At 36.5% G+C, this 72,089-nt stretch overlaps 2 protein-coding genes across 2 annotated transcripts; one reads left to right on the plus strand and one right to left on the minus strand.

Annotated features, from left to right (window-relative positions):
• Nucleotides 1-30,877: 30,877 nt before the first annotated feature.
• On the minus strand, nucleotides 30,878-31,351 carry LOC139902279 (uncharacterized). The gene has a single exon (XM_071884918.1). The coding sequence runs from the start codon at nucleotides 31,349-31,351 to the stop codon at nucleotides 30,878-30,880; it is 474 nt and encodes a 157-aa protein (XP_071741019.1).
• A 30,929-nt stretch (nucleotides 31,352-62,280) lies between these two features.
• Nucleotides 62,281-64,142, plus strand: LOC139898943 (RHOMBOID-like protein 1). The gene is made up of 5 exons (XM_071881746.1): nucleotides 62,281-62,573; nucleotides 62,714-62,877; nucleotides 62,955-63,118; nucleotides 63,705-63,952; nucleotides 64,028-64,142. The coding sequence occupies exons 1-5, from the start codon at nucleotides 62,281-62,283 to the stop codon at nucleotides 64,140-64,142; spliced, it is 984 nt and encodes a 327-aa protein (XP_071737847.1).
• The last annotated feature ends 7,947 nt before the right edge of the window (nucleotides 64,143-72,089 follow it).

Below are 72,089 nucleotides of genomic sequence, written 5' to 3' on the forward strand. Positions count from 1 at the left end.
TGCATTTCGGATGGAGCAAGTCTATACGGTGCACGTGCTACGGGTGCGGCTCCCGGGATAAGATCGATTTGGAATTCTACCGGTCGATGAGGTGGAAGACACGACAATTCGTCGGGAAAAACATCGAAAAAGTCACTAATAATTGGCACATCATCGATATGCTTCTCGTCGGTCTCGACTTTCTTAACATGGGCTAGAATCGCGAAACAACCTTTACGAAGGTATTTTTCAACTTTAAGGCACGAGACGAGGTTGAGTCCGGTGCAACTCTTATCGCCATAGACAATCAAGGGTTCACCATTCTCGAAAGGAATTTGAATTGCTTTAAGATCACAAAGGATGTGAGATTTCATTTTGGCTAACCAATCCATACCAATGATTACATCGAAGCTCCCTAGTTCTATAGGTATCAAGTCAATTTCAAACTCTTTACCCATTAAGTTTAACGTACACCCCTGATAAAATTTGTCGACACTCAATAGTTTCCCGTTGGCCACTTCAATTGTATAAGTAATATCTAGTGGGAGTGGTGGAGTGCGAAAAGAATGAGTCAAAGTCTTGGATACAAAGCTCTTATCGGAACCCGAATCGAATAAACAAGAGACATAAGAATTATTGAGAAGGAACGTACCCGTGACTAGTTCATTGTCATCTCGGGCATCCTCGGTGTTGATGTTGAAAGCTCGGCCGCGTGTATTGGGGTTAGCTTTCTTCTTTGGGCACGTATTTCTAAAATGACCCGGTTGGCCACATTCGAAACAAACACCCGTTTTCGGTGCATTGGGCCCCTTTTGAGCGACGGGGGTGGCACTTCTACAATCGTTGGCCATATGACCACTTCTTCGACATTTGTGGCAAAATGGCTTGCCACATTCACCCAAATGATGTTTGTAGCACTTGTTACAATAAGGTAGATATCCAGCATAACCCTTCTTGCCATCGGAGGTGAAAGGCTTTTTGGTGAAGTTGTTGTTGTTGTTGTTGTAGTTGCTTGATTGAGTGGCTTCCCATTTTCTTTTGTTGCCACCCGATTTATCCTCGGCCTTAGGTGCCGGTACTACGATTTCATCCACCGTTTCTATCAATTGGCGGGCCATCTTTAAAGTGTCTTGTAGGTTAGCGGATTTGGATGACATTACCCCGTGTTTGATGCTCTTAGGAAGGCCATCCATGTAAAGTTCAACTCGTAGAGGCTCGAAATTTACAAGGTTTGGACACATTAGAGCTAGCTCGGCAAACTGTTGATTATAAGCGTTAAGGTCGTTTCCAACCGCTTTCAAACCTCTTATTTCGCTTTCGAGCCTTCAAGTCTCTTTGTGGGGAAAGTATTCGGTGATCATTTTTTATTTTAAATCGGGCCAAGAGAGAGCATGGGCTTCATCGGTACCCACCGATTGTACATACGTGTTCCACCACGTGAGAGCAATACCGACAAAAGTGTGGGTGGAGTATTTGATCTTGTCTTGGTCCCGGCAACCGCTTATGCTAAAAACGGCTTTCGTTTGCTCAAACCATCGAGTAAGAGCAACCGGTCCTCCGGTCCCATCGAAAGTGTGAGGTTTGCACCCCATGAAAGCTTTGTAGGAGCATCCCTCGTTTGAATTACCCGCTCCATTGTTGTTGTTGTTGTTGTTGTTGTTGTTGTGGTTGTTGTTGGAAGAGTGACCGGCCATGGTCGCATCTACGGCGGTGGCTATCATTCGTTGAAGAGCTTGTTCGGGAGTTTCATTGCGTGGAACTCGGCGAGGAGGCATTGTTCCTTCAAGATACAAGAATATCATTGATTAGTATTCTAAATAATACTAATCGTGACATGGAATAAAGATAGAGAGAAATCTTCCTTGACCCGCCTTAAATTCTTTATGTCATAATGTCGGAACGTCCATATGAGTCACCGTAATATAATCCCGGCAATTATATTACCCTAATTCATATGTGCATTCGACATTATTTCATATAGTCAAGGTGGCGTATCAATCAAATTAAACAACGTGAGATTAAGATGGAATAAGAGTTAGATATGAATTGAAGAGTTCGAGTATAAATGCACAAGTAGTCAAGTAATTCCTACTTCAAGTCTATATGCCGGTTGTAGTCTAGACTCACTAATGTACCCTATGACTCGGGGTTGACACCAATGAACTCTAAATCCCTACAACCAACGCTCTGATACCATCTGTAGTGACCGGACAAAATCGTCATTGACGGCGCCATCTACTTAGGTCCCGTCACATGGTCATAAGTCTTTAAAGCAACGTTTGACTAAAAAAATATCGCATTCATTTCAAATGTATGGATGTTCAAGTTTACAAAAGTAGTTCAACGACTAGTTATATTACAACGTTTAAAGTACGAATGAAACCTATGTGACACAATTTAAAATAAGTCAAAAGACGCTCCATGTATGCATGTATACTCGACATCCAATCAAGTATCAAAAAGTAGAGTGCGGAAGCATGTATCACTTAGCATTCAAGGACCTGAGAAAAACATATAGAAAACTGTCAACGAAAAATGTTGGTGAAATCATAGGTGTATTAGTAAACGTATGTATTTGAATCACAAGATTTAGTATAAGTTGATTATCCAAATCGTTTGCATTCAAAAGATGTTGTTTGTATCACGAGCACCCAATTATCAAGTCTTAATTGAATGTTACCTCTGAATCCATAGTGTTAGAACATACACTATACCGATAAAATTATATTTCATTTGCTAACGGTAGCGAACCGTCCGAATGAGGGTTCGTCAAACCCGTATGGCCACACAACATAATTACTCGCTTACACCCTACAAGTGTAACTAATGATAATTGAATTGGGGATTTTTGTTCTAACTCGTACGTGGAATGTTTGTTTTTGTACTTGTGTTCAATGTATAAAAGAATAAATCGTTTATGTTTTCTCATCCCAAGTATAAGTATAAAAGAGTAAAAGTGGGACTATGATCTTACCTTGAGTGCACGAATATAAATGTACTTCACAAGTAACCGTGTGCAAGAAACGAATGCTAGTCTCGACCTAAACAATTAGGTTGTATCAATATCGGTAAACACGGTCGGTCAAAGTGTTCAATTAGTCCTATGGCTCGTTACGACTCGATTAATATAGCATGTGAGTCAAGTTGTCAAGTTTCATGCAAGAATCAAGTATACAAGAAGACTAGAATGGTTTAAACAAAGCATCGGTTACATTTGAATAAAAGTCAACTTTGGTCAAGTCAGAGTCAACGAAAAAGTCAACACCTTCGGGTCGGGTCTCGAACTATTTTTCTGAGCTAATTATTCATATATATGCATGTTAGAACAAGTTACATGTTAATCAGAGGTGCGTAGCATAGTTAGAATTTTTCGTAAAATGGTAAAGTTGATCAGTCCCTGAATGCGGACATTGCCGCGCCGCGACACAGGAGGGCCGCGCCGCGACACTATGCGTGAGCTGGTACCTGGGCTGTTTAATTTGTTCAAGTCTCATCCAAACTTCAATTTATCATAACTAATGAACCGTAAACATCTAAAACGCATACCATACATCGTTGGAAAGGTAATTTAACGAGGAATACAACTAAACACATTTCATCCATCAAATTCATCATTTATAAAAATCGAAATCCAATCGAATGCTCATTTAATGCTCATCATAAATGCTTCAAGTTCATAAATACATATTGATGATTCGGGAATTTAATGCACACATATAATACGCCGTTTTGTAGGTAATCACGCATACAATTCAACTAACACTTACCAACAATATTTCATAGCATTCAATGCATCAAAAGTTCATAATTAAGCCTATCAAACCCTAACCAAAATCACAAAATCATTAATCATGTTAGTGAAGTTTTCTTAATCAACCTACACATCAAATTGAAGCTAGTGATGCTAGTAACACATTTAATACATGCACTTTTAACATCTAACAACATTTAAGCAATCAAATCCCAAGATCAAACACACCAAATTTCAAGTTCATGCTAGTTACTTAAAATAACAAGATCGAGCATATAAATCACATTTTCATGTTAGACTTGAGCCATAGACACTAATTAACACTTTTATAAGTTAAAAACATCAAGAACAAAGAATCTAGTGTTTTTAGAAAGTTACCCAAACGAGATGAAGTTGGTATGGAATCGAAGAGGAAGTTGCAAGGATTCCAAATATGTAATTTGTTTTGAAGAACGCTTGCTATATCGGATTTAGATGATGAATTTATGTTGAGTGGGTTGAGAGAAAATGGAAGTATACAAGATGAAAGAGGGAGGTGAATGAGTGAGTGGAGGAGAAAGGTTTGACTAGTTGACCTAGTCAAATATTTGGTCTCTTGACAAGTTTAGTCCCTCAAGTTTAAAAGCGGGTGCGTGAGTTACTTAAACGAAATATTTTAAAACGCGTATTAACGAAAGATGTTATAACTATATAACGGACTTTAAAATAAATAAACGGAAAGTAAACGAAAAAAGGTGGGATGTTACAGTGCGATGACCAACGTGGACCTTAGAAGGCTCATGTTTGCTAAAGATTTTATTAAGAAACATTCGGGTCGTCCCTCTGAGTCAAGCCACAATCATAAGGTAATGTAGTTTCTTTGAGAATAACTGGCTAGCTATTGTCTCATAAAGTAGTGTTGTAAAGGTAACTAAGTTTGGTATTTATTATATATGAATTAATCACGATTAGGAACGGATTAGGTTTAGTATATGTAATTTATTTGGAAAGTACCAACTCTTCGTGTTGATTTTGTTAACATTACCGTTATCGAGTAACTGTTTAGTAAATTCTGGTGGACAAATATCGGTGTTGAGAAAATCTGTGGCGGTTGAAAGTGATGAGGTATTAGATGTCATTGACAATGTGCAAATCAATCTGGGTATATATCATATGGTCAGAAGAGGTCATCGTCCGTGAACGCTACATTAATTGTTGAGGAGTATCTTTGTATGACAGGTGTTGTTTCGTTATTATAAGGTTCTTATTGCTTATAACATTAGTTTGATTTTATTTATGTTGATGTCTGAAATTTTTTTCATGCAACTGCTGTCGAAAATGTTTCTGTTAATTTTATGTTTGGTGTTATTAATAACATTGTTATTATACATTAATTCTTCAATAACTAAAATTCCTTTATGATTTCAGGGTTTTTTTTTTTTTTTGCATGCTGGTAGATTTTTCTGTTATTTTCTTCTTGGTTTCAAGTTGTACGATGGTAATCAGTAGCTGCTTTCAGGTTTGTTGCTGGTTATGATGTTTATATTGTTTTCACGTCTTTTGAGTTTGGATATTTGTAATATGTTTTGTTGATTCTTGGGTGACGATGTTGTTGTAGGATGTTTTGCTATTTGTGTATCGTTTCTCTAGGTGCATTTGGTTTATGGCTTTTTTAAAGGTGCTAAATCAGTTTATGTTGTTAATTTTTTAAATATATTTTAAGTTCTTGGATTTGAAGTTGTAGTTTTTGAGAAAGATTTAAGTGCAATTAGAGGTGAAGAACAATATAGAGTTCCACTTCAGATATAAAGTAATGCTTTGGTTTCTTTAGAAGCAACTGATTTAGATGTTGCAGATGAAGTTATTACTGGTCAGATATTAATGGATTAGTTGATGGTATTTCTGGTAATTGGTGAATCTATATCTTTTACTCTGCATGTAGTGCATATACCAATCTATTATCATCCCTTTGATTTTCATTATGATAGTTTTATGAATGATTAACTAATTAGTATATTTATTTACTGATTAATTTATTGTAATTAGTTTTTTTGTACTGGACTTGACAGCTGACCACATCCTACTTGGTGCTAAGAAGTCGATTCGTAAAGAGAGATAGTTTAGATCAATATATACAGCGACAACTGAGGTAGATGCAAGAAGCACAAATAGAGGGAAGAATTGCTTGGAAGAGCTGTACATATATATTAAATTAAGAATTTTTTGGGTAATATGTTGGTTTTCTTTATTGTGGGTGTTTATGATGAGAACTGTTTTTATTTTACTTTTAGTTCAGAATGGTGAATCATGTCATGTTTTGCGAATTTTTTTTATTTATGATAAAGCACAATCAGTGGAGAGTGGAGACTGCACGTAACTCTTCCCGTATGTTGGAAGAGGCTTCTGGAAGTAGATCAACCATTCTTGCTAAATATTCGTAAGGCATTGGACGTCCTCAACACACGGGCTATCTAATTCTGCATTAAGGATCATCGAAAGGTGGAATCGAGTTGATCAATGGATTAAATATGCAGGTATGACTTACATTGATTGTAGTAATTGCTTTCTTGAGATTGACTAGGTTATCTCATTCTTATTCATTGAAAACAGTTTTTGTTGTATCTCCCCCTCAACTATTACCTTTATATTGACTTCCTAAAAAGATTATTAGGTTGTTTAAAGAGCCATTATCTAGGACTTGAAATATAGCTTTATTGCACTGTTTATTCTTGTTGGAACTTTTTAGTTTATGCTCTCATGAGAAGGGGCTTCATTATCTATCATGTTCTTGTCGAATTGTTAAGCTCTCATCCGAACCTAATCTCAAGCCAAACGATCAACTTTGATTGATATCATACAAGGCTCAGAGTTTGACGCCACTAGGATTTCTAATGGAGACTTGCACAGCCGTACATTTATGATTTGCTGAGTTGTGTTACTCACCACTTTTGGTTGTATACGAATAGTCATATATGCGGAAAAATCGGGGGGTTGTGGCAGTTGGGTAAAAAGAGAAATTCCGAATCGGTCAAAACGGGACAGTTTGGTTGATCTTTTTACATAACCTTTTATAACAGTCGATTAGCATATGTTTGTGTTTGACAAAGGTACATGATAATTGGGTGTTTAACATACTGTAGATGATAGTCAAACATTGTATGGTTGTGTAACAATATTTTATTGTGGATAAGTTAAAAATCCTCTAAAATATAAGCTCAATTTCTACTAATTATTCATTATAGTTGTGTCAATTTGATACTATGTAACATGTAAGCTTTTTAATTTAGTGTGGTTTATCAATATCGTGACTTTCTATAATAAGGAGCATGCAAAACAAAAGAACCTTACTAAGCTCTTTTGTATATATGCCCATTTTGTCACCTAAGTTGTCCATATACCTTTTCAATAATCGATTATAAGAATATCATAAAAGTGCAGACATTTACTATTATTGATTATTCAAATAACATTTTTATTCTTTTGCAAAGGTGGGTGGTGGCATAAAAAAGTAGTCCGGTTGCGGCTCAGATTCTAGCTCAAATGGTAATGGTCTGCCTCTCTTAGCGAGAGGTCAGGAGTTCGACTCCGTTGGGTTATAACATTGCACTCAATGTTATCACTGACTTGAAATATCCGCTTAGGTCGTATTTCGCTCAGTTATCATTTCATTATTATACATCATTGGATTTAATTTTTACATGAAATGATACATAATTTATTTTATTTTAAAATTTTATTGTCGAAACCCGCGAACTCGCGGGTATTAAGCTAGTTTCTATTCAAAGACAATCAAATATTGCCGCCTATTCTCTGATCAGGGGGAAAAGAATTTGGTTTTGCAACAGTTTGGGCGAAAAATAAGGGTGGGATGTCACTTGAATTTGGTTTACTAAAATTGCAATATTTTGTGTAGATATAGATAATTACAGTAAGGTTAGTTGTATGTAGTTATTGCATTTGACATATGATATTCTCAATCTCTGGATTGAGATAGTAATGAGAAGCCGAGTTTTCAAAAACCTGCATTCGTCATGTATTGTTAGAAATCCATGTTAGTATGTATTTATTATGAATAGTACTTAGTATCACATTGATTATCTGCAAATTTCAAGTCGCATAAAAAAATGGCTTGATTTGGTTTGTAATTAACTTTATGATAGAAACTTGCATAAATAAGGCATTCCGAGAGCAAGTCAAATGAGTAGATTGAGTCAAACATTCCAATAGAAGTGCTTTTATGTAAAACCTCCAAAATAATGTTATGGACAACTTGATAATCAATGTTTGTCAAAACTTTAACTGAAACATAAACTATTCATAAAAAAAATTTATTGTAGCGACCCGACAAAATCGTCATTGACGGCGCCGCTAACTTAGGTCCCGTTACGTGGTCATAGTCCCTATATGAGACTCGTTTGACCAAAATTATGTCGCATTCATTTGAAAAGTACAAGACTTGCAAAGTTTAGTTTACCAAACTAATGATACCGCAGCCCGCATGCGCATGTAACATACACACGGGCATGCGCTATGGTGCGTATGCGGGGTGCTCTCATGCGTCATGCGGCATGCGGATCCGTATCTGGTCCCTTTACGGCGGTTGAGCAAATATCTTTTCCATAATTATATCCGTGATTCGGGGGAGATGGTTATGGAAACGATTATCACTATCCTATGACGGTTCTAGAATTAGGGTTTGCCTATAAATACAAACCCTAATCGTCGTTAGCAACATACCACGTTACGTAGCCATCTTCTACCACACATCCTACGTAACTTACATCCTCTATCATCTTCTAAAGGTTAACAGGTGAGTTCTTTATTAACTGGTACCTACAACCTTGCTTGGGGCCTTCTGATCGACGGACGTCATCGAAGGTGGACTTAATCACGTGGCCACCCCGCCGGCATCATCATGTCGGCCAGGGTTATTCACGGTAGCCGGACCGGAGAGCCACGTTCTAAGATCCTTAAACCCCTCCTTTACGTTGAGCAAGCATGTTAAGACCCCTCGGTTAAAATATGCATGATCAAGTGGTGCTTTCATTGAGAGTCGAATTAATTCAAGACTGTTTAATTGCTTTTTCTTTTAAGGTTTTGAATTGTATGACTCGTTATTTACAAAATTTTTGAATTTTTTCTTTAACAGTATCATGACTTCCGAGGAATCATCGGAACATACCCAAACAGATGTTCAGAACGCACCGTCTGGTAGTCAACATGCACCGGTTATGACTACGGAGGCCGCTACTCAGGCGGGATACACGATATACCCTCCACCTATATCCGGCGAACCCTTTCAGAGGTACAAGCCGATATATTCAGACGGGGTCACACCGCCAAGAGCAAACTCACCAGTCACAACCACGCGGCTGGACTTTTTGACAGTGGATCCAAGGGTCGTCTTTGCAGGCGTTGGCGGTGGAACAACGGGGCCGCATGTGGTTTGCTGCGGCCAGGTACCTATTTACAGTACCACTGTTTCAATACCTCTACATACGCAGAGCATTCAGCAGAATTCGTCATTTACACCGTTGCAACCTTGGCAACCACCGCGCCCAGTTTCACAATTTTTAACTCCTGCGGATGCGCAGGCGTTACTTAATAGTTGGGGATTTGGGGTCATCCCAGATGCGAACTCTCATTGGGCGCCGATAACAGCGCAGCAGCAAAGCACAGCGCATACAGTTGGGCTTTTAAGTGTGTATCCTCAAGTTTCGCAGATATCTGCGCCACAGGTTTCGCTTCCTTTACAGCCACCTGTGTACTCTGCGTCTTCAAGTTATCCCTCTTTTCCAACGCAGCAGCCTTGGTCATATCCGCAGACGCAGGGTCAACCTTGGCAAAATGTTCAAGGGCAGGCAAATCTTGCAAGTCAATTCATGCAGGCCGCACCTCCCGATATGGTTCACTTATTTTCACAACCTGACTTTGTTCAGGACATGATGAAGCGTTTCTTTGCAAATTTGAAAGGGGATCCTGTTAAACCACCCTTCGAGCTACCGACTACCTTTGACAAGTTTCCTCCGCATATATCCGCCTACCCGTTTCCATCAGCACCAAAGATACCTAGCACGTTGGGTACTTACAATGGCCTGACCGATCCAGATGATTTTTTACAGCGCTTCGAAGGCGCAATGCGCACTCAAGGCTGGGTGGATCCGGTTGCGTGTCAGATATTTCCTATGACACTACAGGGTATTGCTCGTGAGTGGTTTAATAAGTTGCCGGCGGGTAGTATTGCCGGGTTTATGGATCTGCGGACAAAGTTTTTACTGCAATATCAGAATCAGAGACCACGCAAGCGCACTCACATTGAATGCCATGACATCGTGCAGAAGTCCAAGGAATCTTTGGGCGAATTTCTCACAAGGTATACTAATGAGTGCCTGCGTATACCAGATCTCAAACCAGAGCAACAGATTTCCGGACTCATACATGGTATAAACTCAGAACGTCATCCAACACTGGTAAGGCGTCTGCGCCATACAGTCCCAACAACTTATGCTGAGGCGCTTAATGAATGCCACGACTATATGCGGAGTGGCGAAGATAATGACATTCCAACAGCTAGCACACGCAACGAGAGGAAGGACGATGATGATCGTTCGCGCGATCAAAATCGTGGTAACAACTCTCGCGGAAGGTATCCTAGCGGTGGTCCTATCAGGAATGATAAAGGGAAATCAAGTGGCAATTATCGAAACAATAATCAGCGCGGCATCAACAATCAGAACTATGCGCTTCTTAAAAGCTTATCCAAAACGCCCAAAGAAATTTTGGCGACGGAGCCAGTATGCGCGACCTTCGCGGTCCCAACTCCGCTTACAGAATTTGGTAAGCGGGATAAGACAAAGTATTGTGAATTTCACGATGATTACGGGCACGATACGAATAGGTGTAAAAACTTGATGGAACGGGTACTGGAGGCGCTCCGTGCGGGTAAGTTGGATCACCTCAAACCGCCAAAGAAAGATAAAGGGAAAGCCGCAGAAGAGGGGTCAAAAACTAAAACCTTCGCGTGGCAGAAAGTGGATAAGACCAAAAATGCTGATTTAACCATTAACATGGTTGACGCAGAGAAATTAGGTCAGCGAAGAAAGTATAACGATCATCAGGATTGGGAACTTCTTCCAATCACTTTCCCTCCTGTGATGTCAATTTACAGGGTGAATGAACCTATCATTATCAAGTGCCGCATTCCTTCTTGCGGGGTGCAGGTCAAGCGCATGCATGTCGACACTGGGAGCGGCGTTGACATTATGTACGAGCATTGCTATCAATTTCTTCCCGCACACGTGAAGGCGCAGCTACGTCCGTCTGATATCACGCTGTCTGGTTTTTCCGGAGAAAGCTCATGGCCCGTGGGACGGATAGAGTTATTAATAGAGCTCGAAGATGACAAGAATCCGCAGTTAATAAGGAACGAATTAGTTGACTTTTATGTGGTTCGCTCGACTTCGCGATATAATGCGCTACTGGGAAGAAATTTCATACGGCGTTTTAACATCATACCTTCGGTAGTGCACAGTTTGATTAAGTTTCCTACTAAGGGAGGAGTTGCCACAATGGCGTCACATCAAAAGATTGAGATATGTGCGTCAGTTGTGCAAATTAACATCCCTAGCGTCGGGGAGCAGATTGCAAGCAGTGCGGTCATTGCTAATCGCTTGCATCCAGATAAGGGTATAAAAATCGGCGCAGGTTTATCAGCTGAAACCAAGGCTAAGTTACATGGTATATTGTCTGCAAACGCAGATGTTTTCGCATGGCGCGAATCAGATGTGACAGGTGTCCCGCGGGACATTGCGGAACATAAATTGAATGTTAATCCATCGCTCACACCTGTTAGACAAAAGAAGCGACATATGGCTTTAGACCGCAGTGATTGGCTATGCGCAGAAGTAGACAACCTTGTCAAAGCAAACATTCTACGCGAAGTGCGTTATCAAACATGGGTTGCCAATCCGGTGTTGGTGAAAAAGGCTGATGGTAACTGGCGAATGTGCGTTGATTTTAAAGACATTAACAAAGCATGTCCTAAAGACAATTACCCTCTCCCGGAGATAGACTGGAAGGTTGAATCTTTGTCTGGATTCAGATATAAGTGCTTTCTGGACGCATACAAAGGTTATCACCAAATTCTAATGGCTGCGGAAGACGAAGACAAGACTGCTTTTCATACGCCGCAGGGTATTTATTGTTACACAAAGATGCCTTTCGGCTTGAAGAACGCGGGCGCGACCTATCAGCGTGTAATTGACGCAGCATTCAAGCCTCAAATTGGCAGAAATCTTGAAGCGTATGTCGATGACTTGGTAATCAAAAGCAACACCGAAGAAGACATGCTCGCAGACATCCTAGAAACGCTTGCGTCTCTGCGAAGGATCAACATGAAGCTTAATCCGCTTAAATGTAGCTTTGGAGAGGAGGAAGGCAAGTTTCTAGGTCATGTGGTGACAGCGCGGGGTATCAAGGCTAATCCCAAAAAGATTGAAGCTATTGATAATTTACCATCTCCGAAAACAAAGAAAGATGTGCAGAGTCTCACTGGGAAGCTCGCAGCAATCACGCGGTTTTTGTCAAAAGCCGCAGAGCGTCAGCTACCATTCTTTAACACTTTGAAAAACTGTTTGAAGAAAAAGGATTTTGTCTGGACTCAGGAAGCAGAATCAGCCTTTCAGGAGATGAAAAAGGTGCTTGCAGAGTTACCAACACTTACTGCGCCAGTCCCTTGGGAGACGTTAACGCTGTACCTTGCGGCATCAAAGGAAGCAATCAGCTCAGTTCTCATCGCAGATCGCGAAAAGGTAACTTATCAATTTACTTGCATTATTTATTTCGCAGAACTTTAACGCTGAGGTTTTCTCAGACACAAATGCCGGTCTACTTCGTAAGCAAGACGCTGACATCAAGCGAAGTAAACTACTCGCCAATAGAGAAGTTAGTATATGCGCTTGTCCATACAGCGCGGCGTTTACGCCGATACTTTCAAGCACATCCGATTGTGGTTCTAACTGATCAGCCAATCAAACAGGTTGGTACATGATTACTGGCAATGACCGGGGTTACCGCATTGACTAACGCAATCATTTTATTTCATTCAGGTACTGTACAAGCCCGAGATTTCTGGCCGAATGGCCAAGTGGGCAGTCGAATTGGGAGAACATGAAATAAACTTTTCTTCACGCAGTGCGGTTAAGGGTCAAATACTTGCTGACTACCTAGCAGAAATACCTGCGGATGTCGAAGCGTCAGCAGAACATCAAGATCCGCCCGCACCTGTTCTATCACCATGGGAATTATACACCGATGGTGCGTGTAGCGCATCTGGCGCAGGCGCAGGTGTAATTTTGACAGGTCCAGGTGGTGAGGAACATACGTACGCACTGCGGTTTAATTTTGCTGTCACAAACAATGAAGCAGAGTATGAGGCTCTGCTAGCAGGTATGCGCATCGCGCATAAGCTAAATGTTAAAATCTTGCACGTTTACGTGGATTCAAAGCTAGTATGCAATCAAGTCTGCGGAGACTTCGAAGCGCACGACATTGCTATGCAGCAATATTTATCGCTTGTTCATAATCTCGCTGACCAGTTCGAGGCTTTTCAAATCTCGCACGTAATGCGGGGGCAAAATAAGAAGGCGGATGCGCTAAGCAAACTAGCTGCCTTGGCTTTTGATCATATGGGTAAGAAAATTCTAATAGAGGAACTCAACGCAAAATCTATTGTCATGATGCCTCTAGTGGCACCGGTTGAGGAATCAAGCCCAACGTGGATGACGCCCATCATCGCTTTTTTACGGGACGGCACTTCACCCGCGGACTCCTCTGATGCGAAGAAAGTCCGCACAAAGGCACCGCTTTATGCCCTCGAGGGTGACGTCTTGTATCGAAGAAACTATTTGGGACCGCATTTAAGGTGCGTAGGTCCGAAAGAGGCAGAGGAAGTTATACGCGAGGTGCATGAGGGTGCATGCGCCCTTCATTCGGGACACAGGTCCATTGTGTCAAAAATCATGCGGTTAGGTTATTATTGGCCTACTATGTACGCAGACACGGCGCGTATTGTCAAGCAATGCGAATCATGCCAAATACATGCACCTATCAGCAGGGCACCCGCGCATCCAATGATACCGGTCTCCTCACCATGGCCATTCTGCAAATGGGCGATCGACATAGTCGGACCATTCCCCAAAGGCGAAGGTAATATTGCCATTCATTTGCTAAATATGCTACTTACGTCATTATCTTACGCATACTCTGAACACGCAGGAAATGTCAAATTCTTAATTGTTGCAATCGATTACTTCACGAAGTGGGTCGAAGCGAAACCGCTGGCAACAATTTCAGGGAAAAGAGTGCGGAATTTTGTATGGGAAGACATTGTCTGTCGATTCGGCATACCCAATGAAATTGTTAGTGATAACGGTACACAATTTGCCGGCGATCCTTTTCGCAGTTGGTGTGCGGAGCTTAATATTAAGCAAACTTTTACTTCAGTGGCGCATCCGCAGGCGAATGGCCAGTGCGAAGTTACCAACCGAGATATAGTTGCTGGAATCAAGGCAAGGTTGGGTCATGACCGCGTTGGTTGGGTGGATGAGCTTCCAAAGGTTTTATGGGCGCATAGAACCACACCCAAAGCAAGCACTGGTGAGACTCCGTTTAGTTTGGTTTATGGGTCAGAAGCTGTTGTACCCGCAGAGATTGGGGTACCAACGTTCCGCATACAAAACTTTGATGAGCAAAATAACTCTGAAGCTCTGCGGGAAAATCTTAATCTGCTTGAAGAACGCAGACTCTCTGCGGCTGTTAACGAAGCAAATAACAAGCAGAAAATCGCAAAGTATTACAATCAGCGTGTGCGTTCACGCACTTATAAGTGCGGTGATTTGGTTTGGCGCCAGAACGATGCAAGTCATGCGGAAGATACTGGGAAACTGGGACCTCGTTGGGAGGGCCTATACAGGGTAGCAAAAGCAAGCAACACCGGGGCATACCATCTAGAGACATTAGATGGCAAACCTGTGAAACGCACTTGGCATGCGACGTTATTGAAAAAATGTTACATGTAGCTAGATGAACTTGATCACTCCAATTTGTTTAGCACATTATTTTATTTTTCATCCTTTCGGATATGTCGCAGTTGTAATCATAATTAATGCCAAATAAAAATAATTACATGCGCATACTTTTGTTGTCCATTTATATTTTTTGTATGCGATTCCTGCCTACTTAAGGGGTGTCCTCTAGCCCCCGTGCGGCAGAAGCCTGTTTGGTTACAAGGCTAGACAATAACGGCAGGCGAAGGGAATTGGTTTTCCCCTAGCCAAGCGCCACGCAGACTAGATGGCTGCAAAGTCGACTTTAAAAAAAAAAAATACAAGCATTGGTTTGCTTGTGCGTAATCGCTCTCGCATTGGTTTGCTTTAGGAACTCCTAAGCATAAAAACATTGGTTTGTTTTTAGTTGCGTTTGCTTACCATACAACTAATAGTGCACCTCTAGTACATGACAAAGCAATAGCGCAGTAGCTTTTGAGTCTAAATTGTTAAAGGTAAGCTAAAATATTGGTTTATTTTACGCAGTACCATCCGCATACGCATAAGTTGTGGTTAACTATGCGCATGCGCATGCGGTTCATAATTTGTTTTGATTCGCGATATATAAACAAGGATATCACGCATGCATAACAGACAAACATATACACACATCCAAATAAATTATTACATAAGTAATTGTTTCACATGCCTGCCCAACATGGGACTTAGGGCTCCAAAATACATTTACAATTACCTGCCTAAGATTAGGGCTTACGGCACAAACTACTCTAGTAATCCTCCTTCAAAAACCCATCAAGCGGCATCGTCGGGTCAGCCGCAAACGCATTGATCAAAGGGATAGGGATGGACTTGATTGCCTCTTCCGCCTCCAGTAGCGCCGCGGCCGTTCCCTCCTTTAATTTCTTTTGGACAATGTCGGGGAACGGTGGAGTTAGGCCGCATGCCTGGATCACTTCCCGCACAGCCTTGTTCACCTCATGGTCCTTGACCGCATCGACATAGGCATTAAACCGGTCGGACACGGGCTCGGAGTCCATCACTTTCTGCGCAATTGCGGGGAGTGCGGTGCGCAGCTTTGTCATATCTGCCTCGGCCAGCTCGCGGTCGGTAACCGCATCGTCCCTCTCCCTCGTCACCTTTTCCAACTCCAGCCTCACTCGCTCAGTTTCCCCCTTTGCCTGATCAACCGCACCCACAAGCTCTTGATTCTTTTTTCTTTCTTGAATCAAGAGGGTCTTGGTTTCGGCCGCAGTCAATTCAACAGCTTTGCGGGCCTCCTCAGCAGTGTCCCTGTCCTTCTTGACCTGATCTACACCCGCCTGCAGCAAACCCAACTCCACCTCTTTGCGCAGTGCAACATCGTATAGGCTGGAGGATCGACGGGCTTGGTCCGCAAACATCCCAAAGAATACCAGCCCGTTCTGGACAAAGGCGTTGAGCGCCTGGTTAAACGGCAGCGCGGCCAGTTGCTCGCGGAACTCTGCTGGGAAGATTTGCTGCAAGAATGCAGATTGCTCCGCAGCATTTTCTGCGGAGGACTGGCAAAGTTGGCGGAGGTTGGCAACACGGAAGCTGCCTTGCGGAGGAGGTAATGTAGACTCAGACTCGACGGGGATCGCCTTGTCTTTGGATGTGGCAGTTGCCTGCAGCTCGGGGTTGACCCGCGGTGTTGTTGGCTGCGTCTCCTCCACATGCTCTGCAAAATACTCAGATTAGTACGCAGCTTTTTCTACGCGGTATACATGCGAAAAAATAAACGCTCACCATTAATGGGGGGAGGTAGGTCTGCGGACCGCGGCTCGATGGCAACAAAATTGTCGTTGCGCATATCCTCCAGCTGCTTAGGAGTCTTCTTCTTCTTCTTCTGAGCCTCGGACGTCCCAGCCGCCTTGCGTTTATTGCCTGACTCCGCCGGCGTTTCCTCCACATGTTCGCTAGCAGCTGCCTACTCTAGCTGTTTGTCCACATCCTGCTTGCGGAAAGAGATCCCAGCAATCTCCTCCGCGGTAAGCACCTTCTTCATCCTCATCTCTGCAAAGAATAAACGCCTGCGTTAGAAAATATACAAAAATTTATGTAAGTACGCGTTTATGCTATTCCTACCCTTTCCATCGGGGCCAACTATGGCCGGCCGCACATCCTCCCAAGGCCAATACGCGGAGATCTTCCCCAACCGCAGCATAACATTACCATACGAACGGTGCACCAGTTGTGCGTTGACGCACTGCTTCAACAACTTTTTCTCCTCGTCATCTAACGCTGGCATCTTGTTCACATCTTTTTCTACCTTCTCGCACCAAATGAGCGTCTGCGGGAAGCCAGTGCCTACTACGGTCTGGTCGACGAAGAAAAAAGTTTCTTTCCAACTTCCCGCATTTGATTTCGGGGTTTTTGTGAAATTTTGGCGTGCGAAGAAGGTGAACCAAGATTTATGGTGGTTGGCTAAGCGGAATAGGTGGCAAAAAACCTTCACCAATGGTACTGTGTTGAGTGCAACACACCACATCTCGAATAGAACGATTTTGCCTATAGCATACGGATGCAATTGCCCTAGCCCTACTTTGAAATGATCTAGTACGCCTAAAAAGAAGTCGATGGGTGGAACCCTAAAATTACCATGCTTAAAAGCATGTTCGTAGATCGCCACCTTATTCTCTGGTGGCTGATGGGCTCGCTGGCTAGGCAGAGGTGGTACCGGATTGTAACCCGCTAGAGGGGGGTATTGCTTAACTAAGTGGTCGATGTTTTTCTGGCCTATGTTGGACTCTACATTCTCTACGAAAGTTTCATTAGCTTTGGTCATTTTTAGATGAATGGAGAACGACTGACCTTTAAATGACGATCGGAATATGACGGAGTTGATCGGAATTGATAGGATTTGAAGGCGAGAGCGTATTTGGGAAGCTTGACACCGGAAAAGTGAAAATGTGTGTGATTTGGGGCTATTTATAGGCAAGATTGGGGGAGCGTGGGTTGGAATGGTGTTATCGTGGCTATACACGTGTAATGCAATCGACGGGTAGCATTTGCTGATCGCGCGTGGTGTCAGTTAAGAATGATTACAAACACGCGCGTGGTTCGCACGCGCCTGCGGCATTGTTACTGTCATAACCCGTCCTTAACCATAAGAACGCGTTAGATAACGTATGATTTCATTGCGAGGTATTGACCTCTATATGAGACATTTTTGAAAGAAAACTGCATATATTATACATTACAAACCATAACCATTATTTTTGTTACAAGCTTAAGACAATAAAAAGAAGATTAACGTTTAGCGATAATCTTCGACTTACAAACTTTACAAATGATGACAACCACACGGTTTCTAGCATATTTTACCATACAACATCTCGGATATGCAGTTTTATTTTTGACACAAACATGCGTACGCAAGATCCTGGTTAGATCCAACATGATGCAGCGGAAGCTTTAGAAATCACCTGAGAATAGACATGTTTTAAAAAGGTCAACATAAAGTTGGTGAGATATAGGTTTAGTGCCGGCAGCAATATATATATAGACCACAAGATTTCGTATATAAACAGTTTAATAAAAGTATTCTAAGTGGTTGAGCACTCGGTAACCATACTTAACATTTTCACGTCGCATATTCCCTTTAATATGAAATCTTACTACACCGTACCAAGCGTAGTCACAAAACGAAGTACTGTGCAACCGTTGAATACTGGTCGTCCAGTCCGGTTGGGGTTGTCAGGCCCGATAGATCTATCAACAGGATTCGCGTTTACAATACCGCTGTAAATATTAGTTACCAAGCTACAGGGAAGTATGCCAGTGGTACAACTCAACGTAGAATATATTTTTCAGTTACTTGTGTCCATAATGTAAAACATAAAATACATGTATTCTCATCCCGAAATATTTAGAGTTTAAAAGTGGGACTATATACTCACCCTTGTCTTGATGATATATATATTTTGACTCGGTCTTCCGGTTGATATCACGAACCTATCCATATATAATATATCAATACCTTTTCTTTTTAAACAAACGTTATATATATATATATTTGTTATACTTTTAATACTTTGAATATTTCCTTAGTCCGAAGTTAGCAGTCCGAGGTTAGCAATTCAATTTTAATGGTTCATTTTTAGATGTTTAATATACCCGCAATGAATAAATACAACCCCCAACGAAATAAATAAAACTCCCGTAAAACCCCATCATAAATGTATTGGTCGAGATTAATCTTGACCCATGGTACCGGTGTTGTCAAATGACGTGTTGCGTACATAAAGTACCGGTGTTGTCAAATGACGTGTTGCGTACAATCATGGGATCTTATGATTAATCTTCTCGTGTTGCTTACGGGTGATCCTGAACCATATGAAATTGAATTATGAGTACATATATATAAAATATCATGTTATCTTAGAAGTATGTGATTTTATGTAAATTTTTCCAATGAATCCCGAAGTTGAAAATGTCTAGGATAGCCAATTTTGTTTCGGTCATAGTTTCTTCGTTACAAGTCCGTTTTCGTTGATTCAAATTGCCATCTTCTTGGATCGAGTTCTTCTTTAAGACTATGAACTGTAAATACCTTGGTTTGTATTCAAAATCATACGGCATAGGTGAAAGTTTAGTGAAACATATGAAGTTAAACATTTTTGTTACAACAAAATCATTTAATGACCATTTTTCCAAAAATACTTATACTTTGAAAAACCAAGTTTTACCTTGTTAAATTAACATATAAATAAGTTATATTACATGTCTTGAAGTATTTTAAAAATTAAGTTAGAAGGATCTATTTAGTTTGCAAACAAGTTTGAAAACATTCAAACTATGTTCTTGTTGTTAAACTTTTGTACCACAAAATAAGATAGCTATATATATATGAATTGAATAAGGTTATGAACATAGATTCTACCTCAAGTTCCTTGGATAAGTTTGCTGTAAAAGAGGAGTAAGAAGCTAGAATCAAAAGGGTGATAGAAGTGGATGAAAGATTGGAAGTAAGTTGGTGTTCTTGGAAGGTTTTCTTGAAGTGTTGTTGTAAGAGTTTTCTTATGGTGTTTTAGTATGGTTTTTATGGCTAGATCTTCTTGGTTATTTGCTGGATTGTTATGGAGTTTAGAGAGTAAGAAAGAGTGTGTGTTTTTGATAAGAAAATGGAAGTAAAAATGAAGCAAAATGATCATGTATATATATACACCAAAAACGTGTTCCATGGTGTATATGGACAAAAATTCCAAGTTATAATTTTATGTATCTAGTCCTAATTGCTTCCAAATTCAATTACCTAGCCCTCATGGCATGAATAATGGCTGGTTAGGTGGTGATTTTGATGTGTATTTACTATTAGTAAATACGTATAGGAGCTTGGTATGATACGAGTACAAATACTCTAGGTATACGTATAGAAATTTTGTGAAAAATGGAATGAGGATTCAAATATAGCTATCTTTTGTGAATACACTTATATGGTTTTATGTATTTAAGTCTTTAAAAGTGATTAAATACATTACTTATACAATATATGTATAACATTATAAGTCTTAAGTATTTATGTCAAATAACGTTACGTATAGTTATCGTTTTGAAAACTTAAGTTAGTAGTTTCAAAATACACATATAACTTGTTGTTATTAATACAAAATGAGATATTAAAACATTTATTAATCATGTTAAATATGTATATATACATTTATATACACAAACGTATAATTATCATATATTGTATAGTTCGTGATATCATCGGTCAAACTAGACGGTCAAACGTTGTGTAAAACTCTTTTCGGAAATATAAGTCTCGACAATTTGGATTGCTTATCATGTTGGCAAGGTTTAATTTATGTAAATATTAATCTTATAAGTATAGAATGATCGAAAAAGTGCGGGTCGTTACAGTTACTTTATGTCTTGTCAGCCGAATGGGCTTCTGCGATTGTGACAGGCATCGAGGCGCACGCGAGGACATTAAATGCTCGTCGTCCTTTTGTTTTCTCTTTTTCGCTTAATAGTTTGATATCATATGACTTGCGTCATATAACATCAAACTGGGGGGACTTAATGATACCGCAGCCCGCATGCGCATGTAACATACACACGGGCATGCGCTATGGTGCGTATGCGGGGTGCTCTCATGCGTCATGCGGCATGCGGATCCGTATCTGGTCCCTTTACGGCGGTTGAGCAAATATCTTTTCCATAATTATATCCGTGATTCGGGGGAGATGGTTATGGAAACGATTATCACTATCCTATGACGGTTCTAGAATTAGGGTTTACCTATAAATACAAACCCTAATCGTCGTTAGCAACATACCACGTTACGTAGCCATCTTCTACCACACATCCTACGTAACTTACATCCTCTATCATCTTCTAAAGGTTAACAGGTGAGTTCTTTATTAACTGGTACCTACAACCTTGCTTGGGGCCTTCTGATCGACGGACGTCATCGAAGGTGGACTTAATCACGTGGCCACCACGCCGACATCATCATGTCGGCCAGGGTTATTCACGGTAGCTGGACCGGAGAGCCACGTTCTAAGATCCTTAAACCCCTCCTTTACGTTGAGCAAGCATGTTAAGACCCCTCGGTTAAAATCTGCATGATCACAAACGGTTCGACAACAAGTTTAAGTTTGCAAAAGTATAATGTATAAATGAAATAAACTTGCGACATAATATAAGTTGGAAATCACGGTTGCTATAAATAGCGTAAGTATGTAAACAAAAGTTTGAATCCAAAGGTGCTATCACTAGCGTATGTATGTATGTATGCTTGAATCCAAGCAAATAATCAGAGTGTATGCACGCATGCTTGACTCCAAGCAAATATGAGTGTACGCGGAAGCATGTATCAAATAAGCAGTATGAACCTGAGAAACATATAGAAAACTGTCAACGAAAAACGTTGGAGAATTCATGGGTGTTTTAGTAAACGTTGTATTTGAACCACAAGATTTAATGTAAGATGATTATCAAAATCATTTGCATTCCAAAGTTGTTGTTTGTATCGCGGGCACCCAATTATCAAACTTAACTGTTTTGTACCCTGTTACGTAGTGTTAGAATATACACTATACTCGAAAATATATTTCATCCGCTAACGGTAGCGAACCGTCCGAATGAGGCTCGTCAAGCCCATGTGATCACATAATATAAGTTCTCGTTTACACCCTGCAAGTGTAACTAATGATAATTGAATTGAGGATTTTTGTTCAAACCCGTACGTGGAATGTTCGTTTTCGTACTTGTGTTCAAAGTGTAAAAGTATGATACGTATATGTTTCTCATCCCATAGTTTAAAGCATAAAAGTTGTTCGAAAGATGGGACTATGATCTCACCTCGAGTGCACGAGTATAAAAGTACTTCACAAAGTAAACGTGTGCATGCAAGTTGCTTAGTCTTGACCTAAACAAGGAAGTTGTATCAATTAACCGGTTACGACACATGGTCGGGTGAAATGTGTTCAATTAGTCTTATGGCTCGTTACGACTCGATTATGTAGTATGTGAATCACGTCGTCAAGTTTCATGCAAGAATCAAGTATATAATACGATTAAAACGATTGCATAAGTGTTTGGTTAAGTTTGACTAAAAGTCAAACTTGGTCAAAGTCAAATTCAAAGTCAACGGGGTCGGGTCGGGTATCCGACAATTTTCCCATGATTTAAAAGTATATATAAACATGTTTGCCAAGTTTCATGTTAATCGGAGTTACGAGTAAGTGGGGGTGAAAACGTGAAAAACAAAAAGTAGTTGGGACAGACCCAAATGGCGCGCCGCTCCATATATGGCGCGCCACTCCATATAACTGATCAGCAAGTCTGGCAGTTTTCACACTCAAGCACGAATCCAACTTCAAATACACATAAATCATAAACCGTAAACATCCAAAACAAGTATCTTATATCGTTGGAAAGGTATTTTGATAAGGAATACAACTAACCACTTTTCATCAAGCAAAAACATCATTTACAATAGCCGAAATCTCGTCAAGTGATCATTAAATGTTCAAAATCATCGTTTCAAGTTTACAAAATGCATTTTAAGATTCGGGAATCCAATTCACTCATATGATATGCCGTTTTGAAGGTAATGAAACATACATTACAACTAAACACTTACTAATAACATTTCATGGCATTCAAAACATCAAAAGTTCATTTTAAGTCTATCAAACCCTAACCAAAATTCACAAAAATCAATAATCATGCGTTTGAAGTTTTCTTACTCAACCTACGCATCAAAACGAAGCTAGTGATACTAGTAACACAATTAAAACATGAACTTTAACAAATTAACAACATTAACTCATCCAAAATTAAAGATTAAGCACACCCATTTCAAATGTTCAAACTAGTTACTCAAAACAACGAATCGAGCAAACAAAATATATATTCATGTTATACACGAGCCATAGACACTAACTAACACCATTTCAAGTCAAAAACACGAATTTAGAGAAATCTAGAGTTTTAGAAATGTTACCCAAAAGAGATGAAATTGGTACCAAAATGTAGAGGATGAAGAGAGGATCAAGAAAATGTAATTTGTTTTGATGTTTGCTTCTTGATTCGAATTTAGATGATGATTTTGTGAGTTGGGTGTTTGAGTTCATAAAATGGAAGTAGAGAGAAAATGGAGAGGTGGAGGATGGAGTGAATGAATGGTGGAGAGTGGGGTTTGACTAGTTGACCTAGTCAACTAGTTTGGCCCCTTTGCAACTTTGGTCCCTCAAGTTTGAAAGCGGGTGCAAGAATTAACCAAACGAATATTTTAAAAACGCTCGAGTAAACGAGTGATGTTATAATTAAATAACAGGAATATTATGAACGTTAGCCAACGGAGACTACGAATTTAAATAACGAAAGGTATTATTAAAAAAAAAAGACGGCGTTAAAATAAATTTAACGGAAAAACGCGGGATGTTACATTACCTACACCTTAAAAGAAATTTCGTCCCGAAATTTAGTTGAAAGTAGTAGTCGTTGTTTCTCCCTCGAGATCTTGCGTTGTCAAATCTACGGATAAGTGAAGGTACTTCCTTGGGCATTTCAACGAACTTCGACAGTTGGGATTTCACGTCGTCTCAGAGTTTGATTTCACGAGTCAATATTTCAACCGGTTCTCCTAGGAAGGAAAGTTTGTCATCGATAGTAGGTTCATCGAAAGGAATAATAAGTTCTTGTTTCGCAAGACATGTCTGTAAGTTTGATACGTGGAATGTAGGATGTACGTGATCGATCGAGTCGGAAGATCGAAATGGTAAGCAACGGGTACAAAACGCCCCAAGATTTCAAAAGGATTAAAATATCGCGGATTTAGCTTTCTACATTTCCGAAACGGACTAAACCTTTTCAAGGTGCGACTTTTAACGTTACGCGGTTTCCCATATGGAATTCGAAAGGTTTACGTCTAACATTGGCATAGCTCCTTTGGCGACTACGGGCCGTCTCGAGCCTTTCTCGGATTGGAACGATTTTAACGGTTACTCCATGAATGAGTTCGGGTTCGGTGACTTGATTATCATTTACTTGGTTCAAAAAAAGGAGAATGACGTTTCCAGTCATATAAGATTTCAAAAGGTGTGACGTTAAGACTTGAATGATAACCATCGTTGTAAGAGAATTCGGTTAAAGGCAATTACTTTCCTCAAGTAAATTTGAAGTTGATAATGCAAATTCGTATTACGGTTTCCAAGGTTTGAATCGTATGTTTGCTCGGTCCGTCGGGTTGTGGTTGATGTGCAGTACTCATGCCTAAACGTGGTCCCGAGGCTTTTTGTAAAGCACTCCGAAATCTATAAGTGAAACGGGGATCTCGATCTGAAACGAAGTATATCTCCTTAAGATATATTTTGAACAAGTTTTTGTTTCTCAAGAATTTCGCGTCGCGGAAGATTTATCGGTTTCCGAAAATGTTCGTTAGGACTATCCACCCTCGAGGCGAATACTAGTATAATGTGAAAAGTCTCTCTCTCCATTGAGAATTTAGAATAAAAGATTTCCTTATTCGAAAGTACGAGTGTAATGCGAGAGAAGTTTCCACCTCGATGTGAGCATAAAAAGTATATTGTAGTTCGTCGATAAAACTGTGCGAAAACGAGATAGTATAAACGTATAACATATGTTTGAAGTCGAAAGAATTTTTAATTCATTCGGAAGCATAAATATGGTTCAACAATAATCGAAGATGTGTCCCTGGTATGATTGTTATCGGTATTCTCGGAGTTTTCGGATGTTCAAACAAGAAAAATGAAGTCATGTACATGGCACATGGTGGTGATTAGGTTGATCGAGTCCAGCCACCATCACGTGTCATTAGAACTTTGGTATGAATTACCGTAATATAACCACATTGATCGAGTGTCATTTTATTACGCTAACCCATAACTCCATTCCCACATCACTCCATGAATTCGAGTTCGTGTAAACATGAAGATCTAAAATGAACAAAGTGTAACGGCATCTCAAACGTGACTCGTATTTAATCAAAAGCTTTAGTGCAACTCTGAAGGTGCATTTCCTGAGGGAAGTGTATAAATGAATGTTCACATCAATGCGGTTCAAGTCAGACATTAATGTCTTTAGGTACGAAAAGAGTAATGAATCATGATAACGAATAGTACGCAACCGTAGTGGTAAGTAGTGACGACGATACTCACCTAGAGTAGTGATGGTAATAACAAGAAGTGGTAGATAGTAAGGAACACCGGGTGACATCGATAGTAATGTGAGACGGTGGCGAATAACAATCTAGGAGACAGAGTTCCCGAACAAGTGTGACTAATGAAGTCGTCCTCATCCTTACGCGTGTGAATCTTGAATTTACGTGTGTTACCAGAAAGTGGCAGAATATGGATTCATATAATGAAAGTTTGGTACCATTATGAAGTTTGCCTAAGAATGATTCAAGTATAATGCACAAGTAGTCAAGTAAGTGCTATCTATAGCAATGTATGTCAGAATGCAATGGAAAACTATCCGGTTGTAGTCTAGATTCACTAATGCGTCCTAACGACTCTGTCAGACACACTAATGCATATCCGAGTTCCCTACAACCAACGCTCTGATACCATCTGTAGCGACCCGACAAAATCGTCATTGACGGCGCTGCTAACTTAGGTCCCGTTACGTGGTCGTAGCCCCTATATGAGACTCGTTTGACCAAAATTATGTCGCATTCATTTGAAAAGTACAAGACTTGCAAAGTTTAGTTTATCAAACGGTTCGACAACAAGTTTAAGTTTACAAAAGTATAATGTATAAATGAAATAAACTTGCTACATAATATAAGTTGGAAATCACGGTTGCTATAAATAGCATAAGTATGTAAACAAAAGTTTGAATCCAAAGGTGCTATCACTAGCGTATGTATGTATGTATGCTTGACTCCAAGCAAATAATCAGAGTGTATGCACACATGCTTGACTCCAAGCAAATATGAGTGTACGCGGAAGCATGTATCAAATAAGCAGTATGAACCTGAGAAACATATAGAAAACTGTCAACGAAAAACGTTGGTGAAATCATAGGTGTTTTAGTAAACGTTGTATTTGAACCACAAGATTTAATATAAGATGATTATCAAAATCATTTGCATTCCAAAGTTGTTGTTTGTATCGCGGGCACCCAATTATCAAACTTAACTATTTTGTACCCTGTTACGTAGTGTTAGAACATACACTATACTTGAAAATATATTTCATCCGCTAACTGTAGCGAACCTTCCGAATGAGGCTCGTCAAGCCCATGTGATCACATAATATAAGTTCTCGTTTACACCCTGCAAGTGTAACTAATGATAATTGAATTGAGGATTTTTGTTCAAACCCGTACGTGGAATGTTCGTTTTCGTACTTGTGTTCAAAGTGTAAAAGTATGATACGTATATGTTTCTCATCCCATAGTTTAAAGCATAAAAGTTGTTTGAAAGATGGGACTATGATCTCACCTCGAGTGCACGAGTATAAAAGTACTTCACAAAGTAAACGTGTGCATGCAAGTTGCTTAGTCTTGACCTAAACAAGGAAGTTGTATCAATTAACCGGTTACGACACATGGTTAGGTGAAATGTGTTCAATTAGTCCTATGGCTCGTTACGACTCGATTATGTAGCATGTGAATCATGTCGTCAAGTTTCATGCAAGAATCAAGTATAAAATACGATTAAAACGATTGCATAAGTGTTTGGTTAAGTTTGACTAAAAGTCAAACTTAGTCAAAGTCAAAGTCAAAGTCAAAGTCAACGGGGTCGGGTCGGGTATCCGACAATTTTCCCATGATTTAAAAGTATATATAAACATGTTTGCCAAGTTTCATGTTAATCGGAGTTACGAGTAAGCGGGGGTGAAAACGTGAAAAACAAAAAGTAGTTGGGACAGACCCAAATGGCGCGCCGCTCCATATATGGCGCGCCGCTCCATATAACTGATCAGCAAGTCTGGCAGTTTTCACACTCAAGCACGAATCCAACTTCAAATACATATAAATCATAAACGATAAACATCTAAAACAAGTATCTTATATCGTTGGAAAGGTATTTTGATAAGGAATACAACTAACCACTTTTCATCAAGTAAAAACTTCATTTACAATAGCCAAAATCTCGTCAAGTGATCATTAAATGTTCAAAATCATCGTTTCAAGTTTACAAAATGCATTTTAAGATTCGAGAATCCAATTCACACATATGATATGTCGTTTTGAAGGTAATGAAACATACATTACAACTAAACACTTACTAATAACATTTCATGGCATTCGAAACATCAAAAGTTCGTTTTAAGTCTATCAAACCCTAACCAAAATTCACAAAAATCAATAATCATGCGTTTGAAGTTTTCTTACTCAACCTACGCATCAAAACGAAGCTAGTGATACTAGTAACACAATTAAAATATGAACTTTAACAAATTAACAACATTAACTCATCCAAAATCAAAGATTAAGCACACCCATTTCAAATGTTCAAACTAGTTACTCAAAACAACGAATCGAGCAAACAAAACATATATTCATGTTATACACGAGCCATAGACACTAACTAACACCATTTCAAATCAAAAACATGAATTTAGAGAAATCTAGAGTTTTAGAAATGTTACCCAAAAGAGATGAAATTGGTACCAAAATGTAGAGGATGAAGAGAGGATCACGAAAATATAATTTGTTTTGATGTTTGCTTCTTGATTCGAATTTAGATGATAATTTTGTGAGTTCGGTGTTTGAGTTCATAAAATGGAAGTAGAGAGAAAATGGGGAGGTGGAGGATGGAGTGAATAAATGGTGGAGAGTGGGGTTTGACTAGTTGACCTAGTCAACTAGTTTGGCCCCTTTGCAACTTTGGTCCCTCAAGTTTGAAAGCGGGTGCGAGAATTAACCAAACAAATATTTTAAAAACGCTCGAGTAAACGAGTGATGTTATAATTAAATAACGGGAATATTATGAACGTTAGCCAACGGAGACTACGAATTTAAATAACGAAAGGTATTATTAAAAAAAAAGACGGCGTTAAAATAAATTTAACGGAAAAACGCGGGATGTTACAATTATAAGGAAACTCATAAGTGTTTTTCAGTCATTTCGACTCGATACAGTTTTATCCATGTTAAAATGATATGTTTCAACCTAAACTAATGCTCACGCGTTTTAACACCAAAACAATTTTCGACCCGTTACTTAGGGCTGAGCATGGGGCGGTTAGGGGCGGTTAATAGCGAAACCCACCCCCGTAACCAATAATTCGGTTAATTGAAAATTTTAACCGTTTGATTCAGTTAATAACTGTTTGCATAATTCGGTTAAAGTGGTTAATAAATAGATATAAAATGGGTAATGCGGTGAACCATTTACCGGCTAATTTTTTTTAATGAGATTGTGCCAATACCATGTAAACTAACATTTCGATATAAAAGTACGTCATTATTTCATATTGTAAACCCAAAATAAAAGTAAATCAACGTCGTTTACACTCAAAAGGAAATCATAAAACCAAAAATAAACAAAAAAAAAATTTCACGCATAGTTTTGAAGAGTTGAAATATCCTCAAACTTCAATGTTCATCCATCCAAGAGTCATCAATGCAAGTGTCTTTCATTGGTGTCTTTTCCTTTGGTATTATGTCTACAATTAAAAGGACTAGTTGATACCAATTAAAATTAATATAAATAACAATAGTATGAAGAAATCCTTACCAATCTCAAGTTTCGCCAAACTTCATTCAAGTCTTCTAGTTGTAGCCCATTCGGTAATCTCTTGCAGATCTGCTGGTGTAGAGCGTAACCAATCTTGCGCGCAAACTAAGGCTTCTGATGTTTTTGGAGTAAGAGAGCTTCTAAACTTATCGATAACCCTTCCACCGGTACTAAAAGCTGACTCACTAGCAACCGTGGAGACTGGCATTGCCAACACATGTCTTGCAACTTGAGAAAGTATGGGGAACTTCACCGAATTTAGCTTCCACCAACCTAAAACATCATATGTATCATCTTCCTTTATCTTCTTTTCTGTCGCGTCTCTTAAATAAATATGGCATTCCGTATCATTAACTCCAACGCCACAGTTTTTTAGATATCTTTCATAACCATCATATATATCAAGATCGATAGCACTAATAGTAGCACTCGAAGTAGATGATGAAGAGGCGGTCATGTTCTTTCCCTTCTCTTTTCCGCTTTTTCCTTGTACTGATAGAACAAATTATCCAAGGTATCCGTGACTCGTTTAGTAATCTCACTAATTTTCTTTGTATCAGTACCATATATCAACTCCAAACAATAACCCAGAAAAAAAAACTTATTTCGAGCATCCAAAACTAAAGCAACATACAACAAAACGTAAATATTATCGATGTTATCCCAATATTTATCATATTTTGCTTTCATCGACAAAGCCATCTTTCTCTTTTTCTCATCTTCATTTAAACTCATACTTGATATGGCCTCATGCATTGTGACAAGTTCTCCAACAAATAAAGTCGATGTTACATACTTATTCCTTGAAATCTTTTTTGTAACCTTAAAAAAATGCTTAAAAACTCCATAAAGTGCCTATTAAAGATGAAGTAACGATATGTAAGTTTACGAAAAGAGTAGGAAAATTCTATCACATAAAATAAATAGAAAAGCATAATTTTTTTTCTGCTGATAACATGATAAACAATTGATGTTGATTAAATGATAAAATACCTTGCTTGTTCCCAGTCTTCTTCACTAGGAGCTCCCAAAACACATCTATCACTCTTTTTCCTCTTCCTACTATTCACTTAACCCTCACCATCTTCCTCATAGACTTCACCATGAAAGTAGCACTTGTAATTAATATCTATAACTTTGAGCCTATAAAAAATACATCAAATTGTATTATTAGAAGGACAATTTTGAAATAAAGCAAACCCCACATTAAAAGATATTAGTAAATCACAAATTATAATGAAGAAAATTTCAATAAAAAGATACACCTATCAAATGCTTTGGAGTATTTCTCCGATGTTGACAACATACAATATGTAGAATTCCATCGCGTTTCGACATCAAGACACGGTTTATTTTTAGAATTTATTTTTCCAAACTCAACACATTCCAAGAAGTTATCATACCTAGAAGGGGAAGATCTCAAATACTTAACTGCATTTCTAATCTTCGTAATGGTATTAAATTGCTCATCTAAACCATCTCTAACAACAAGATTGATAATATGTGCACAACATCTCAAATGCACATATTTAAGACCTAAGATTGCGTTCGGCCCGTTGAGCATATCTTTTAAATATCTAATTACCGAATCATTAGATGAAGCATTATCAACAGTTATGGTGAACACCCGATCAATTCCCCATTCTTGTAAGCAAAGATAAACCAACTTTCCTATTGTCACACCTCTATGGTTAGAAATTTGACAAAAGTTAATAATTTTCTTTTTTAAAATCCAATCTTCATCAACCCAGTGAGCCGTAAGATACATATAATTGAAGTTTTGCACGAATGTCCATGTGTCGGTAGTAAGTGACACGGTTTGATTTTTAAAAAGTTGTTTGAGCTTATTCTTCTCTTCTTGATATATTTACAAACAATCTCTAGCTACGGTCCACCTAGATGGAAATTTAAACAAGGGATTCAAATGAACTCCCTTAACCCTTCGTCATCGACAACACTAAAAGGTCTATTGTCTTTAATACACATGCGAGCTAGAGATTTTCTAGCCTTTTCTTGAGAAAAGGATTGAAAAGCCAAACTGCCCCATCCCCCAAAGTGTTGGGCCTTAGGTTCAAAGTGGTTTGTTTTTTCATATCCTTTTTTTTTGTAAACGCGTGATCTTTTGCTTACATTTTTCAAATGATATGACATAGAGCTCGTACCATGGGTTCTCGATCCGGCAGAAATTTTTGTTGGACAAAAACTACATTTTACCTTAGTGTTGTTGCTACCATTGATGTAACTAAAATACTCCCACACCCATGATCCCTTATTACTACCATCTTTCTTTCTTTTTTTTTCATTTTCAGCAGATTCTTTATCAACATCAATTACATGTTCACCATTCTTCTCAAGATCAGCATCAATGACTTGTTCCTTAGTTTGTGCTTTCATCTCCGAAGTTCAAAGAATCATATAAAAGATTATTAGCAACCACTATAAAAAAATAGACCATTCAATATATTATGATTGATTTCAATTGTGACAATAGTACACCACTACTATATATCTATACTTGCAATAAATCACGGTATGATATATAAAGAGTTCGTGTCCATTATTTTCACAACAGTACATCACTACTATATATACTTGATGATAAATCACATTTTCTGTATTCTATTTTTTCACGGCTAAAAATTTTGTATAGATATACAAATTAACATGACATATACAACAACAAGATGATTAGTACATCAACATTCGGGTATATCAAAATAGATCAAAGAAACGCACCAAAAAAAAAAATAGATCAAAGAAAATAATATATGTTGTGATATCATAAAAGTCATGATATATGGCCGACAATTTATGTCCACACATTTATCAATCCATCCCATAAAGTAAAAGACAAAATTATAATTGATATCTTGTAATTGCACAGTAAATCTTGTAATATAAATAAGGCCTCTATGTTAGCCTTCATGATACATAAGAATATTTTCATAATATAAACTATTTCCTACTTCTCTTTATGAACTCGTTGTTCATCTACATATATTAGTATTAGTATAAATCCTAGTTAAAAGAATAGACAATCAAAAGGTAGTTATATACTACAAAGTTACAACAATATAAATAATTTCAACGGTGAGAATAGTTTATCACTCCTAGCTTTACATACTAATCATATAATAAAAAATTTCAATTTTCTATTCATTAACAAGTAAATATTTGACATGGCTTTTAGAACAACAACATAAATTATAAGCAAACCAGTTTCTACATACATAAAAAAAAATATAGGCAAAAACGTGAATATGCAAAACAGTAACATAAGTAATAATTATGATATAATCAAACAAGTATATATTTATAATTTATACATATATATATACACACAAAAAACATGAATAAAATTTATAGCTTAGCACATATATACATATAACACAATAAAACAGTAAACTTACTCTAGTGAACTTGAAATCGTGATTAAGTAGGAGTGGTCGATGAACTTTGAAATATTTTATTGAGTATATGATGAATAATATATTTGATCTATCAAGTATCAATAACAGTGAGAAGTCGTATGTTATATATATATATATATATATATATATATATATATATATATATATATATATATATATATATATATATATATATATATATATATATATATATATATATAGTAGGATCAAGAGGAAAGTAACCATTCGGGGGGAAGCAGGGGGAAGCAAAAACTTTTTTTTTTCGTTTTTCGAAAAAACTTTGTTCACGAACATTATAGATGAGATGAAAATATGAACATTTAGTAGAGACACTTTGTGATAAATGTTTTTTATTTTGGCGGGAAAACGCTCGAAGAAGTAATATATAACAATTATCGTGTTTTTCGAGCGTATTTTGAGGTTTTAGCTATTGGGGTTTAGATATTAGGGTTTAGATATTAGGGTTTATAGGGTTTAGATATTAGGGTTTAGAAATTTAGGGTTTAGGGTTTAGATTTAGGGTTTAGATTTAGGATTTAGATTGAGTTTTTAACACGAACGGTTTAGAGTTTAGGGTTTAGGGTTTGGTGTTTTGGGTTTATGGAATAAACCCAAAACACCAAACCCTAAACCCTAAACCCTAAACTCTAAATCGGGCTAAATTTTACTTCACAAAACATGAAGAAAAAAAAACGTTCATATTCTTCACGAACAATATTATTTTGAATGTTATTTTTGTCGATCGTTTTCCCGCCTAAATAATAACATTCATCACGAGGTGTCTCTTCTAAATGTTCATATTTTCGTGTGATCTTGATGCCGGAAACAAAAAAAATTCAAAAAAAAAAAAAAAAAACGAAACAAAAAAATTTGCTTCCCCCGATTGGTTACTTCCCCATTGATCCTGCCCCTATATATATATATATATATATATATATATATATATATATATATATATATATATATAGGGTCATAATCAAGGGGAAGTGAATTTTCGGGGGGAAGGGGAAAGTAAAGGGTATGATTGTCATTTGTGCACAAAAAGACGCGGTGGCAGTTTTGTAAATAACTCAACTTTCTGACGCAGTGGCATTTTTGTAAATAACTCAAGTTTTCTGACACAATGGCATTTTTGTAAATATTTACCAATATCACCCAGGACCATAACATTCAACATATGTAATATTATGCATTTTGTGTTGTAAATTTAAAAATTCGTGAAAAAATTTATAATATTCAATTCGATGAACGTTACCAATATCACCCAGGACCATAACATTCAACATACGTAATATTATGCATTTTGTGTTGTAAATTTAAAAATTCATGAAAAAATTTATAATATTCAGTTCGATGAACGTTAACTAATATTCATCAAAATGAATATTATCAATTAATATTAACAAAACTGATGCTACCACATAATATTAATGTTTTAAATTTAATAGTTATTTGTATTCAAGCGTATTATATTATTATTTCAATATTAAAATCAAAACATTCATCGTATGTAATGTTATAAAAAATGGACTAATTGATGAAATTCAAATAAAAATATACAATGAAACTTATAAAAACGTTAATTATGCGTAATGTTATCAAAATATGAAATAATTTAAACGATTGAACACTGGAAATATAATGAAATTTAAAAAATTACTCGTGTGTAATGTTAACGAAAATATACAATAAAATTTGAAACATTACTCAGATGTAATGTTATCAATTTATAAATGAAATCGATTATAAAAAGTCCACACAAAAAATATAATGAAATTTAAAACATTTATCGCGTGTAATGTTATTGAAAAATAAAATATATATTTATAAAGTAAAGAATTACAAAAATAAAACATTCGTCATGGGTAATGTTATTAACCTCTAAAAAGACATCAAATAAAACTTCAATCAATGGTTGCAATAAAATTTGATTCACCATGTCAAATTCATCAATTAAATTCAAACGCTGGAGAATTGGTGAATCAAAACTCTCCAAAACTTCAGTATGCACAGTAGGTTACACCTCATCTTCCTTACTACCAAACAAACTCTCAAAAGCTTCAGTATATGCTCAAAAAAGTTGGTCCAGAAATATCTAGTTGATCTAAAACTGGTCCAGAACCTAGAAATATTAATCAAGGGTAATATTTACTAAAAAGAATCATGTAAAAAAAAAAAATCAGAAAACACAAGTAACAAAAAATGTGCGGTGAGTGTAATGTTTTGATATTATTATTTTTTTATTAATGAACAGATATAGAACATAAACCCAAAGAAACCAACAAAGAACAGAATATAGATACTAATATTCTTCATATGTAATATTACTAAAACAATCATGTATAGAAATCAGAAAACACAAGTAAAAAAAATGTGCAGTGAGTGTAATGTTTTCAAATTTTTTTAATTAATGAACAGATACAGAACATAAACCCTAAGAAACAAACATCAAAAGAAGATATATAATAATATTCATCATATGTAATGTTAATAAAAAAAATCATGAATGAAAATCTTTAAAAACAAGTCAAAAAACAAATATTAAAAACAAGTCAAAAAACAAATATGACAAGAATAAACTGGAAAACTTACATTCAGGATCAGAATGTCCAGAATCGAAGCCAGATGAAACAGCAAGAGAAGTAGAACCTTCAACACGATAGGTAGAACCTTCAACACGAGAGGTAGAATCTGAAGCACAAATAGAACTGGAAACCATCGCAAAACCTAATTACACATAAAAAGTAAAAACGAATCAGATACGAAGGATATAACACTAAATTGAGAGGAAAAAAAATGAATCAGTTGAACATATAAACCCTAACTCAAACGTTTATGATGAAGACGAAATCACTAAAAATTGTATGAAGAATCGTAATTGAATATTGACGAAGAGAGAACAAAACCCTAATTTAATGATGATCGACGAAGAAACAAAATCAATTATATCGGTTATTATAAAATCACTGAATTGAACGAATAAATCTATCAGAGGGCCAATAGAAACCCTAACTCAAAGGTTGAAGAAGAAGACGTAATCAATGTAATTCGCTGCGTAATCGTAACAAGAATTGAAGAAGAACGAAGAAGAAAGTCATTATGTAGTATGAATAAATTAAAACGGATTTATGTGATTTAATTAAAAAATAAAGAATAAAAGAAAAAGGAAATTAATGAGATGCCAAAATGACGAAACTGTCCTTGACAGGTTATTAAAGTGACGGGAAAAAGAGAGGTTGTAACACCCGTTTTTCAGTTACGCGTTATTTCGAACGTCATTCGAAATACGAGGCATGTAAGCGTATATTTGGATCCTAAATAAAGTTGGAGTTGATGTTCTAAAACCTTACCATTGGATAGTAAATCTCATTACGTTTCCAACGATATTTGATTCGTCGAAACCGGAGTTACGGTTTGAAAGTTATGACCAAAACAAGTTTCAGTTTCAGACGCAGTTCATTGGGACGCCTTCCAAGCTTTTTGGACGCCGTCCAAGAGGCCTGACAGGCCAGCAACTCTGTTTTACTCAAATTAAAAGGGGTACTTTGGTCTTTTCACTTGTAGACGGATTTGGGGCTTTAATATTAGTTTTAGATCCTATTTTGGATCATTTTGATATCCACACATCTCTCTCATCTTATCTTAGAGAGAGAGGGAGATTCTAGAGAGAGATTTGGAGCTTTGATGAAGAAGAAGCTTGAATCAATCAAAGGTGCGAGTGATGAAGTTGTTCCTTTCGTTCTCGGCTACGTTTTGATTGTTATGGTAAATTCTAAATCCGAATTTCATTGTTTAAGATTCGTGTTTGAGTTAGGGTTTGTGTTAGTTAGAGTTATAAACCCGTTTATTGTGAAATTTGGGGGTTTTGGGTAAGATTCATGTAAGTAAGCCTAAATGGGTGAATTAGGGTTTCAATTGATGAAATTGTTAGTTTGGACCTTGCATGTGTCGGTTAAACCTTAGAACACTTGTGTTGACTTGATTTTTGGGTGTAAACCCTAATTTAGGTCAAATGGGTATTTTGGGTCAAGTAAGCTTGATTCGGTGTCAAATTAAGTTTTGAGTCGAGTTTTGGCGAATCAAGTATGTAAATACTTGATTTAGGTGTTAGTTAGTGTCTTGGAAATATAATCACTAGTCGTTAGTGATTTTGGGCGTTTTTGGGACTTATGTCAAAATGGGTTGACTTTGATTGGGTCAAATTGATAATGACACTAATTTGGATTAAAGGGATGTTAAACGCTTTTGTTAAGTGTTAAATTATGTTTTTGGATGTAATTACTCGTGAGTAGTAATATTGGGTTAAAATAATATTTTAACATAAGTCAAGCGTGGTCAAAAGCAAAATGGGTCAATATTGCTCGTGTTGGGGTTTTTGATGTAAAAGGCATTTGAAATGGTCACTACCTAAGTAGTAACATAGTGTCGGGACCTAGGTTGGTCTAATTGGTGTTAAGTATAATTTGAGTTAAATTGTACTTTGTAGATTGGGTATGAATTACCACCCAAAGTGGTAATCGGTTTTTGTCCATTAGGTGTTAAATGGGCGGGTTTTGGCGAGCAAGGTGTGATCCCTCGGCTAAGGGATGATTTTGTCGAATTCTATTTTAGAGAATGTATAATTATGTGTAATTATGCCTATGTGTAATATAGGTGATTACTTGCTCGGATTTGAGGACGGAGATCATGTTGTACATGACTTATGCGGGTATTCCAAGGTGAGTGGAATAATTATATGCGTAGATATATAATGTATTTATTTATGTAGAGTGAGATGTGAAGTGTCGATGTGCTAAGACACCACGTTCACGTGACGAGTGAAGTGTCGATGTGCTAAGACACCACTCAAAATAATATGACGGGTGAAGTGTCGATGTATTAAGACGCCACCCGGGGTGAAGTGTTGATGTGTTAAGACACCACCCGGAGTGAAGTATCGATGTGCTAAGATGCCACTCCAAGAAATTAAAGGATGAAGTGTCGATGTGTTAAGACGCCATCCGGGGTGAAGTATCGACTTGTTAAGATGCCACTCCAAGTAAGATGAAGGGTGAAGTGCCGATGTGTTAAGGCGCCACTCGAGGTGAAGTATCGACGTGTTAAGATGCCACCTCAACTAAAATGAAGAGTGAAGTGTCGAAGTGTTAAGACACCACTCGGGGTGAAGTGTCGACGTGTTAAGACGCCACCCAGGGTGAAGTATCGACGTGTTAAGATTGCACCCGTGGGATTAGTGTATGACGTGTTAAGTACTCTAACGGTTGTTATGAACACCGATGGAAAATTCGAGTACCATTCCTTGTGCTATTGGTTAACCATGGTTATTATGTTGTAGTGTAACATATTATATTGTTCGAGTTACATATATGCTATTGTTGTGCTAGCTTGTGGTATTAGAGGTATATAGCTTTATATTTGTGATTATAAGCTAATTGTGTTTGCTAGCATGTATGCGGTATATGAGTAAGTGATTGCAAGTAGGTATATTATATATGTACGTGTATAACTATTGCATTCACTAAGCTTCATGCTTACCCCTCTCGTTGTTTACCTTTTTACAAGTATTGTGTTATGAAGCTAGCTAGTTGTTAGACTAGATGCATAGGAGCGCTTGGGCTCGAAGGGGTAGCTTTTGGTTATATGGACGCGGATTAGGGATTTGGTAGTCTCCGGGATTATGCTCTTGGTATTGGGTTGGGTTATAGAGTCCTAATCCATCTAAAGAGATAAATGGGTTGAAATCGCTACATTATTTGTAAAACGGGTCATTGTGAGCCCGGTGTTGTAAAACTTATTTTCATTGCGGAAATCTCTTAGTTTTACTTAATATGATGTGTTGTGAAAGTTGTTTCGTTTAAAAGTGTCGGGAAGCGGGTTTTCCGCTTGCGTGAATTTGAAAAAATGATCAGGAACTTTTAGTTCAATTGGATGCCGTCCCAAAGGCTTGGACACCGTCCAGTCCTTCAGAGCTGGACGCCGTCCAGATGTACTGTCCCAGAAATGTTTTTTTTAGGGCGTATTTTTGGTAAAACGAAGTTGGGTCGTTACAAGTGCTATCAGAGCATAGTCGAAGGGAATTAGATGACCTTAGAATAGGTGCATAGTCTTAGACTTATTGGCGGTTGTGCGTTATTTGCGGGACTTTTAAGAATACGGGTCGGATTGAGATTTGTTAGTGCCTTAGAGTTGGTGACTAACTAGGACTTGTTTTTGTCCAAAGTGTGATTATGTGGGGCCTTATTTCGTGTGTAAATTAGTGCCTTAGACAGATAGTGCCTAATGTAAGTAGGCGAACTTGGACGTTGTTTCAGTGATAGTCACCTAGGTTGTAGGTTGACTTGTTGTTGCGGTGTACTTGTGCACATTTATTATTATATTGTAGATAGGTGTATATATACAGGTATCTTTTGTGCGGTATCCTAGGGATGAATCTATTGGAGAGATTCGTATGTTTGGCGGTTTTGAGTGATCAAGTTCACGGTAAGGACTTTGGTCATTCGGGTACTAGGAGTGAATTCCGGGGTGACCATGGTAGGACACATAAGAGCTAACTCAAGAAACCTCCGATTGTAACCATCAAGATCGTTGCCAACAGCTTTCAATTGCGTAAACTCTATTTCCATCTTTTATATCTCGGTTCTCGGACAATACTCATCAATCATAGCCGCTTTGAACTCCTCCCATGGCGTAGCATACGCCTCATCAATACCTTGTGCCTGAGCCTTGGTGTTCCACCAAGTGAGGGCACCATCAGATAGCGTGCAGGAAGCAAATTTGGTTTTGTTGGACTCGGAACAGTTGCTGACTCGGAATACTGATTCAAGCTTTTCAAACCATCTTGTGAGACCAAAAGGCCCCTCAGTTCCGCTGAAGTTTTGTGGCTTACAGCTCTGGAATTCCTTGTAGGTGCACTCTTTTCGAACGGGTTGGATAACCGACGGTGGTTCAGCTTGAGGGTTCATTTCCGCCAAGGCTGCGGCGACTCGTTCATTAATCATCTCTTCGATTTGAGCTGCTGTGGGTGTTGTTCGTGTGTTTGCCATTGAAAGGACCGGTCCTAATCCTCCCGGACGAAGTCTTCAACAGTTGGTCCCATTGCGATGATCGACTCCAAGTAATATCCTTAATTTGAGCTAATGCACAGCGGAAGACTTAATTCGTACCTGAGAATAACATGCTATAAAATGTCAACATAAAGTTGGTGAGATATATAGGTTTGATGCTAGCAGCGTTATAACTATGGACCACAAGATTTCATAGGTAAACATTTTAATAAAAATATTCTAAGTGGTTGAGCACTTGGTAACCATACTTAACATTTAATCACGTCGCATATTCCCTTTATTATGAAATCTTACTACACTGTACCAAGTGTAGTCACGAAACGAAGTACTGTGCAACCGTTGAATACTGGTCGTCCAGTCCGGTTGGGGTTGTCAGGCCCGATAGATCTATCAACAGGATTCGCGTTTACAATACCGCTGTAAATATTAGTTACCAAGCTACAGGGAAGTATGCCAGTGGTACAACTCAACGTAGAATATATTTTCAGTTACTTGTGTCCATAACGTAAAACATTTATAAAAACAGCACATGTATTCTCAGCCCAAAATATTTAGAGTTAAAAGGGATCTATATACTCACCATACTGTATTTTGTAGTAAAAATACATATAACATTTTTGAACAAATGTAAGGTTGGCCTCGGATTCACGAACCTATATCATTTATATATACATATTAACACATATAATGGTAACCAAATAATTTATTTATTAATTGATATATTAATAACATATATGTTCCATTACTAACTTGGTTATCTATTTTTATCTTATATACTTTAGATAAATAATTAGTATTTATTATAAAAATATCAATATAGTTATGTTATATGTAGTACATATAGTTTTACTTAACTAATTATTTATTTGATAAAATAAAATTGATAATAAATAAAAATTTGTTCCATCCTATAATCATAATTCATAATAATAATAATAGTTGTAAAAAAAAATGATAATTTTTATAAAAGTGATGAATACTAATAATAATAATTATAATAATTATAATAATAATAATAATAATAATAATAATAATAATAATAATAATAATAATAATAATAATAATAATAATAATAAAATTTGTAAAACTACCTCACAAGCTTTTAAAAAAATTTCGCAGCCCATGCCCGGGCTCGAACTTGAGACCTCTCGGAAGTACACAAACACTCAGCACCATCCCTCCATTCCATTTTTTTGATTTAATACCATCTATGATAATATATATCCCGTATTAATTTTCTGTTAAAGCTCTTCTTTCCCAAATAACCCAATCGATCCCACTGAAAACTCTATAACTCATTTGGCCCAACTTATTTCCGCCCAACAGTTTAATCATGGCCCAAACAACTCAAATAGTCCTTTACTAATTCGTGGCCCAAGTTGCAAAAGAATAAAAAGGATCCGATATCCTTTATTTTAATCGAGCGGTTTGTAAAAAAAAAATATAATCTAGGGTGAACTGGAAACACGAATCTGCAGTAGCAGTGATGGGTTCACGATGGTGGTTGAGACAGGAAGACAAACGCAGCAAAATAGAAAATAGAAAGTGGAATACAGTAGCGAGGGTTGTGGTTCGATCGAGACAGAGAAGGAAAAGAAAATAAATTGCTGTATAACTCGCGAAGAACACTTCAAAACTTAATTGTGGATTTCGAATTTAAGGTTGTTTTGAGGTAAAGTTTCAACACGAATTAGGTTGTAAATCTTTCATAGAAACTTTGTGGATCATTAATTTTAGTAGAAACTTCAAAACGATTCTCAATTTCTCGATGAACCATTCGATTGACTTTTTGAGTTTAAAAGTTTAACTCCCAAAATATGATTTTGATACAAGAAATTGATTGTTGAAAACTTACAGGTAGTTTAAGTATATAATTCCTATTACTTCTGTATTAATACTTCTAAAAATCTGTTTCTAATTTGAATTATGTTTGAAAGGTGTGTCGAGTCTGTTTCCTCCTTCAGCTTCTGTTTTCCTTCTCTCCTTTGTAGTAGACGAATTATAGGGATTGGTTTGTTGTTGGTTTCTGAAAGTTTGTGATAGTAAACAAAGGACGATCGATTGTATTATTGTGAGGAGTGGTTCGACAGCAAGAATCAATTAAGGGAATAAATAAATAAAACAAATAAAAAAGTTGAGTTGATGGATAACAGATTAGAGAAATAGATCTGATTTGAAGACTTTGTAGCAATGAGACAATTTAAAGAAAAAGGCAGACAGCTATATACAACTGGTTTGATTCATATTAGTGCGTATGATTAATTAACATAATTAAAAATTCTAATAACGTTATTAATATAATTAATATTTATAATGTTAATATTATATATATATATATATATATATATATACTAATTGATATTAATAACATTATTTATGGTAAAAAAAAAATATTTAGTTATATTATTTTCTACTAACTATAATAACAATGTTACTAAAAATCAATAAACAATACATGTATTAATCACCTTAGTTAATAATATCTAAATTTCAACTAGATAATAATAATTTTAATCAATCTTATAGTAAGATTTATATATTGAGTATTTATTTTGATAATCATTACATTAGATTTATTATATTTTAATAATTAATGTTAATGAAATTAGTAATAATAAAATTTGTCATAACAGTTATATTTTTAGCTCGCCATTACATTTAATATATTTAGTTTACCATTTATTACATATGTAATGTCTACCATTCATATATATACACACACACATACGTATACATATTTATTTACACTCAATTGTTCGTGAATCGTCAGGCATGGTCAAAGGGTAACTAATTATCTGAATATAGATTTTAAACTTTCCAGACTCAAAATTACAGATTTTGCTTATCGTGTCGGAAACATATAGAGATTAGGGTTTAAATTTGGTCGAAAATTTCCGGGTCGTTACATTACCCACCCGTTAAAGAAATTTCGTCCTCGAAATTTGGTAGAGGTTGTCATAAACAACAATAGGAATGTTTTCATGACGAATATGAGGTAATAATGAAATTTTATCATTATTGAAAGATTTAGATAAAACGATTTGGTTATGTGAGACGCACGAGCGAAGCTATCACAAAAGAGTGAAATGAGTAAATATAGAATTGTTGTAACCGATGACGTGATTATGATCGATTTCCGGGATTTAAGGGTTTTAAAGAAAATCTTATGTAATAAGATTTAGTTTTGCGGCGATCAGGATCTTCTTTGATTTAACGCGGCAATCTGTTTTGATTTCTTTGTCGAATATTTCACTATAAATTTACCTCCTTCCCTTTCTTTCTTCCCACATCTTCTATTCTTTCTCTTTAGTTCCTACTTTAAGACATTCGCTAATATGCTCCATCCCATTCTAACCCTTGTTATATTTCTAACTTTCATATCTTTCATTCTTCTTTTTCATCTATCACCAGAAGAATCTATTCTCTTTTATCCTTTCCTTGGAATTATAATGTTTTTAATTCTCCCGTGCCTTTACGTTGCAATACGTATTGATATGCACGGTTTGTAGTTTCGGGGTTGTTGTTAGGTTTTATACCTTCCCTTATATTTCGATGTTCCTACTCCCGTCCCTTAAAATCATTGTCATCCACAGTTAATGCTCTCTCTTATTTGCTGTGGTTTATGTTCCTATTTCTATTCTGAAGTTTTGTCCCTTCATTTCTTCTTCCCGTCCTCGAGCCAAGCGAACAATGGTCCGAAATTCGTAGGTAGGAAATTTGGAATGAACCTTGCTATTGGTTTTAGAATGAAATTGTAATGGCACGATCTTGATTCGTTAAATTACTCGAATATTCCGGAAAAAAAAAAATAGAACTATCAAGGTGATACGTTCTAATATGTTTGAAGACTTGATAGAATGTAAGAGCTGTGTAACATGGCACATGATGACGGTACTGTGAATCATCACATTCCATTAGAAACTTAACATGACTTACTGTAATATAATGAAGTTGATCAAGTTTCATTATATTATACTAATTCATGCATCAGTTCCCAACACTACTTCAAAACATTCATATTTTAACTTCAGAGGTTTCAGAATTTAGAAACTAATACAGTTTCTTTTATATTGTAACGCAGATGTTACGAAGTGATAAATGATTTTAGATGGGAATAATATCTCCAGAAATTTGAAGAATATGCATAATGGAAGATATGAAAATATCTTATAATCTCTAAGATAAAATGTTGATGAAGAATATCATCCGAAAAGATTTAGAATAAAGAATAGGATTCTTACTAACGATTTCAGCAGGCACTGAATCATTTGAATCCTTTGAAGTCGAGTTTAGTTTTCATGATTTGTTCACGGTTTCCTTCATACTTTTCTCAACCCGATTTCCAATTTCAACCCTTATCTTTTTTCTTTTTTTTTCTAAGCTTTTCCAACATACTTCACTTCATAGTAATCTTTTGACTATTTAAGGTCGTTTACGGTTTTTGCTGCTTCATTAGCATTTCAAGAACTACTTCATAGTCCAGGGTGTTTTTCAGAACTTCACATTCGAAATATGTAATTCTTAGGGATAGACGTTTTCGGTATAACTGGGAGAATTTCTACGAGATTTTCAAAATACTGATTGCGGATTTCACCAAAAAGATAATGAGTTGCTGGTACATCTGCTGATGATGTTGTGAAATAAGAAAAAAAATTCTCTGGTAACGACGGCGAAAGGACAAGATATAAATATCGAGGTTATAGTAGGAGTAGTCTCACTGAGAAGTCGAAGTGGAGCTGTGACAAAATTAGCTTCCTGAAAAGAAATTGTAGGGTTGTTTTTGCTAATAAATGGCATATGATTCAACACTATATGTGTTAAACTATGAATTTGGATTCGAGAGTTTTTCAGGTGCGCAAATCTTTTCTTCTATAGACGAGGTGCGGCGGGTTCGACTTATTGATCGAGGCGTTTTCTAGAATCATGAAAAGTTGTGAATACGAATTGTAATCGTCAAGATACGAATGAGGTTTAAAATAGAATCAAGTGGCAAACTTGAAGAATTGTTTAGTTTCATATGTTATAATCAGCATTTTAATTCATTTTAATTGTCCAAAGTTAGCAGTCCAATTGTCCAATAGTCTGATAGTTCAATAATATATATATATATATATATATATATATATATATATATATATATATATATATATAATATTCGAATAATATATATATATATATATATATATAATATTCGAATTAAATAATACGTATCGTGACCCGTGTACCGGTCTCAGTGTCGATCACAACTTAAAGTATATATATATTTTGGAATCAGCTCCGACCCTGTATAGCCAACTCCCTCCTTCACATATAGAGTGTCTACGGTTGTTCCGAAATATATATATAGATGGGTCAATATGATAAGTCGAAACCTTGTATACGTGTCCCGTTATTTAAATGCGTAAAATAAATAAATATATATCATGACCCATTATACAACGTGTTGTCTCAGAATTAATCCGACGTATTGTTGTACATGTGTCCCGACAGTATGTACAGTGCAGAAATTAAAATTGCGAGAATGTAAATTGCGATAAATTAAATGTTAATCAGTTAGCTGGGAACAGTTAGCCGGAACAGTTAGCGTGGATTCCTATCACAATTTCAATTAATTAATTCGTTTGTTTCTAACACTTTTTATTTTCGTTCAATGTTTTCTTCATTATGCCAATTGTTGGATTCTGATAGGTCAAAATCCAAATATGAAATTTGAATAGAAATGGTTATTTTGTGGTGAACGGATACGTATATCAGTAGTTGTAAGTAGGACAGTAAATGATCGTTGAATCAGATTCGAAGAATGTACAATGTAACTTATTAATGTGAATTCTAAATATTCCTCGGGTACTACCCACCCGTTAAAATATTTTCATCATTAACAGTTTGTACGAAAGAATTTTTTTTTTTAATTACAATCTTTATGAAAATATACTTGCATATATATTTTCTTCAGATGTAATCATAGATTTAATGAGTCAATAAAATATTAAACTCATCAGGTTTATTGTTAATACTAGATTACATAATCTCTAAAGCATTAGAGATTACCTAGTCGTCATATTGAACGAAGGTAGTGAGGTAGAATGGTACGTAAATCGAAGATAATCGATGTAGAACGATATGTAGAACGAAAATAAAGTGGATAGAGTGATACGTAGAACGGTGATTATACTCGAGGTTTAATTTGTGACGTTGAGATTTACGACGTGGTGGTGGTTTGAGGGTGATAAGGATACCATTGACGTTGATGATGGTGATGTTGTTGATGGTGTTGGTACTGAAGATTGCGATGTTGATGTTACTGGAGGTACTGGTTATGCTGTCGGTGCTGCTGCTGACGTTGGTATTCTTCGTACCATGTTCTCCAAAACCGTCACACGAGCGCGTAGTTCATTAACTTCTGCTGGTACACCGGGATGATTGGCGGTTGGAGCGAGCGTATGTAATCATGATGAGATATTCGGAAGAGAAAATGGTTTCTCGAACAGGTTCGCCTGTAAGTGATTCAGGTTCATCGCCAAGAGGACAATTTGGTGAAGGGAAAGGATCTTGGATGTGAAATGATTTTCGGATGTCGGATGATATTCTATCTATATAGAATATCTATATATAATACAAAAGATTTCGTAGACTACGGAGGAATTTACGGCATATGTCAAGCAAGTCTACAGCTGCGCTAAAATATGAGTTTTGTCTATATACTATCGATGCACTAAATGCAGTAAGACGTGTCTAGACTAGAGAATGATAGGCAGGCAATTTCCTAAGGATGATAAGCAGATAGTTTCCGACTAGAAATGATAAGCAAAACTTTTTGACATGTAGACACGGTCAAAGTCCAGACTCACTAATGTATCCTAACAACTACCAGTTAGACACACTAATGGGTAACCTGGTTCGCTAAGACCAACGCTCTGATACCAACTGAAAGGACCGGTCCTAATCCTCCCGGACGAAGTCTTCAACAGTTGGTCCCATTGCGATGATCGACTCCAAGTAATATCCTTAATTTGAGCTAATGCACAGCGGAAGACTTAATTCGTACCTGAGAATAACATGCTATAAAATGTCAACATAAAGTTGGTGAGATATATAGGTTTGATGCTAGCAGCATTATAACTATGGACCACAAGATTTCATAGGTAAACATTTTAATAAAAATATTCTAAGTGGTTGAGCACTTGGTAACCATACTTAACATTTAATCACGTCGCATATTCCCTTTATTATGAAATCTTACTACACTGTACCAAGTGTAGTCACGAAACGAAGTACTGTGCAACCGTTGAATACTGGTCGTCCAGTCCGGTTGGGGTTGTCAGGCCCGATAGATCTATCAACAGGATTCGCGTTTACAATATCGCTGTAAATATTAGTTACCAAGCTACAGGGAAGTATGCCAGTGGTACAACTCAACGTAGAATATATTTTCAGTTACTTGTGTCCATAACGTAAAACATTTATAAAAACAGCACATGTATTCTCAGCCCAAAATATTTAGAGTTAAAAGGGATCTATATACTCACCATACTGTATTTTGTAGTAAAAATACATATAACATCTTTGAACAAATGTAAGGTTGGCCTCGGATTCACGAACCTATATCATTTATATATACATATTAACACATATAATGGTAACCAAATAATTTATTTATTAATTGATATATTAATAACATATATGTTCCATTACTAACTTGGTTATCTATTTTTATCTTATATACTTTAGATAAATAATTAGTATTTATTATAAAAATATCAATATAGTTATGTTATATGTAGTACATATAGTTTTACTTAACTAATTATTTATTTGATAAAATAAAATTGATAATAAATAAAAATTTGTTCCATCCTATAATCATAATTCATAATAATAATAATAGTTGTAAAAAAAAAATGATAATTTTTATAAAAGTGATGAATACTAATAATAATAATTATAATAATTATAATAATAATAATAATAATAATAATAATAATAATAATAATAATAATAATAATAATAATAATAATAATAATAAAATTTGTAAAACTACCTCACAAGCTTTTAAAAAAATTTCGCAGCCCATGCCCGGGCTCGAACTTGAGACCTCTCGGAAGTACACAAACACTCAGCACCATCCCTCCATTCCATTTTTCTGATTTAATACCATCTATGATAATATATATCCCGTATTAATTTTCTGTTAAAGCTCTTCTTTCCCAAATAACCCAATCGATCCCACTGAAAACTCTATAACTCATTTGGCCCAACTTATTTCCGCCCAACAGTTTAATCATGGCCCAAACAACTCAAATAGTCCTTTACTAATTCGTGGCCCAAGTTGCAAAAGAATAAAAAGGATCCGATATCCTTTATTTTAATCGAGCGGTTTGTAAAAAAAAAATATAATCTAGGGTGAACTGGAAACACGAATCTGCAGTAGCAGTGATGGGTTCACGATGGTGGTTGAGACAGGAAGACAAACGCAGCAAAATAGAAAATAGAAAGTGGAATACAGTAGCGAGGGTTGTGGTTCGATCGAGACAGAGAAGGAAAAGAAAATAAATTGCTGTATAACTCGCGAAGAACACTTCAAAACTTAATTGTGGATTTCGAATTTAAGGTTGTTTTGAGGTAAAGTTTCAACACGAATTAGGTTGTAAATCTTTCATAGAAACTTTGTGGATCATTAATTTTAGTAGAAACTTCAAAACGATTCTCAATTTCTCGATGAACCATTCGATTGACTTTTTGAGTTTAAAAGTTTAACTCCCAAAATATGATTTTGATACAAGAAATTGATTGTTGAAAACTTACAGGTAGTTTAAGTATATAATTCCTATTACTTCTGTATTAATACTTCTAAAAATCTGTTTCTAATTTGAATTATGTTTGAAAGGTGTGTCGAGTCTGTTTCCTCCTTCAGCTTCTGTTTTCCTTCTCTCCTTTGTAGTAGACGAATTATAGGGATTGGTTTGTTGTTGGTTTCTGAAAGTTTGTGATAGTAAACAAAGGACGATCGATTGTATTATTGTGAGGAGTGGTTCGACAGCAAGAATCAATTAAGGGAATAAATAAATAAAACAAATAAAAAAGTTGAGTTGATGGATAACAGATTAGAGAAATAGATCTGATTTGAAGACTTTGTAGCAATGAGACAATTTAAAGAAAAAGGCAGACAGCTATATACAACTGGTTTGATTCATATTAGTGCGTATGATTAATTAACATAATTAAAAATTCTAATAACGTTATTAATATAATTAATATTTATAATGTTAATATTATATATATATATATATATATATATATATATATATATATATATATATATATATATATATATATATATATATATATATATATATATATATATATATATATATACTAATTGATATTAATAACATTATTTATGGTAAAAAAAAATTATTTAGTTATATTATTTTCTACTAACTATAATAACAATGTTACTAAAAATCAATAAACAATACATGTATTAATCACCTTAGTTAATAATATCTAAATTTCAACTAGATAATAATAATTTTAATCAATCTTATAGTAATATTTATATATTGAGTATTTATTTTGATAATCATTACATTAGATTTATTATATTTTAATAATTAATGTTAATGAAATTAGTAATAATAAAATTTGTCATAACAGTTATATTTTTAGCTCGCCATTACATTTAATATATTTAGTTTACCATTTATTACATATGTAATGTCTACCATTCATATATATACACACACACATACGTATACATATTTATTTACACTCAATTGTTCGTGAATCGTCAGGCATGGTCAAAGGGTAACTAATTATCTGAATATAGATTTTAAACTTTCCAGACTCAAAATTACAGATTTTGCTTATCGTGTCGGAAACATATAGAGATTAGGGTTTAAATTTGGTCGAAAATTTCCGGGTCGTTACAGCCATTGCCCTTCGAAACAGAAATTTTGACTTAAGTCAAAATCCAGCATTTAATATATAATAATATAGTATATAGTAAACAGGGAAACAACACAACGCATGCCAATATAGTAACGCAACCAGGTATAAATACCGCAAAACCAACATACAGTAACGTAAATAGAACACTATGCAAGGATTAAACAACGCAAAGTTCCATTAATAAAGAGTTGCATACATAAGTTCGTACATTACATAAGGAAAACATGGAACTACAAACGAGATTACAAAAAGAAACCTACTACAAAGCTCTATGGTGATGGTGGGTAAAGGATGTCCAGCACATGGGACATCTGCTCCTCGAGCTCAGTTACCCGAGCACGGAGGATCTCCACCTCCCTTGCCAGTTCCTCGACAGGGGGAGGGGCTGGCAGAGCAGGCGGTGCTGCTGGTGCAGGTGGTGCTAGTGGTGCAGATGGTCCGGCTCCAGAGGTAGATGCTGCACGGCGGTAAGGCTTACGCATGAACGGGTCAGCCGGGTAAGGCACGACCTGCTTACGGGCGGTAACCCTATGACGTTGGCCATGTGCGTCAGTGAATGCTCGACCTCCGTTGATCCCCGGAATAACGGTGCCATCGAAATGGTACCGCTTCTTCGGCGGGGTGGAGGGTGGCTGCACAGGTGCATCATCAAGGTTCTCCTCGTCGGAGTCGTCGTCACTAGTGTCGTATGTGGATGAGTCGTCGGATGATGAATCAGCTGGGGGTGGCGATGATTGGCAACCGGTAGTCATGATCCGGTATCTGAAAGGTAGGATCGGTATGACACGTCCATCAGGAAGGCGTCGGCACCAATGGTTATGCTCATTACGGAACGGGACGTCCCCGTATTCCCCGGGAATCACAACACCACCGGGGCGGGGCTGTGGCTCCTGAGGTACCGGGGCAACTGGAGCTGGAATCTCCGGAGGGTCCTGGGTTCCGACTGCGGTAACCACTGGTACAGGTGTATGGCTGCTGGTTCCGGAGGATGAAGCGCCGGGGTCACTGGTTAACGGGATTTGTGTGTCGGTAGCAGAAGTAGGTGAGGTGGCTGACGAGTCTGAATTGCTGCCCAAAATAATGACAGGTGGAATATCCGACATCTGAACAAGGAAAATAAATTTTCCATATCAGTAAGTCATAAGCAAGCAAGTATTAGGCACTATAGCAACCTAGCATGGCAATCAGCCCTAATCAGAGATAACATGTGAAAGCAGATAGTGATCATGCAAAGGCAGAAATAGGCATACAGTAAGTTCGCATGGCAGTAAAGATAAGCAATAGCATGCAGTAAGATCATAGCAGTAAAAGTAATCAGTAGCATGCAGTAAGTCTCGCAGAAACAAGTAAACAAGCTAGTTGTAGATTAGTCCTATTAGTGAATCCTACTTAGGTCCGGTCTAGACTCACTAATGCAACCTAATTCCCTACAACCAATGCTCTGATACCAACTGTGACGCCCCGTACAAAACCATCATGTACGGATCATCAACAACAGGATCATCACAAGGTCAAACACTATATGCTGTTTGAAAACCGATTTGCATTCATTAAAAGATAACGTTTTACAAAGATAACATGTCATAAGACTTATTACAAACCATTGCTCCAAAATAACATAAGTTTACGAATGCAAAACATAAGTTTCATAATTTGAGACATCTCTAGTAATGCAGCGGATAACTAGTACAGTAGGTCCATAACAGCAATTCAATAACAGCATGACAGCAAGTGTAACAGCATGACATCAAGTCTAACAGCGGAAGCAATAAACCTCTAGGCACCTGAGAAATACACGCTTAAAAAGTCAAAACGAATGTTGGTGAGCTATAGTTTAAGTTGTAATAGTAACGTAAGACAGGCCACGAGATTTCAGTGCTGCAACAGCGTATCAAAACAGTATGAAAAGTATATGCATAACCGTGGGCACCCGGTAACTAAACTTAACGTTTATAACCCCCTGAAAGTACACTTGGCGAGTGCGTATGTCCACGAAGTATTAAACACCCGTTAAATACTAGCGCGACTAGCCCGAGTGGGGATGTCAAACCCTATGGATCCATATCTAAGATTCGCGTTCACCGGTTCAAAAACCAATGATTAAACGTTACCATGCTAAGGGGAATGTTTATGCCGTTGTATAAACCACACATATATAAAGTTTAAGTACTCGTGCCTAACATGTAAAACATAAAAAGCGCATGTATTCTCAGTCCTAAAAATAGTAACAGTGGTAAAAAGGGATGCTATAACTCACAGTGATAAAAGCGGTAAAGTCGGTAATGAAAGTACGCAAGTAGTAAGTCGGTCCGAAAGGTCGTCAACCTAAATCAAATGTTACTAGGTCAGTAGGTTGTATTTATAAATTCTAATAGTGCATAAAATAAGTTTAAGTGTCATCATCATCATCATTCATCATCATAAAAGCTAAGTAAGTTTGACGAGAATAGAGATCGAAACAATAGGCTGACTTCGGTCAGCTGCTACGACCTCTACGTAAATCGAAAAGACGCATGGTCAGTGGCTATGGCTCCGTATATGAGTCCCCTAACAGATGACCAATTTTCAGAAACTAACTCGTCTTCGTTTGACTGTGGCGACGGTTTAAGTATGAGTAGGTCAGAAATTTCAGCACAACGTTAATAGGGTGTAGTGACTCTCGGAGGGCCATAAATCCTAAACCGTAACTCGGATTAAGATGAGACCTAAAAGGAAAATCATATACTCGAACCGAACTAACTGAAAATAAACTTTCCAGTAGCCCAGGTGGTTTGATCAGATACGAAAATCAGTGGGTTATGTGCTCCGGTGGGGTTCTTAGTACTTGATGCTCATCACGGTTCTCATCCTTGATGCTTGTAGCTTCAAGTGTACAACTCGTTGATGGTTTAACATCACTTTTGACCAAGATTCACCATCAATACACAATATGTTAAGACCAAGTAAGAATACAACTCATTCATGAGTCTTAGATGGATGATGAACCAAGGTTACATCATATCCTTAGTCTTAACACTAATACAAATCACAATAACAACTAAAGCTACAAACTTTACATCAATTCAACAAGCATAAGCATAATCCAAGTCAAAAGAGGTGATGGAACCCTAAGCTAGAGAGCTTGGATCCATTTCACGCAAGTTACAAGGTTACAAAGCTAGAAAGCTTGAACCTTTAAGTGTTCTTGAAGATCTTGAAGCATAAAGCTTGGATCTTTAAGATATATGAAGATAACAAACACAAGTTTGAATCTTTTTCACAAAACAACATGATTAAAGCAAAAAGAACTTAGATCTAACAAAAAGATATGAAGATTCAAGCTAGAAAGCTTGCATCTTGATTGTTTTTGAAGATCTTGAAGCACAAAGCTTGGATCTTGAAGATGCATGAAGATTACAAACAAAAGTTTGAATCTTTATCATAAAATAGAAAGATTAAAGTATAAAAGAAGTAGATCTACAAAAGATATGATGATTCAAGCTAAAAAGCTTGAATCTTCCATGTTCTTGAAAGATTCATGCTTGAATCAACAAGATATAAGTAAGATCAAAGCTAAAAGGAACTTTGATCTCCATAAAATGATGATGATGATCATGAATTTGAAAAAAAAAAGAAGAAGGAAAAGAAGACTTACAAGTAATGCTAGAAAGGAAAGAAAGAAAGAACAAGTGTGTGAAAAACCAAAATGATCAAGTGTGGAAATGAGGGACTAAAGGCTAGTATTTATAGGCATAATTTCACTTGAATTGATGACATGGCAAGGCCATTTGGCCGAAATTTTGAGGAGGGGAGGGGGAGACACCATGTTGCTTTATGGATCATGGTTGTCTAAAGTGTGTCCTTTTGCTAGAATCTCATGTGACAATTAGATAAACATTATCCATTATGCTAGTATAACTCATAATTAATTAATTAATTATTTATTTATTATTATGGGTTACTAGTAATAATACTTGAGCTAATTAATTGGGTCACTAACTAGAGTAGGGTGGGCTTGAGCCCAACAAGGTAGAAAGTCCAACAAGACTATCTATTGGGCTTTAGCAATTAAATAAATAAAATTAAGCATCCAACGGTCCAGGTAATTATTATTATAAAATAATAATTAATATTTCGCAGTCCAAAAGTTCCGGTTCCGACAAAAGTCAAACGTGCGCGCAGTCCGCGGTTTATTCGTAACGGCAAGTAACACTAACGGTTATAAATCATCCAATGGAAAAGTTAAGCATTCCACATACACCAAGGCATATTTTTAAGCATATATGAATATAAAACACGTGTGCCAAGGTTCCGGAGTAATAAAGTAACACAGTACGCACAAATACGCAGTTTCGCTAAAATACAAGGCATAAAAGCAAGTCGAAAAAGTCGGGTCGTTACACATATCCCTAGCTATATATATGTGATAACATATATATATATATATATATATATATATATATATATATATATATATATATATATATATATATATATAATAACTTTGATATATATATATGTGTGTGTGAGACAAAAAAATTAGATAAAAAATAATGGGTAAAACTGTGTACGAACAAAAAATACCGTGCGATGATGACATTTACTTAAATGCATATATTTCTTTTGAGGATGATAGAACTGGGACATATGGAGTATAATAATATATGGTGTGTTTGATAAAACAGAATAATTAATCGTTGAATGGTACAAAATTTGAATGAATTAAAGGTTCCGATAGAACTTAATTCGAAATGAAATAAGATGTTTGATAATAAATAATTACGAAGCCTATGAATGAATGCAAGAATATAATTGTTTGAGAAGGGATCTGGATATAATTTAGTGAGGATATTAAAGTAAATGGATGTTATGGGTTATTAGTGTATTTAAACTCTAAATGGTCAACGGAGATTAGTGAACAATTCAATATCATTTGATATTTCGATGTCACAAACAAACGTACAAAATGTTGAATAGTGCAGCATTAAGTTTTGCACCATTAAATTAAGAAGCAATCAAACTCACCCTTAATTCTTGAAATGATAAAAATGCAAAACTCAAACACTAAAACGAATACAACCAAAATTTTCTCTATTTTTATGTAGGATCTTGATGCATGCCCGTTCGTCACGTCTTTATCGCCCTAAATGGATGAATGGATGGATGGTGAATGATGGGATAAACTATACGGTCTCCGGAGTTTTACTTGCGATGGTCGGTCCCGGTTACGTCTCTCTGGTCGTTTGAAGAGCTGGGTCTTTCAGCTTTTCAGAGAGTGAGACCTGTCGCATGAGTACGTCTCCGGTCTCAAGGACAACCAACTGTCTACTATACAATCAAGGCAATGCGCATCCGAGAATGAATGCATTTCAAAATGAAAGAGAGAAGAAGCAGCTAATGCATCATCAATGAAAGCCGCTGGTATTAATATTTATAAGAGCTAGGTCTGGGCTTGTACTCACAGTTATCTAATGAGTAGATAACATAAGTATAAACTAGGGTCGTCACACGACTCAACAATTTGGACGAGAATTACAAGGTTTCTTATTCTAGATTATTATATTTTTATGAGTACTTTTCTGATTTTCTGATATAAATGTTGAATATTTTTGTGTTGCGTTTTTCTGTTTTAAAACCTACATACTTAACTACTATATATATATATATATATATATGTGGGCAGAATCAATGGGGAAGTAACCAATCGGGGGGAAGCAAAAAATTTTTTTTTTTCGTTTTTTTTGAATTTTTTTTTTCCGGCATCAAGATCACACGAAAATATGAATATTTAGAAGAGACACTTCGTGATGAATGTTATTATTTAGGCGGGAAAACGATCGACAAAAATAACATTCAAGATAATATTATTCGTAAAGAATATGAACGTTTTTTTCTTCTTCATGTTTTGTGAAGTAAAATTTAGCCCGATTTAGAGTTTAAGGTTTAGGGTTTGGTGTTTTGGGTTTATGGAATCCTAAACCCTAAACTCTAAACCGTTTGTGTTAAAAACTCTATCTAAATCCTAAATCTAAACTCTAAATCTAAACCCTAAACCCTAAATTTCTAAACCCTGATATCTAAACCCTATAAACCCTAATATCTAAACCCTAATATCTAAACCCCAATAGCTAAAACCTCAAAATACGCTCGAAAAACACGATAATTGTTATATATTATTTCTTCGAGCGTTTTCCCGCCAAAATAAAAACATTTATCACAAAGTGTCTCTACTAAATGTTCATATTTTCATCTCATCTATAATGTTCGTGAACAAAGTTTTTTCAAAAAACGAAAAAAAAGTTTCCGCTTCCCCCCGCTTCCCCCCGAATGGTTACTTCCCTCTTGATCCTACCACTATATATATATATATATATATACATATACATATATATATATATATATATATATATATATATATATATATATATATATATATATATATATATATATATATATATATATATCATTAGTTTTTCAAGAATCAAGAATACAACCATAACCGCATAGCAAGGCTCGGGACTTGAAAACAAAACTCTAAAAACCTATGAGCACTAGCTATCTACAAACGAGCCTTACCGCACTAAAAAACGGCTACAGACTTCTAGAAGACCATGCGCACAATCGGTTTAAACAAACAACTACAACAATTATAACAAACTACCAAAACCAGACTAAGCGGGCTTTGAAGAATAATATAAATCCTTAGGTCTGATTTAAAAAATTACCGTCTATCGTTTAGCGATGAAGCGCCTTACCCGAACAAGAGTAGCCTACGATGGAGGAAATAAACCGTGTATAACCAACCCTTCAAAAAAACTGTCCTCATCTTCTTCCATCACACCCTCTACAATTTTATCATTTAAAGAGAAATCTGCACCTGCCGACTTTTTGTCGAATCTTCCAATAAACGCTACAAGACGCGTCACAAACTTTCTGTAACATTCAAATGATCATCCTTTCCATTACAAGATCCCACCTTAAGATGGTCGTTATTATTAACTCCAACAACCTTATTAAAGCTCGTAGGCCAACCCATTTCGCCTTCATTAACTAAAACCGAAGGTGATACATTGTTGTTGGGAGAAACAGACCCAAAACTAGCACCGATTGGAGACTTAATCTCGCCCATGTTTCCTTTCACGATTACACTCCCGAACTTAATGCCCAGATCTTTGTTTTCATTTTGATCAGCATCAGATTGCTCGACACCATGGTCATTCACGTCCCATGTTTCAATATTTGTATCCAAAACACAAACATTTTCCGATCCATCATTCAAACTACTTACAATTGTGTACGTTAGCAACAAGAACTTCTTTAACTTTGTCATAATGGTTGTTAGAAACCAATTTTACTCGCAGCAAAAACATGGAGGTGATCTGGAGGCAAAACATCATTGTGTTCGACATAAACCGCTTTCAATATAGTCCGATTAACAACTCCTATTAGATCTTAATTAAACTCTTCGGAAAACCTGGTTCAAGGAAGTTAAGTCACTTACCTCGGAAACCCACGCTTGAGTGTTCAAATCCTCCAAATCATCAAGGTCAACCTTGAATAAGTTGTGTACGTGATTGCTACATGGTGATTTGATAAAAACATAAAGAGGAACAATGTTACCGAGAGCATTTGAAGATTTTTCTACGCTTAAAACCTCTCCAAATAACGCGAAAACAATTCTAGCATTCATAGTCGAGACACATATAGCTGGTATACCCTTTAATTTGACTCAAGAAAAAAGGCAATAAGAGCCAACATAATCCGAGAAAGGGGATACCAAGACAAAATACCGGTACTGTGATTCGAAAATACTATTGTAACCCACTAAATTGTCACAAACACAAACATAACTAAATGACATAAAGAAATTGATATGATTAAAGTAGCATTGTCATCAATCAAAAAGTCCTTAATTTTACCATCATTAATCGGCAGTGAGTCCACAATGAGAACTGAGAGGTTCAAATGATTGGAGATGGACGAGCTCAAAGAGATCTTACACCGTAGCTCGACTATTGAAGTCGAAAACCCCAATTTTCGACAATCCTGTTAGATTTTCTTCGCGGTCAGCCACATAATATGTCGGCCGAAAATCCTAGAACAATTTAGAGATATCGCAACTCTAATTGCATCTACGTCGTCGATAAACGTCACGAAGGAATAATGCCTAGGGGCTAAAACTTCACTTCCACAAGTTCACCAATGTTGCCAAAAGTGGACTCCATCATGTGTCTAGAACACGTCATCTCGAGTCTTCCAAACGTGGACTCTATCATGTTTCAGCCCAATTGGGTGACGCGAAATTTCCTTGCACGGTGCGCCGAATAACGTTGAACTGAAGTCTGAAACAACATTGTAACCAGACCTGCACCATCAAATTTTCTCCAAAATAGTTTCTAAAACTATATTTAACACTTGGGGATTGTTATACACCACAAAAACCTAAATTTAACATGTTTAGACATCAAAATATAATAATCAAACCACTTGGGACGTTATGACCCATCACATAACCAAATAGTGTAATTTCGACCCAATTACAAAATTAATGGTTTAAGACTCAACAACCCAAACATATACCATGAGCAGATCCCAGGGACTATCTATCCCCATCCCAAGTTCAACAAGCCACGACCCATCCCGCCATGTACTCCAGCCACACCTAACCAACCTAGTCTTACAACTAGATAGCTCCACATCAACAATACCTATAAAAAGGTAAACAACGCGAAGGGTAAGCCTAAGCTTAGTGAATGCAATAATTATATATATATATACTTACATAATCTACTTACTTGCATACACTTACACAACCAAGCATACAAAGCTAGCATCGCAAATAACATATAGTCACAATATAACATGCTAAAATAAACAAACACATAATATGGTTAACCATAACGCGATAGTGTCAAATATCATATGATATAACACTACTCCCCAAAGGTGGTATCGTACACGTGAACTAAAGTGATCGATAAATCGATCACACCCACCTTTCATATGTAGTCGACGAAAAGTGAAATCCTTACGGAGAGCACTCCCCGCATATCACACCGCAAATGTGGCCGATGAAGAGTGAAATCCTCACGCCCGGATATCACTTACCAGATTTCAACCCGTGGCCGACGAAGAGTGAATCCTCACACTCGGATATCACTCGCCACATCAAACCCTTAGCCGACGAAGAGTGAATTCCTCACTTACGGATATCACTTACCACTTCACAACATGTGGCTGAAGAAAAGTGAATCCTCACGTACAAAATACACTCGTCACATCACCTACAAGCAAACAAATTATATACACATACGTATAATTATCCCACTCACCTTATAACGCACACACAAGTCATGTATGCACAATTCACTGTCATCGCATCCGAGCAAGTAATCACCTATACAACACATAGGTATACAACACATAAAGCTAATTCTTTATAAGAGAGTTTGACGCCCCAATCCCATAACCGAGAAATTACATCTTGCTCACCCACAACCACCCATTTAAACACTTAAAATGGATACAACCAAATTACCACTACGGGTGGTATTCTAACCCATTCTAACAAATACAATTCTAATCTAAATTGTACTTGACCCAAAAAGACCAACATGCATAAAACCCCACAATTACTAACAAAATAGTGGTTATACACTAACCACTTTTCCAACACTAAACCATAGAAGTCTAATTTGACCCAGAAGGCACTTGACCCAATTTGACACAAGTCAAAAACACCCATAAACACTAATTACTAGTAATTATGTTTCTAAAACACCAATTAACCCAAACAATCCAAGTACTTATGTACATATTTCAACAAAACTTGACCCAACTCTAGTTGGCACCAAATCAAAGCCAATACCCAATTTTGGCTAACAAACATGTTCTTATGAACATCTAAATCAACCACAAACAAGTAATCTAAAGATTAACTCCCAAAAATCAAGTCCAAATTCACAAAATTTGTCATTAGACCTAAAACCCACAACTTTAGGGTTTACAGACCCAAACTTACACCAAAAAACCCCCCAAATTTCAAAGAAAATGGGGCTTATAACTCACCATTAACTTAAACTCTTACCCAAACTCGAAATTAAACAATAAAATTCGGAATAGGGTTTACCTCAGAGCTAAATAGTAGCTTTAAAGCTGAAACACCCGAGCTTGAACACCAAATTGGGTTGGATTAAGCACTATCTTCACAAAACCCACTTTCTCTCACTAGGGTTTCTCACCCTCTCTATATTAAGAGCATTTTGGAGAGTTGAGACTGAAAAATGAAGTATCTAGATCTATATCTGAGGTTTAAACACGTCCTATGCAAAATTGCAATCAAATCCCCTATTTAATTTAAATTATAAAACAGTCTTGGTCAGCCCGCTATATTGCGTGACACGCAATAAACTGCTCGACGCGCAGTTATGTTGGTTTTGGAACCAAGATTTACAGTTAGTTAGGATCTCACACCCATATCACTCAAGCCAAGCTTCAGTGGTTGTATTATTCACCGGTGCCGGTGAATCATGGCTCGATTTGGAAAAACTAGGAGGTGATTTAGGGGAAATGCCGTTAGAGATGAGAGGGAACATGTCAGGGTTAAGGAAATCTACAAAGATAGCTGGGGGATAAGGTGTTGATGAACTGGCAATGATAAATTGGTTGGTAAAGAATATGTTTCCGATGAAACTTCGACACTAGGGTTGTTGATAGTCCCGTCCTTATGAGAAATAGGGGTTTTTGGGGGTGGAATTTGAGATTGTGAACATTTTGAGGGTGACCAGTAATATATGTGTGTAATATGAGGGTGATGAGAATAGAGAGATTTAGACGATTGGAGATGGACGAGTTCAAAGAAATTCTACACTGTAGCGTGTCTATTCAAGTCGAATGTCTCTTTATTTTTATCTCTTTGTAGAAGTGAACAATTAATTTGGAACATGTAAATAATGGATTATAGAATTGAAACGAAGAGAGTAATATTTAACATCCTTGATGCTTAGCAATTTTGTCCTTTCATCTAATTTTTAAAACTCCAAGTGTTCCAAAATAATCAAACAACCCTTGTGTTTTCTATCACCAATGGTATGTTTGGAAAAATTAGCTGACAATTTTTAGCTGATAGCTGATAGTTTGTAACTATTAGCTGGTAGCATGTAGCTGGTGGCTGTTAATATATATATAGGTTTTTGATATGATAGCTAAAACTGTTAAAAATAAAGATTAAAATCACAAAAATTTAAGACTTTTTTTCTTAATTATAAGACAAAATTGTCAAATTGGTCCCTGTGTTTTTCGATTTTCTTTTTTTTTCATCCCTCTCAAAATGTTCCTGCAAGTTTAGTCCCTAATTACATTTTTCAGTCCCAATTTCGTCTCTATGTTAAGTGAGGGATTCCCGTGGTAAGTCAAAGTTTCACGGAGAGTCCTAATCAGAACGAAGTTAAAAATAAGTCTGTAAATATTCATCGCGTCTTGCATTTGAGGGTAGAATATTCAATTACATACACAATCACTTTCAGCTCACCCATTCCACCTTCAGCCCAATTATTCTTCAACCCAATTATTTTTCAACATCACCTCCAACTTTTAAAACACCCCAATTAACAACTAACAAAACTGAGAGGTTCAAACACACAAAACAATCATTACTTAAATAATATCCATAAATCCATCCACAGTCCAAACACAAAACAATCATTTATATTTAATTTAATGTTTAATATTCTAAAAAAATAGATAGGTCGATGACAACCATGAATCTGCATGCGAACCAATAAAAAAATTTGGTCAAACCCATTAACAAATAAGTGATGGAGGTGAGATTGGTAATGGATTTTTAAATCCTTCTGTCGAAGCAACGAAACACGCTGAAGCATTTCAAACTCTTTTTAAACCCATTTGTCTTTCTTTTTCAATTATATTTTATGTTTGTACAACTGATGTGGATCTCTGAAGCAACTTAAGTCACCCATTACAAATTCAAGCAACCCATTCCAAACTTAAGCAACCCATTACAAATCTTGCTTACCCAGATAGTTTAATGTCAAACAATTTAAGCAACACTGTACATGAGATCTCGGTTTTCAGATCAGCAAGTTGTCAATTTCCAGATTTCTGGCGGACTTTCATCTTCTCCGGCTGAATCGAGGACTTTCGCCTCAATCAAAACCCCATATATGGGGTTTGTATGGCCTGCAACCCGAATCGAGTTTCGAAGCTCACCGGAAACATACATACATCTTCGCAGAGGAACAAATCTAACCACCAAATCTAACATTCGTTAGCGATTGGACTCCCCCCTGTACTTTGGGGACATGGGGTGACGAATTTTAACGAAATTCTTAACGTCCGTTAATGATTTGGACTCCCCGTGAAACTTTGGCATACTATGGGGATCCCTCACTTAACACAGGGATGAAATTGGAAATGAAAATTGTTATTAGGGACTAAAATTGCATGAACATTTTGAGAAGGATAAAAAAAGAAAATTGAATAACACAAGGACCAATTTAGCAATTTTGTCTAATTATAATTACTAATTAAGCATATGAACCTAAAAAAGACTCATACTTTTTAGTGTATCAGTTTTTAAAGATTGTAGTTGTATAGAAGTTTAATTAATTCTCAGCTCATCATCTTATATCATTACCCATAATTAAAGTTACACAAATGGTCTTATACATTCATTCCTATTCGTATTCATATTAATATTCATATATAAAACTTGAAAAAGTTAGTTATTTTCCGTTACCCATCAATTACCGAAATTTCCCGCCTAATCATTCCACCAACATTCTTGATCTTTCCCAAAACACAAAGAAAAGGGGAAAAAAGAACATCAAAAAAAAAAAAAAAAAATTAAACCAAACCCACAATCTCAAATCCAACTAATGTCATGGTACGGACATCCGCCAAAGATTCACCCGAAATCGAAATAAATGTCCACAGCACCCCTTCACCTGCGGGCGATTCACCATCGACCTCTAATCAAAACCGACAACCTTCCGAAGAATGGTTCCCATGGTTGGTTCCCACCATTTTCGCTGTAAACATCGTTTTATTCTTACTAACAATGTATATCAACAACTGCCCGGTCCATTCCCGAACTTGTATTGGTGTCGATAGTCTTCGATGCTTTGCATTTGAAAACGTCCATGAAAACCCCCTTCTCGGACCTTCAACATCCACGTACGTTTTCATTCTTTCAACTCGAGAATACATGTGTCGATAACCGTACGATTAATTAAAAGTAATGGTGGTGTTTTGTGCCTTTCCTTTTAACATATTAAATATCTAAATTCTTTCCCTTGTGGAATGTTTAATATTAGGTTGTTAAAAATGGGAGCATTGGATGCAAACAAAGTGATTCAAGAAGGACAACAATGGCGGATATTAATGTGTATGTGGTTACATGCCGGCGTCTTCCATATTTTAGCGAATATGTTAAGTCTTCTAGGTCTTGGAATTCGCCTAGAGCAGGAGTTTGGATTTGGTAAGTGAAGTTTTTCAATTTGATTTCCAAATGGTGATTTCCATTTAATCTATTTTTATGTGCATTTTTACCTATAGTAAGAATCGGATTGCTTTATGTAATATCCGGACTCGGTGGTAGCTTGTTGTCATCGTTATTTAACCGGAGAACAATCTCGGTTGGTGCATCGGGAGCCTTATTCGGTTTACTTGGAGCAATGCTCTCCGAATTACTTACAAACTGGACCATTTACGTTAACAAGGTATGAGTGATGTGCCTCGGTCGAGAAATTAAACTAGTACTCCGTTTGTCCCCTCAGAAGTGTCCGCTTTGATTTTTGACAGTCTTTCTTTTCCAGACTCTAAATATTTTTGTTAGTGTTATATAACAATTGATCAAAACTATATGAATGAATTGGGTTTTAAATGTGTTTTCATTAGTATAACTTTCATCAAGTATTGTATAATACAAATAAAAATATTTAGAGTAAATAAAGGCTTTAAAAGTCAATACTGAACACTCAACGAAGTGGTACATTTTAACCTCAATATAGAAAAGCATATCTTGAAATGACTTGGAAAAAGGTTAAGATACGGTAAGGGAAATCCGATAAAACTGAGTACATAGTAAATTACTTCTTGACAAACCGTTATCTATTTTCTTGTTGGGCTTTTTACTAGTATTGATTGTACCAATAACTAACAAAGTAGTCAATAGAGAATAAACTCTCAAAAACCTTTGTTATATAGATCACACAGCTGATTTACAGCTTTACAATCTCTTTAAAAGATGTGAATATGTAAATAGAAGATGTATATGTATCTAATTTCGTCTAGCGCTTTGCATAGTTTGCATCAATAACAACGCTCGTTCTCATAATCCTTATAAACTTAATGGTCGGTATACTACCACACGTGGACAATTTCGCGCATATAGGAGGATTCATCACAGGGTTCTTCCTCGGTTTTATACTTTTGGCTCGACGATCACTAGATTGGATTGTTCCTCCTGGTTACTATGGGCACCCGATGAAACCTCAATACAAGTTATACCAGTACATTTTGCTTGTACTTTCCCTAATAGCTCTACTTGTGATGTAAGTCTTGATAAAACTTCATATTCTTTTATTTGAATAACGTACATGATCGAGTTTATATTCAATCATTTGCAGGTTTACAATTGGATTCGTGTTCCTATTTCGAAAAGTTGATGGAAACGATTATTGTTCTTGGTGTCACTATCTAAGTTGTGTACCTACGCCTCTATGGAGTTGTGATCCCCAATGATTGTAAGCTCTTTCAAGTTGATTCGTTTAAAAATACCAATGTCGTCCCACTATTATTCTTCCCGGATAAAAGACATTACGTCTAAGAAATTCTATTATGATGCTATATAATTTTTTTTTAACTTTTCGATTTTACTCATTACGTCTAAGCTATCTTTTTGTTTTATATGCAAACATTAACAATATAATATAAATTTACATGATTATTTTTAACTACTCCGTATTTATGTTATAAGTGAACGTTAATTTATAACAGTTTTAAAAAAATGAAACAACATAATTGAGGCGGAATTGAGACGGATGGATGTGAATATATAGATATAAGGAATAATAACAAAGTGACATTTGGTAATTCAGTACGTAATTTGTTGGTTTCTATGTGGTTTTTTCAGTCGCGACGATTAAGCAATCAGCTAAAGTTGACATGTTGAACAATGAAAAGTTGAAGTTGTGTATGCTACCGGATACTAACGACGTTACCACGATACAAGAACTTTGTTCATTGCTTTGCATTTGTAGAAAACTTAAAAGTGTTAAGACAGAAAAAGGTTTGTTGGTTTTGATTAATTAGTTTACAGGTACTTAATGGTGTGCCAAGGGTGAGATGAAGAACGATGAACGTTATATTCACTTGTAGATGATTTTACTTTAAATTGTAAAAAGTATGATTAGTCTGATAAGTTGGATAGATTAGATTTCTTTGATTTTAATACTAGAGTTTAAAGTCGTGTTGAAAATGATAAATTGATTAACGACGATTAATTAAGCCTGAACCTTGTCGAGAAAAGTGACACCGAATTATAGCAAACCGCTAGTAATATATGAAATAGCGACAATAAAGAGACACCGAGATTTAACGTGGAAAACCCCAATAGGGTAAAAATCACGGGCAAGGAAAGAAAACGTTTTACTAATAAGAATAATAGGAATTACACTTCTCTCTAATTACAAGGATAAGCACTAATCTTTATATCTCTTGTAATTAGGAGACACACTCACAAACTCTCTATATTGCTTTTAGTACATGAATGGAGAATGTGTTTTTGGGATGAATGAATGAGCATAAGTTGAGCTCTATTTATACTACTCAAATGAAGGTTGGTGTAGTATGAATGCATGATCCAAAAGTCTAATTTGTATTCCTCAAATTGTAGGCACCAAACACCATTCAATTCCCATGTGAGTATTGACTCACCTACTCCAATATTCAACAATCTCCCACTTAAAGATTTGATTGAAGTTCAATCAATCTTCACACGGTAATCCTTCCTTGCCAATGATGTTGCTTACGTTTCCGCTAGGCCGCATGAGGAACGACACCAAATAAACTTGTCACGGTAGATTGACTTTGTTAGAAAATCGGCCACATTGTCATCAGTATGAATTTTCTGCACATCTACGGTTCCTTCTTCCACTTTCTCACGAACGAAGTGATATTGAACTCGTATATGATTTGTCTTTGAATGAAATGCCGGATTCCTTGCAAGATGCAAGGCACTCTGGTTGTCACAAAACAAAGTGATCTTCTCTTGTTTGTGCCCGAGTTCCTCCAACAGCATCTTCAACCATACTGCTTCTTTAGTAGCTTGAGTAGCTGCTACATATTCTGCCTCTGTTGTTGACGTTGCCACAACTGACTGCAGTTTTGAAACCCAGCTTACTATTCCACCACAAAGTGTAAAAACATATGCGGTGGTGGATTTACTTTTATCGATATCACCTGCATAATCTGAATCAACATATCCTTTGACTATAAATTTCGGTTCCCCATAACATAATGCAACATCTAAGGTTCCCTTGATGTATTTAGGGATCCTCTTTACCGCATTCCAATGCTCTTTACCAGGATTCGCCATGTACCGACTAACTACTCCCACTGCATGTGCAATGTCTGGTCTTGTACATATCATTGCGAACATTAAACTTCCCACTGCTGATGCATACGGTACGCGAGACATCTCCTTCCTCTCGTATTCACTGCTAGGACACATAAGGGAGGATAACTTGATATTAGTAGGAAGTGGGGTTGAGATTGGCTTACTATCTTGCATATTGAAACGCTGCAAGACTTTCTTCAAATAATTCTTTTGAGAAAGCCAAATCTTTCTATTATCTCTGTCTCGGTGAATTTGCATCCCTAGAATCTTGTTTGCGGCACCCAAGTATTTCATTTCAAACTCCCTAGCCAATTGAGCCTTCAGCTTATTAATACGATCTTTGTTGGGGCCTGCAACCAACATGTCGTCTACATATAACAGCAAAACATTGTCCCTAAACCTCTTGAAATATGCACAAGGGTCTGCATAAAGTCTGTTATATTCAAGGCTCATTATGAAAGAATCAAATCTCTTGTGCCAACATCTCGGCGCCTGTTTGAGACCATACAGAGATTTCTTTAACCTGCAAACCAAGTTCTTTTTTCCTTGTAGTTCAAAACCTTCTGGTTGAAGCATATAAATTTCTTCTTCAAGATTTCCATGAAGAAATGCAGTTTTCACATCTAGCTGCTCTAGATGCAAATCAAATGTAGCACACATCTCTATAACTACTCGAATTGTTGTAAGTCGAACCACAGGAGAAAATATTTCATTGAAGTCCGTACCTTCTTTCTGAGCATATCCTTTAACCACCAGTCTTGCACGATACCGCTCCACTTGATCATCGCCATTTCGCTTGATCTTATACACCCATTTATTTCCAATAGGATTTCTACCTTTTGGCAATGGCATAAGTTCCCATGTTTTATTTTTATGAAGAGCTTCAATTTCTTCCTGCATAGCCGTCATCCACTGAGATGCATCTGAATGATTCAGTGCCTCGCGAAGAGTTGTTGGCTCTCCTTCCTCTGTTAGAAGACAATATGCAACATTGCTTTCCATAATATAATCTGAGTGCCACCCTGGACGTTTCCTTTCCCGATTAGAAATACGAGTCGCTGGAGCTTCATCAACGACTACTTGATTTTCATCGTGCTCTGGTACTGCTTCAGAAGAATCTTTATGAAATTCATTACCCACCTGTATCGGTATAGTTTCTTTTGAAGTGCTAACATCTTCAAGATCTTTGTCTTCTGTAAAGACAACATCTCTGCTGATGATTACTTTGTGGGCAGTGGGGTCCCACAAGCGATACCCCTTAACTCCATCAGCATACCCCAAGAACAAACACTTTCTAGACTTCGGATCCAACTTTGTCATTTCTTGAGAATTGTACATTGCGTACACAGGACTTTCAAATACATGAAGGTCAGAATAATTAACTGGTTTTCCAGTCCACATTTCCATCGGCGATTTCAACTCAATTGCAGTTGATGGTGACCGATTTATCACGTAACAGGCAGTACTTACTGCTTCTGCCCAGAATGATTTTCCCAAGCTTGCAGTTGCCAACATCGCCCTTGTTCTATCTAGCAAGGTTCTGTTCATCCGCTCTGCCACTCCATTTTGTTGAGGAGTGTATGCCGTCGTGAACTGACTTTTGATACCTTCTTGTTTGCAGAATTTATCAAATTCATCACCAGTGTATTCTCCTCCATTATCCATCCTTAAACACTTGATCTTTTTACCAGATTAAAGTTCAACCCGCGCTTTGTAAACTTTGAAAACTTGAAATACATATGCTTTTCTCTTGATTGGGTACACCCAACATCTCCTAGTGTAATCATCAATAAATGATACAAAATACTTTGCTCCTCCTAGGGATTGAACTGGTGCTTGCCAGACATCAGAGTGAACCAATTCTAGAACCAATTTACCTCTAGAATTTGATGTGTTAAACTTCAGGCGATGCTGCTTACTGATTACACAATGCTCACAGAAAGGTAGCGATACCTTTGTAAGACCAGGAATAAGATTTCTTTCACAAGAATCTTCATACCTTGTTCAGACATGTGTCCAAGCTTTTGATGCCATGTCATAGCAACTTTATCACTTGAACTATTCGAAGAAACCATCTCGCCTTTCAGAATGTATAAATTAGCACCCACCTTTTCTCCTTTCATAAGTACAACCGCGCCTTTCTTGATTATCATGATCTTCTCATGTATCACCATCTTACAACCAAGATCATCCAATTGTCCTAAAGACAATAAGTTCTTCTTCAAACCCTCCACGTGCCGCACACCTTGAATAGTACGAACTGTACCATCATGCATCTTCAAAACGATATCTCCAATTCCAGTGATCTTTAGTTCATGATCATTGCAACTGTATACAGATCCTCCTGAGATACGTTCATATTGTTTGAACCATTCTCTTCTAAGAGTCATGTGAAAAGTAGCTCCCGAGTCAAATAACCAGACATCAACAAATGTCTTTCTGCCTTCATTTGCTACCACTGCCTCACTAACCAAAGCAGTCCCATCATCTGAAGTGCTTGCAATATTTCCTTGAGGATTTGAGTTATTTAAACTCCGACAATCCTTCTTCAGGTGACCTTTCTTGCCACAATTGTAGCATGTATAGGTCTTCTTCTTTTTAGACTTTGGTTTACCATAATTGTGACTCCCACTTGGGCCACGTTCCGTTGATCTCCCTCCTGACACCATTAAGGCCTCCACTTGTCGTGAACCGGCCTGTTTGTCCTCCTTGTTATTGCGCCGATTTTCTTCTTCAAGAATAGCAGCTGCAACTTCATCATAGACTATATACTCCGAGAGAACATTATTGGTTAAGTTAATAATGAGTTGATCATACGAATCAGGTAGACTCTGAAGTAAAAGTTCAGCACGTTCTTTTGGCTCTATATTGCAACTTAATGAAGCGAGTTGAGAAAATAGAGTATTCAAAGAATTAATGTGCTCATTAACTGAAGTAGATTCATTCATGCGTAGCGCATAAAGTTTCCTCTTAAGGAATATCTTGTTGTGAAGTGATTTGGTCTCGTATAATTTTACGAGGTGATCCCAAATCTCTTTCGCCGTCTTCTTTTCTTCTATGCTAGACAAAACGCCATCTGCTAGTGCCAGATGAAGATTTGCGATAGCCTGGCCATCCATCTCTTCCCATTTTTCATCAGTGACTTCGGCGGAACGTCCACTGATGGCCGTCAAACACTTATCCTTTCTCAGGATAGCTTTCATCTTTAGTTTCCATAACGAGAAGTTACTCCCGTTGAACTTTTCAATTTCAAATTTCGTAGACATTGCTATAATTACAATCTTCTTTTCGACAATACTATTTTTCTTGAAATAACACCCAAGGACTTTTACCGAGTGAAAATAATCTTACTTATTTTCTGATGTGGACGATCCACTCTCGTGGCAACCACAGAGCATACGATAAGTAGATTAATACACACTAGATATTAGACCTTAGCTCTGATACCACTTGTCAAGAAAAGTGACACCGAATTATAGCAAACCGCTAGTAATATATGAAATAGCGACAATAAAGAGACACCGAGATTTAACGTGGAAAACCCCAATAGGGTAAAAACCACGGGCAAGGAAAGAAAATGTTTTACTAATAAGAATAATAGGAATTACACTTCTCTCTAATTACAAGGATAAGCACTAATCTTTATATCTCTTGTAATTAGGAGACACACTCACAAACTCTCTATATTGCTTTTAGTACATGAATGGAGAATGTGTTTTTGGGATGAATGAATGAGCATAAGTTGAGCTCTATTTATACTACTCAAATGAAGGTTGGTGTAGTATGAATGCATGATCCAAAAGTTTAATTTGTATTCCTCAAATTGTAGGCACCAAACACCATTCAATTCCCATGTGAGTATTGACTCACCTACTCCAATATTCAACAAACCTATGACTTAAATCATATGTGATTATGTAAATTGAGAGTAATAATATTAATTGAGATGCATTCGGAGTCAGCTACAAAACATATTGTAGAGTTTAAACTCTTATGCTCTGGAATCGCGACAATGGCTCTTCCAAGTTAGGTTAAAGTACTATTTTCCCTAAAACACGTGACAATTGATATATATATATATATATATATATATATATATATATATATATATATATATATATATATATATATATATATATATATATAAAAGAATGGGTCAATAGCCTAGTGGCGAATGACTTACTCTCCCTTAGGAGAGGTGAGGGTTCGATTCCCACTAGGTGAGGATTTTTCAAATAATTGGGTCAAAAACCATTTTTACCGGGCCCAAATGATCCCTTGGTTCCACGCATGCGAAGATTGAAACAATGACAATGCAGGTTCGTTTATCGGGCCTGGCATGCCGTGGAGAAATGGGTGATGGTGTTTCGTCAGGCTCCAGTGAGCTACCGGGGACCGCTGGATGGGTTGACAAAGTCAACACAGGGCTAACATGTCCCTGCCGATACACATGTTTTGAAACAATATATATATATATATATATATAATATATATATATATATATATATATATATATATATATATATATATATATATATATATATATATATATATATATATATATATATATATATATATATATATAGGGGCAGGATCAATGGGGAAGTAACCAAGCGGGGGGAAGAATTTTTTTTTCTTCGTTTTTTTGGAATTTTTTTCCGGCATCAAGATCACACGAAAATATGAACATTTAGAAGAGACACTTCGTGATGAATGTTATTATTTAGGCGGGAAAACGATCGACAAAAATAACATTCAAGATAATATTGTTCGTGAAGAATATGAACGTTTTTTTTTCTTCTTCATGTTTTGTGAAGTAAAATTTAGCCCGATTTAGAGTTTAGGGTTTAGGGTTTGGTGTTTTGGGTTTATTACATTAACCCAAAACACCAAACCCTAAACCCTAAACCCTAAATTTCTAAACCCTAATATCTAAACCCTATAAACCCTAATATCTAAACCCCAATTGCTAAAACCTCAATATACGCTCGAAAAACACGATAATTGTTATATATTACTTCTTCGAGCGTTTTTCCGCCAAAATAAAAACATTTATCACAAAGTGTCTCTATTAAATGTTCATATTTTCATCTCATCTATAATGTTCGTGAACAAAGTTTTTTCAAAAAACGAAAAAAAAAGTTTTTTCTTCCTCCCGCTTCCCCCCGATTGGTTACTTCCCTCTTGATCCTACCAATATATATATATATATATATATATATATATATATATATATATATATATATATATATATATATAATACAAGGATCAAATGAGAACTTTTTTGAATTGAGAACCCTGAGAACTAAGGAATGACGAACAAAAAAAAAAAAGGAAATTCAAACAAAAAAATGATGCAGACAAACAAAAATTTGACGGGCGAACCAAATTTTCAGCTGCATATGCTGATCTACATGTTGTTCTACAAAATTGTAGAACAAGTGCATCTTAAATTTTTGTTCGAATACCCTTTTTTTGTTCGCCCGCGTTGTTTTTTTGTTCGAATTTCATGTTTTTGCTCGAATTCGAACGAAAATGCCCTAACTCAAACGAACTTTCGTTCTACAATTTTTGTAGAACCAAACAGAAATGTAGAACATGCATCTAAATTTTTGTTCGACTTACGTTTTTTTTGTTCGCCCGCGTGATTTTTTGTTCGAATTCCCTTGTTTTTGTTTGCCCGCCAAGTTTTTTGTTCGAATTTCCTTGTTTTTGTTCGCTCGCCACTTCTCGGGGTTCTCACTACAGTGGAGTTCTCACTGGATCCTCTCCAAATATATATATATATATATATATATATATATATATATATATATATATATATATATATATATATATATATATATATATATATATATAGTCATAATCAAGAGGGAAACACTTTTTTAAAGAAAGTGAGGGAAAGTAATCTTTTTTTTTTATATTTAAAAAAAAACAATTTCAAACATTAAAATCACATGAAAATATGAACATTTAAAAAAGATACTTTGTGATGAATGTTATTATTTTGGCGGGAAAACGCTTGAAATAAAATGATAACATGCATCATGAATAATGTTTTACTTATAGTT

This window comes from Rutidosis leptorrhynchoides, chromosome 3, assembly GCF_046630445.1.
Source record: "Rutidosis leptorrhynchoides isolate AG116_Rl617_1_P2 chromosome 3, CSIRO_AGI_Rlap_v1, whole genome shotgun sequence".
Lineage (NCBI taxonomy): Eukaryota > Viridiplantae > Streptophyta > Magnoliopsida > Asterales > Asteraceae > Rutidosis > Rutidosis leptorrhynchoides.

Coding starts and splice junctions, on each gene's coding strand:
- LOC139902279 (XM_071884918.1), bottom strand. CDS start 31,351: ATGAAAGCACAAACTAAGGAACAAGTCATTGATGCTGATCTTGAGAAG.
- LOC139898943 (XM_071881746.1), top strand. CDS start 62,281: ATGGTACGGACATCCGCCAAAGATTCACCCGAAATCGAAATAAATGTC. Junction 62,574..62,713: donor CTCGGACCTTCAACATCCAC/GTACGTTTTCAT, acceptor GTTTAATATTAG/GTTGTTAAAAATGGGAGCAT. Junction 62,878..62,954: donor AGAGCAGGAGTTTGGATTTG/GTAAGTGAAGTT, acceptor TTTTACCTATAG/TAAGAATCGGATTGCTTTAT.